Source organism: Microtus pennsylvanicus, chromosome 13 (genome assembly GCF_037038515.1).
Source record: "Microtus pennsylvanicus isolate mMicPen1 chromosome 13, mMicPen1.hap1, whole genome shotgun sequence".
Lineage (NCBI taxonomy): Eukaryota > Metazoa > Chordata > Mammalia > Rodentia > Cricetidae > Microtus > Microtus pennsylvanicus.
This window is the reverse complement of record NC_134591.1, coordinates 48,931,754-48,991,812: the sequence shown is the minus strand read 5'-3', so window position 1 is coordinate 48,991,812 and position 60,059 is coordinate 48,931,754. Positions and strand designations below refer to the sequence as shown.

Here is a 60,059-nt window from a genome sequence, read left to right as displayed (position 1 = left end):
TGCAAGCTTTGTTGCTCTGCCTTCTGAGGAGAAGGAAAAAAGAGGTCTCTGCTTTCTCCCTCTCCAAGGACCTCTTCCCTGGAGGACAGGGACAGGATGTGGAGCACTCGTGCGTGCATGTAACATTTTTGCTTTGTGAATTGTTTTCCTGTGTCTGTGGCTGATGGCCACGTGGTGAGGGATAGTAGCACTAGCTTTAACTCCCTCCGGAGCACAGGATTCCTTCCTGTCTCCATCACCACTACTGTTTTGTCTGAGTCGGAGAGACTTCTGAAAGGGAGGGGAACAGAGTGGCTTGGTGTGGCTAGGCCTTTGTGTCCCTGGATAAAATGGAAGCTCCTGGCACTTCCCTTAAAACACATGGGTCCATAGGCAGTTGCTTTTCTGTGTGGAATCACTATACGATGTTGGAGTATTAAGTCAGGATTAAAAATTGTTTTATATTTACTTAGTTATATATTTTTTTCTATTCTTTTTTTTTCCTTTTTTTAAAAATTTATTTATTTATTAAAGATTTCTGCCTCTTCCCCGCCACCGCCTCCCATTTCCCTCCCCCTCCCCCAATCAAGTCCCCCTCCCTCCTCAGCCCGAAGAGCAATCAGGGTTCCCTGCCCTGTGGAAAGTCCAAGGAACCCTCACCCCCATCAAGTTCTAGTAAGGTGAGCATCCAAACTGCCTAGGCTCCTACAAAGCCAGTACGTGCAGTAGGATCAGAAACCCATTGCCATTGTTCTTGAGTTCTCAGTAGTCCTCATTGTCCCCTATGTTCAGCGAATCCGGTTTTATCCCAGGCTTTTTCAGGCCCAGGCCAGTTGGCCTTGGTGAGTTCCCAATAGAACATCCCCATTGTCTCAGTGTGTGGGTGCACCCCTTGCGGTCCTGAGTTCCTGGCTCGTGCTCTCTCTCCTTTTGCTCCTGATTTGGACCTTGAGATTTCTGTCCGGTGCTCCAATATGGGTCTTTGTCTCTGTCTCCTTTCATCGCCTGATGAAGGTTAATATTCAGGAGGATGCCTATATGTTTTTCTTTGGGTTCTCCTTATTTAGCTTCTCTAGGATCACTAACTTTAGGCTCAATGTCCTTTGTTTATGGCTAGAAACCAAATATGAGTGAGTACATCCCATGCTCCTCTTTTTGGGTCTGGCTTACCTCACTCAGGATAGTGGTTTTCTATTTCTGTCCATTTGCATGCAAAATTCAAGAAGCCCTTGATTTTTACTGCTGAGTAGTACTCTAATATGTATATATTCCATACTTTCTTCATCCATTCTTCTATTGAAGGGCATCTAGGTTGTTTCCAGGTTCTGGCTATTACAAACAATGCTGCTATGAACATAGTAGAGCATATATTTTTGTTGTATGATAAGGCCTCTCTTGGGTATATTCCCAAGAGTGGTATTGCTGGGTCCAGGGGTAAGTTAATCCCGAATTTCCTGAGAAACCACCACACTGCTTTCCAAAGTGGTTGCACAAGTTTGCATTCCCACCAGCAATGGATGAGTGTACCCTTTTCTCCACAGCCTCTCCAGCAAAGGCTATCCTTGGTGTTTTTTATTTTAGCCATTCTGACAGGTGTAAGATGGTATCTTAAAGTTGTCTTGATTTGCATTTCCCTGATCGCTAAGGAAGTTGAGCATGACCTTAAGTGTCTTTTGGCCATTTGGACTTCTTCTGTTGAGAATTCTCTGTTCAGCTCCGTGCCCCATTTTATAATTGGGTTGATTAGCCTTTTATGGTCTAGTTTCTTGAGTTCTTTATATATTTTGGAGATCAGACCTTTGTCAGTTGCGGGGTTGGTGAAGATCTTCTCCCAGTCAGTGGGTTGCCTTGTGTCTTAGCAACAGTGTCCTTTGCTTTACAGAAGCTTTTCAGTCTCAGGAGGTCCCATTTATTCAATGAGGTCCTTAATGTCTGTGCTACTGGGGTTATACGTAGGAAGTGATCTCCTGTGCCCATGTGTTATAGAGTACTTCCCAGTTTCTCTTCTATCAGGTTCAGTGTGTTCGGACTGATATTGAGGTCTTTAATCCATTTGGACTTGAGTTTTGTGCATGGTGATAGATATGGATCTATTTTCATTCTTCTACAGGTTGACATCCAGTTTTGCCAGCACAATTTGTTGAAGATGCTCTCTTTTATCCATTGTATACTTTTAGCTCCTTTATCGAAAATCAGGTGTTCATAGGTTTGTGGGTTAATGTCAGGGTCTTCTATTCGATTCCATTGGTCGACTTCTCTGTTTTTATGCCAATACCAAGCTGTTTTCAATACTGTAGCTCTGTAGTAGAGTTTGAAGTCAGGGATGGTAATGCCTCCAGACGATCCTTTGTTGTATAAGATTGTTTTGGCTATCCTGGGTTTTTTGTTTTTCCATATAAAGTTGATTATTGTCTTCTCCAGATCTGAGAAGAATTTTGATGGGATTTTGATGGGGATTGCATTGAATCTATAGATTGCTTTTGGTAAAATTGCCATTTTTACTATGTTGATCCTCCCAATCCAGGAGCAAGGGAGATCCTTCCATTTTCTGGTGTCCTCTTCAATTTCTTTCTTCAAAGACTTAAAGTTCTTGTCAAATAGATCTTTCACATCCTTGGTTAGAATTACCGCAAGATATTTTATGCTATTTGTGGCTATCGTGAAAGGTGATGCTTCTCTAACTTCCCTCTCTGTTTTCTTATCCTTAGTGTATAGGAAGGCAACTGATTTTTTGGAGTTGATCTTGTATCCTGCCACAATACTAAAGGTGTTTATCAGCTGTAGGAGTTCTTTGGTAGAGTTTTTGGGGTCGCTTATGTATACTATCATATCATCTGCAAATAACGAGAGCTTAACTTCTTCTTTTCCGATACGAATCCCCTTGATCCCCTTATGTTGTCTTATTGCTATTGCTAGAACTTCAAGTACTATATTGAAGAGGTATGGAGAGAGTGGACATCCTTGTCGTGTTCTTGATTTTAGTGGGATGGCTTTGAGTTTTTCTCCGTTTAATTTAATGTTAGCTGTCGGCTTGCTGTAAATAGCTTTTATTATGTTTAGGTATGACCCTTGTATCCCTAATCTCTCCAAGACTTTTATCATAAAGGGGTGTTGAATTTTGTCAAAAGCTTTTTCAGCATCTAATGAAATGATCATATGTTTTTTTTCCTTTCAGTTTATTTATATGATGGATTACATTAATAGATTTTTGTATGTTGAACCAGCCCTGCATCTCTGGGATGAAGCCTACTTGATCATAATGGATAATTTTTCTAATGTGTTCTTGGATTCGGTTTGCCAGTATTTTATTGAGAATTTTTGCGTCGATATTCATGAGTGAGATAGGCCTGTAATTCTCTTTCTTGGTTGGGTATTTGTGTGGTTTTGGTATCAGGGTAACTGTAGCTTCATAAAAGGAATTAGGCAATGCCTCTTCTGTTTCTATATTGTGAAATACATTAAGGAGTATAGGTATTAGGTCTTCTTGGAAGTTCTGGTAGAATTCTGCATTGAAACCATCTGGTCCTGGGCTCTTTTTGGAGGGGAGATTTTTGATAACAGTTTCTAGTTCTTCGCGACTAACAGGTCTATTTAGATCGTTCACCTGGTCTTGGTTTAGCTTTGGTATATGGTACTTATCTAAAAAAATGTCCATTTCTTTTGCATTTTCTAGTTTTGTGGCATACAGGCTTTTGTAGTAAGATCTAATGAGTCTCTGAATTTCCTCTGTGTCTGTGGTTATGTCCCCCTTTCCATTTCTTATTTATTTGCGTGTTCCCACTCTGTCGTTTAATTAGTTTGGATAGGGGTTTGTCGATCTTGTTGATTTTCTCCAGGAACCAACTTTTTGTTTCATTGATTCTTTGGACTGTTTTCTGTGTTTCTATTTTGTTGATTTCCTCCCTCAATTTGATTATTTCCAGTCTTCTACTCCTCCTGGGCGCGTCTGCTTCTTTTTTTTTCTAAAGCTTTCAGGTGTGCTGTTAAGTCTCCGATGTATGCTTTCTCCGTTTTCTTTAAGTGGGCACTTAGTGCTATGAACTTTCCTCTTAGCACTGCATTCATAGTGTCCCATAGGTTTGAGTATGTTGTCCCTTTATTTTCATTAAATTCAAGGAAGACTTTAATTTCTTTCTTTATTTCTTCCTTGACCCAGGTGTGGTTCAGTAGTTGACTGTTCAGTTTCCATGAGTTTGTTGGTTTTCTGGGGGTAGCGTGGTTGTTGCCTTCTAACTTTAATCCATGGTGATCTGATAAGACACAGGTGGACACTGATATTTTTTTGTATCTGTGGAGGTTTCTTTTGTTTCCAAGTATGTGGTCAATTTTCGAGAAGGTTCCATGAGCTGCAGAGAAGAAGGTATATTCTTTCCTATTTGGGTGGAATGTTCTATAGATGTCTGTTAAGTCCATTTGCTTCATTACCTCCAGTAGTTCTCTTAATTCTCTATTAGGTTTCTGTCTGATTGACCTGTCCATTGCTGAGAGAGGTGTATTGAAGTCTCCTACTACTAGTTTGTGTGGTTTGATGTCTGCCTTGAGTTTTAGTAATATTTCTTTTACATAAGTGGGTGCTTTTATATTAGGGGCATAGATATTCAGGATTGAGATGTGATACTGACGAATTGTTCCTGTTATGAGTATAAAGTGTCCTCTCGATCTCTTCTGATTGATTTTAGTTTGAAGTCAGTTTTGTTAGAAATTAATATGGCCACACCTGCTTTTTTCTTAGGACCATTTGCTTGAAATACCTTTTCCCAACTCTTTACTCTGAGTAGATGCCTGTCTTTGTGGTTGAGATGTGTTTCTTGCAAACAGCAGAATGTTGGATCCTGTTTTTGTATCCAATCTCTTAGCCTGTGCCTTTTTATAGGTGAATTGAGACCATTAATATTAAGTGATATTAATGACCAGTGGTTGTTTACTCCGGATATTCTTATTGTTTTTGGAAGTAGAATTTGTGTGTCTCCCTTCTTTGAGTTGTGCTGGTGAAGAGTTGCTAGATGCCTCAGTTATTGTAGGCAGTGTTGGCAATGTTGGATTCCTTGGGTTGTGATTTTCCTTCTATTACTTTCTGTAGGGCTGGATTTGTGGCTACGTATTGTTTAAATTTGTTCTTATCCTGGAATGTCTTTTTTTCTCCATTTATAGTAAACGAAAGCTTGGCTGGGTATAGTAGTCTGGGCTTGCATCCACGGTCTCTTAGCTTCTGTAGTACTTCTATCCAGGACCTTCTGGCTTTCATTGTTTCCATAGAGAAGTCAGGTATAAGTCTGATCGGTTTACCTTTATAAGTTACCTGGCCTTTTTCCTTTGCAGCTCTTAATATTCTTTCTTTAACCTGTATATTTTGTGTTTTGATTATTATATGGTGAGGGGATGTTTTTCTTTGATCCAGTCTGTTTGGTGTTCTGTATGCTTCTTGAATATTCAAAGGAATATCTTTCTGTATGTTGGGAAAGTTTTCTTCCATAATTTTGTTAAAAATATTTTCTGGCCCTTTGATCTGTGACTCTTCTCCTTCTTCTATTCCTATTATTCTTACGCTTGGTCTTTTTATTGTGTCCCATAATTCCTGAATGTTTTGTGATGAGAATTTGTTGGCTTTGCAGTTTTCTTTGATCATTGCATTTATTTTCTCTATGGTGTCCTCAGAATCTGAGATTCTTTCTTCTATTTCTTGTATTCTTCTGGTTATGCTTGTTTCTGTAGGCTCTGCTCGTTGACCTAGATTTTCCATATCCAGCTGGTCCTCAGTTTGTGTTTTCTTCCTTGCTTCCATTTCAGTTTTCAATTCTTGAACTGTTTTCATTACCTGTTTGGTCGTTCTTTCTTGGTTTCCCAGGGTATTATGTACGTATTTACTCATTTCTTCATTTTGGTTATACTTCTCATCCATTTCTATAAGGGCATTTTTCACATGTTGTTTAAGGGACTCTATTGCTTTCATAAAGTCAATTTTTTCCACTTCTTCTGTGTTAGGGTGTTGAAGACCTTGTTGTAAGATCGTTGGGTTCTGGTGTTTTCATGCTGTTTTTCGGATTATTGGGTGAATTCTTGCCTTGGCGCCTGCCCCTCTCCTCCTATGGATGCTATCTAATGGGTCTTTTAAAACTGGTTCAGGTTTCCTTGCTGGCCAGGGGCTCCTCTTACAAACTGCCCTCGCTCTGTTTCCTGGTTCCTGCCAGGGGGGCCAAGGTCCCTCTCAAAAGGGTCTTCAGGAATAGGGCCTGGCTCCTCCTTTGCCAGGGACTTCACCAACCAAAGGCCTACCTCTTTGATTTAATTGTAGTGGGGCGATCTGGTCTCCGTGTGAGGTCCTTGCAGCCTGTATCTGCTGCCACGACGGTTCCCGTCGCCTGCGGCCTGTGTCCTCTGCTGCCGCTTGGGTCCCAGCCCGTCCCCACCAGCTGCGGGGGGCGTCCTCCGTCCCTACTTAGTTATATTTTATATGTGTGTGTAAGTGAGTGTGTGTGTGTGTGCGCATCACATGTTTGAAGGAGTCTGTAGAGGTCAGAGATCGGCAGATCTCCTGTATTTGAAGTTATAGGTGGTTGTTGCCATGTGGGTTTTGGAAACCCAACCTGGCTCCTCTACAAGGACAGTAAGTGTTCTTAACTGCTGAGCCATCTCTCCAGACTCAGAATTAACTAATTTTTAGCAAGTTGTTAACTAAGGGACTCAAATGTCTGCCAACACAGAGGACCACAGATCTATCTGATCCCATTCCCACTGTGTTCAGGTGGAACAAATGTCATGAAAGGCCTTCTCCTTCCTAGTTCCTTCTTGTGCTCCTGAAGCAATACTTGTTGAAGTCACCTTCCCATCGGTCACAGCTTGTCAACACTCAGATGTTCATGTTCTGGTAGGAATCTGTGCTTCCTTATGACTTGGTCCTGTGTTGCCTTGAATTTGTGTGAGCCTCTCAGGGCTAACCATTTCCTTGGTGTTAGCTCCCTTGGTGTCTGGTTAGTATAGGAAGCACATGACTGGGAAAACTGTAAGTCCCTTAGAGCCCAGTAGACAGAGCATATAAAATAGTGCCTTAAAACCAAAAGAGCCCATTATGGAGGTCCGATATATCTCCTTAACCAAATATAGGAAATGCATCGAGCACATGGCAATAGAGATATTCAGAAAATATTGAACAAGGGTAGCCTTTCATTTTGGATAAAGGGCATTGAGTTAGGTTAGCATGGGTCTAGCAAGATACATCAGTACACATGAAGAGAAGACGAAGTGACCTAAGATATGTAGGTCTGAAATAGAAAATAGGAAGAAGGAATACCTTGGTCTCAACTCAAGGAGAGTGGAGTCCATATGTCTCCCCACCAATTGTAACAGAACATACAAAAAGATATCATTCAAATATCCTTTTGATATTTCTTCAATTCCTAGGTACAAACTATCAGTGGGAAAAGGGGCCCATGGAAAACAGAATAAGTGGAGAAGTGTTCTCATGGCCATAGGTAGACACTGAGGTGGATAAAAAATCTTGTTACAGGATTTATAAGAGAGATAATTAATATCTTACATTATAAAATGGTACATTATTAAAATATACTTTTGTTAAATTCTCAGAAAAATTCTAAACATTTTTTTCTATTAGGCTAACTTAAAATACAAAAATAAAGATTTTAATTTTAAGATTAGCCTGTGTGTAGAGATATTGCTACATGATTTCTGGACTTTTCTTCTCCTGGAATTTTTATATACATGTACATATATATGTATGTAATTAATGTTGAGATTTTATAATTATGCTAGTGAGAAAATAAAATTGTCACTGAACATGAATTTATTCCTAATAGATAATGGATCATGTTATAAATGATATTATATAACTGGATGTTTTAATATCTACTTTGGTGCCTGTGTACATTATAAAATTATCAAGATCAGCCATCTGGTGCCATGAGGTCCAGGCGTATGGAGGACAGCTATAGCTCTACTCCACGACACTTGGCCTGGCCTGGCAGAAAACAACCACAAGTCACCTGCTGCTTTTAGGCCTGGGTGGGCATGAAGCGAACAGCTTCAGCTCCATCTCAGTTCACTTGGCCTGGGCTGGCAGAAAATAACCACGAGCCTGTCTGCTGTGGCACTGGTTAGTCGGGTACTATTACGGTAAACAAGTATAGGGTGGGAATATGGGAGAGAGCGAGCCAGAAAGGTTCATGTACTGGGGAGAGGGCGGATCTGAAGAGTCGAGGGCAGTGAGGAACTAACTGGCTGACATGTGTAGTCTGTTTGCCTCCTAGAGCCTGGGTGAAGTCTGGGCCTGGGCTTCTGCCAAGGCTCATGTCTGGGTCCATGGCCCTGCTACAGCCGGGCTTTGTGTTGATGTCAGTAGTTCCTGTTGCCACTGAGGGCCTTGCCTGTAGTCTGGGCCAACACCTCAGGCCATGGGTGTTCAAGGGTCATGCTGCTTCCAGGGTCACACAGATCTGTATGGTTTGGACTGCTGTCTGGAGCCATAGTGATGTCCGTATGTAAACTATGGCTGAGGGCCACGTCTGGGTTTGTGGCCCTACACAACTAGGGTTTGCATTGATATCCGTAGCTCCTGCTACCATCGAAGGCTGATCAGATGCCCAGGGGCTGGGCTACCACTTGGGGCTATGTTGGTACTCAAATGCTATGCTGCCACTGGGGCCATGTTATTCTAGGTGACCTGTGATGCTAGCTAGGGCCATGAGGACATTCAGGCCTGGGATGCTGCTAGGGACCATGTCTGGGTTTGTGGTACTACTGCAGCCTGGGTCTATGTTGATGTCCATGGCTCATGTTGCCACTAAAGGCCACACAGGATGCCCAGAATCTGGATCACCACCTATGGCAAGATTGGTATCCGAGGGCTGTGTACTGCCAGAGCCATACATACCTGAGCAGCCTGCACTGCCACCCGAGGCCATGGTGTCATCTGAGCCAGGGCTGCTGCCGAGGGCCATGTTTGGGTCCATGGCCCTGCCTCTGTTTGTGTTGACGTCTGTGGTTCCTGTTACCACTGAAGACAGTGCGGACAGGGCTGCACAGAGTTGACCCTGCCCCTCACTGGCTGCAGCACTGGGGAGAACTGGTCCTGTCCCCCAACAGCTGTGGTACTTGGGAGAGTGGGTCCTGCACTTTGCCTGGGCAGCACAATAGAGCTGATCCTATTGGTGGGGGTGGGGGTGAGCCAGCCCTGAACGCATGGGAGTGGGAGAGCCAGCCCCACTATCTGTCATGTGGTGACTTGGGTGAGGGAGAGATGCCTCCCTCACTCCTTGCCAACTATTGCAGGCAGGAAAGCTGGTCCTGGTGTCATAAGAGTGGGAGAATTGACCTTGTCCCGCACCAGCTGCAGCACTTTGTGCTGTAGGAATTTCTATAGTCAGTAGCCTTTACCTGCCCACTTGCCCTCTTCTACTATTTATGCTGATGTAAAGCACGCATCTGGCCTCTTTTCCGGTTGCGGGATTCAGTTGCTGTTCTCTGTTCCAGGAGAGGATTGTGACTTGTGAGTCTACCCTAAATAAATAACCCTCTGTTATTCTCAATTCTGAGCTAGTGTGGGATTTCTTTTAAGCATCCTTCTTCATCTGGTGCCCCACGTGGATTCAGACTCCACACCTACCGGGTGGATGGCCTGAGGACCTAACCAGTCCACAGCCCAGAGAGTCTCTCAACCCTGCCTTCTTGGCTTGTTTTTACCTAAGCGGTTTTTTTGTAGAACCCCCACCACAGCAGCAACTTGGAAATTTCCCAAGCACATGCATGCCCCTGCCTCCACTGCTGCATTTCCTGGTTCCCTGTTGCTTGGTGACGTGTGCAGCTTCCGGTTTGAGCTCCGTGCCCGTGAGTTCTGGGCTTCTTGCTCCGTGTATGGGATTGATTTAATTGCTTTTAATTTGTCTAGCAAAGCATATTTCTCAGTATTTAACCAGCACCAAGGCGGGAAAGTAAAGTGGCTCAGGACTGTTCATGTTGCCTCGCTGCTAGTCGCGACTCTGCAACCTCGACACCTGCTAGACAATAAAGATTATTACACCTAAAACAATTTACCTCAGATCTCAAAACAGGGAATTAATAAATCAATATGGCAGACTACATTAACATTGAAACTTTTAGTAACTTTTTTTGCTAATACTATGGATTGTATTCTGTTGGCCTTGGGGGCATGAGAGTGGGAGAGCTGGACCTCACCAACTGCAGCACTCAGGAGAGTGGGCCCTGAATTCACCCGTGTGAAACAGCAGAGCTGACCCTGGTGTTACAGCTGCAGGTGAGCTGGCCCTTCTCCTTGCTGCCTGTTGCAGTGGATAAGTTAGCTGGGGCAATGCCTGAGAGCTCACCCTGGTGATGTTGATGAGAGAAAGCTGGCAGGCTGACCAACCCAACTACCACCCAGACCCAGAACCGGGGCTATGAAATGGCTTACCCCAATATCCACCCCATCTGCTGGGCATGTGAAGGGGCCAGACCTGTAGATCCAAAGCTTCATGATCTCTATGGCACAAGGCAACAACAGGATACCCAATAGAAGCCCCAGTAAGGGCCCAGTTTTGACAGGACAGCAGAAGCCAGAGGCCTCAAATCAGACCAAGGACTCATTGCAATGAACATTTACAAGTAAAGATTTATGGACTAATTGGTTTACTGTGCGTCTCACAGGGCCATACTACAGAGTCCATGCCAAGAATTTTCTGTTCTTTGTTTTTGTTCTTCATTTGTTTGTGTTGTTGGAGGCTGGTGGTTCATTTCCCAGCTGCTCTGACCAGAAATAATCACTCATAAACTTTATTAATTAAGTCACTGTTTGGCCAATCACTTAAGCATATTGCTAGCTAGCTCTTATATGTTAAATTAACCCATTCCTATTATTTTATATTTTACCACGAGGCTCGTGGCCTACTGGCAAGGTTCCAGCTGGCAGCTCGTATTTTTCTCCTCTGGAAGCTCCATGGTTTTTGTCTGACTCTGCCTACTTTCTCTATATGTCTTTTCCAGCCTGGCTATATTCTGTTAAGGCTCTGGCTGAAAGAAGCTTCTCTATTAACCAATGGTAATAAAACATATTCACAACATACAGAGGGAAATCCCACATCATGTTTGTTTTTGTTTTTCTGGCTTTTCTTTTACATTTCATTTTATTTTTGTGGGGGGAGAGATTGCAAGGGTAGAGGATGAATTTGAAGGGACAGGGAGATGAATGGGATCAGGGTACATGGTGTAAAACCAACAGAGAATCAGAAAAGGAAAAAAAAAGTCTAAAGAATTATCAAGATTTTATGTCTTACTAAGATAATTGCTTATGTTTAGGTGCTTTTGACTACTTATGACCCTATCTTAACAATGTCAAAGTTCATTTCAGTTTATGTTAAATTCTTTTAAATGACAACTTTATAAGAAACCATTTAAAGCTATTTTAGCACATTTAATACCCTTTGTACCCACACAGAAAGATGTATGGTTGTGTGTCTGAACTTTGTGTAGTATGCAAAAGCTTGCAGTTAAAGACACATAATTCTGATACATGTAAAATGGACAACATATGCTGTTTTATTGATTGTATCTTGACTCTTTACATCTATCTAAAATGGCTGTTGAATTTTTTTGGCCTTTCTTCTATTTTAATCTGTACCACTCAGTCAAAAACAAACAAACAAGCAAATAAACAGACAGACAAAAATAAATAAAGGAAACAAATAACCATTCTGTTACTTATGTGGCCTATGTAAATAGAGACTGTTTGTTTCCCAGCCGCCCAGCCCAAGTAATCACACAGAAACTATATTAATTATACTACTGCTTGGCCTATTAGCTCAGGCTTCTTTTTTGTTTGTTTGTTTGTTTTCTTGAGATGGTTTCTCTGTAGCTTTGGAGTCTGTCGTAGAAACTAGCTCTTGTAGAACAAGCTGGCCTCAAACTCACAGAGATCCACCTGCTTCTGCCTCCCAAGTACTGGGAAGAAAGCTGTGAACCACCATCACCTGGTGTAGCTCAGGATTCTTATTAGCTAACTCTTACATCTTAAATTAACCCATTTCAATTAATCTGTATATCTCCACGAGGCTGTGGCCTATCATTAATGTTCCAGCAAGTCCTTCTCCGTTGGCAGCTACATGGTGTCTCTCTGACTTTGCCTATTCTCTATGTATCTCTTCCAGCCTAGCTATATTCTGCACTGCCATAGGCCAAAGCAGCTTTATTCATTAACCAATAAAAGCAACACATAGATAGAAAAACATCCCACATCAGCCCTGCTATCTAAAACTGTCATCTATATAATTTTTCCTTGAGAAAATTAATATTTTGTTATTGTATGTATGAGATACACTTGTATATCAGAAAATAAGTCAGTTTGTGGTTTCTTGTATTGTTGTAGGGAGGCTGTTTGTCTGTTTCCTGACTGCCCAGACTCCTGAAATAACCCCACAGAAAATGTATTAATTAAATCACTGCTTGGCCAATTACTTAAGAATATTGTTATCTAACCCTTATATCTAGAATTAACCTATCTCCATTATTCGTATTTTACTATGAGGTTTGTGGCCTACCAGCAAGGTTTCATTGTGCCTGTCTCTGGCCGTGGCTCCATGGCTTCTCCCTGACTCTGCCTCCTTCCTCCCAGCATTCAATTTAGTTTTCCCTGCCTAGCTCTACTCTTTTGCCCTATCATAGGCCCAGACAGTTCTTTATTAACCAACAGTATTCACAGCATACAGAGGGTAATCCTACATCATTGTACTATTCCTTGTAAGAAGTCCAAACTCAAGATTGTGTTAGTGTGTAGATATGTGATGGCAACCCATTCTGCCCATCACACGTACAAACCAGAAGTTGAACCTTTAAGTGGTATTTTACCCAGACAGCCAGGAATCTGAGAAGATAGTGGGTTATGGTCCGAAAGATCTGTCTCCCATGTCAACTTTAGCCAGCAAATTTTAGAGGAAGGGGAAGCAGAAGCAGTTAATTAATTATTCCAGAGTTTGGCCACCTCTGTGGTCAGGTGCTTAGTCTTATTTCTGAGATCTGTGTTGATGTTTTTCCTTAACATCTCCCCAGAGTAAAGGTTCACAAAGGTTCACAAGGCCATTGACACTTGAATTCTTCTCACGTCAGTCATTTGGATGTCATCTAGATTAAAGGTTAAGGTAGAGCAAACAAACCACTAACTGTGTGTCCACGTAGATCTCTTTGTATAGAATAAAGTACAAACATGTTCTTATGTAATTTGCTGTGCCCTTATCATTGTGTTCCCATTAGAGCTGTTATCCTATTGAAATGAAAGTAGAAGCTGAGGATTGGAGAGATGGCTTGGTTGTTAAGTGTGCTTGCTGCTCTTCCAGAGTACCTGGTTTTGGTTCCCAGCACCTACTTTGGACAGCTTACAGATGTTTGTGACTCTAGCTACAGAGAATCTAGTGTCCGTTTTTGGCCTCCATGGGCACCTTCACACATATAGCCTGTACACACACACACACACGCACGTGCACACGTACACACATACACATACATACACGTATATATACAATCTTTAAGAAGTAGAAGCTGAGTTTATTGTTGTTATATTTGTGTGTACGTGTGTGTATGTGTGCACAGATGTGTCAGGGTACATGTGGATAGTCTGTGGAGTTGGTCCTCTCCTGCCACCCTTACCTGGGTTCTGGGGATAGAACCTAGGTCAACAGGCTTGTGCAGCAAATCCCTTTACTTGTTACTTAGTAGGCTTCTGTGTTTTTCTGTCCAATGATGCTCATTATTGCCTTTTAAAATTTGTGTTCATTCCTTTTGTACATAAGCCCCCTAAGATGCAAAGTTTGCTAGAAGACTTTACCAAGCTGGTGTTAGTGGTGCTAACCCTCCAGGCCCTGAGCTCTGAAGACAACTCCTGTAATAGTAACTTGAGATCTCCAAAGATTTCCTCTCCCCTCCCCTCCTCTCCTCCTTTTCCTCTTCCTTCATCCTTCCCACTTCTTGACACTTATTTCTTTGAAGTTCTGGAGGTCAGAATCTGAAATCAAGGTACAGGCAGGACTGAGTCCTTCTAGAAATTTGGAGGAGACAATGGGCTCCATACCCCTCTCTCAGCTTCTAGCAGCCCCAGGCATTCCCTAGCTTGGACTGTATCAGTTCAGTCTCTGCATCTATTGTGGGTTGACCCTTTTTAAACAAATTGTATGAAAATGACTAAATAATAACAACAACATCTATGATGGGATTATCAGAATTTGTCAAACACCATAACCAAAGGAACCTCACCAGAAGTGGAGGTACAAGGCTGGAAATTTTAGCAAAGCTACATTTGATATAAAGACATTTCTTTAAAAAATTTACTTTAAAAATGGGGCATGTAAAGATAATAATATTTCAGAAAGAGAAAAAAGAAGAGTGAAAATCACTTATAAAAAGAAAATTATGCTTTATAAAAATGGAATAAACAAATAAAAAGTAAAATTAAAAATAAAATAAAAAAGTAAACTTTTTAGGATTTTCCCTCAACTCAAAGATAAAATGTAGCCCACACTAAAATATATTTTAAAATATTTTTATTATTTTAATTATACATATGTGTGTGCCTGCCACCAAAACAGTAACATGTGGGAGGTTCTTACATATTACCAAGCTCTGTTGCTGCTCGAAATGCAGCCTTGCTTCCTTCTGGATCACAGCTTCTGTGTGCGACTCTGAGAAAACACCCCCAGAAGACTCCGCTGTATCTAAGCAGGCTCATGGGTTAGTTGCCCAGAAGGAAGGAATGAGAGCCGCTGTGACTCCTGAGCCTTTGGCGTTCTGGTACCATGTGTCACCTGCTGGTAAAGGACTGAACAAGCTCTCCAACCTCTCACGTGCTTTTCCCCTGTACTGTGCAAATTCATGTAATCATCTCTCTGGGAATTTTAAGATATCTTAAGAGACTTGTTCGGAATGTCCTAAAATGCGATTTCATGTGTACATAAGAACGTGCAGTATGACATACTCAGTCTTATCCCTGCTGTGAGGAGAAATACGCCACGGTAATCAGAGGTCCAATCCGTTAAGCTTTCAAGGGGCTAAGCACCCTCCAGCCCCTCCTGTGGGGACACTCACCTGCCCAACTGGATACGAACATGTGTCTTTTCCAGTGGTGTCTCACCTATGTGGTGATGGACTTTGCTTCAGGGACATGACAAAAATCAAGAGCAGTTGGTGATTTTTAGTTCTGTATTTGTCTTGGTATAAAGGACACTGACTGGGAGAAAAGCACACCCCAATTTTCTGCAGTGATACAAGGAAAGGAGAGTAAAGGTGATTGCAGTCCCTGTAATATTCTGCAGATTTGTGTAGAAAATATTTAAATTTATGATACTTGAAAATGACAAATTTATAACATCAATTCAGCTACCTTATAAAGCCTAATGCAGCTGCTTTATACAGCCTAAACCCACCTGTTTAGTTGGGACACCCACACCCACCCCCCCTCACCCCCCCCACACAGAGAGAGAGAGAGAGAGAGAGAGAGAGAGAGAGAGAGAGAGAGAGAGAGAGAGAGAGATATCTTATGGAATAATAGGTTTTCCTATAAGAATCTTTATTTTTGTTTATTTTATATTTATTTTATTTTTATGGTTTGAATGTTTGACTGCATGTATGTGTGTACCTGGTTCCCATGGAGGTCAGAGAAGGTATCAGATCCCTAAAAATGGAGTTATAGATGGTCGTGAGCCAACACGTGGGTGCTGAGAATCAAACCTGGGTCCTCTGGAAGAGCAACAAGTACTCTTAATTGCTGAGTCATGTTTCCAGACCTGAGCCTATATATAGTTCTGGCCCCACCGAGTGCATTTATGCTCTGCGTAAAACAAGGGAAAGGCAGGCTTGGTCTCTGGAATGCAGCAGGTTGGAAAGATTTGAAGGCTATAACGCACACTCAAATGGTGCCAGGGAAAAAGTGCGCGCATTTAAAGGCCCATAGATTAAGGTTTGAGTTGGTGTTTTTGGAAAGAAAGGTGCTGGCGGGAGGCTTCCTGGGAGAGAAAAGCTCCTGGATAAAGGCAGCACCGTTCTCTCTCATCTTCTCTTCCATGTGAAAGACTCTCACCCAAGAGGGAGAAGCCCCGCGACTCAGTTAACCAGTCCAGCAGATGCAAGAAGCAAGAGGGTTTATTAACGATCACGTCACCGGGTGTCTCTAGTCTCCGAAGAGGCAGAACAACCCCGAACAGCAATTCCAGCAGGTTTTTATAGGCAAAACCCAAAACATTAGCATAATGGGTATGAGGTACAGATGATTGGATATAATATTTTACATTATATTTTAGCATATTGGGTCAGTTCTAGGCCATAGCTGTTTGTTCTTCTATTTCCCAGAAATACCATAAAAATCCCAAACCCTGTCCTGGAAAGTCCCCAAGCCTTATCATGGGCGCTAGGTGTTTCCTCGCAGGCTGGTGGTGCAAGGTACTGTGGTCAGGGTGCATGTGGCAGTCAGGGCTATTTTGCAAGTTTTGTACTTTTCCATTGCTGATTATCATCCACCTAGGGCATATGCTTAAAGCAATTGCAAGCAGGCTTTTTGAGTTGGGGTCTTTTTTTTTTTGGTTTTTCAAAACAGGGTTTCTCTGTAGCTTTGGTGCCTGTCCCGGAACTAGCTCTTGTAGACCAGGCTGGCCTTGAACTCCCAGAGATCCGCCTGCCTCTGAGTTGGGGTCTTACACACGTCTATAGCCCTGGTTTTCCTCTGACAACTAACAAGTCTAGATTTTCAAATACTCTTTTTGAGGCTCTAAAAAAGGAGCCTTCCAGTCTTGCTACAGTCTTGCATCATGTGGTCTCTTAGCCAAGTGGCATTGAAGAAGGAATTTAAGCCTGGGATTTGGGCCAATGGCATATTGGAAAATGTTTAACAGCTGGCTTCCCAGGAGAGAAAATCTTGGTAAGTTTCACATTTGGATGGTGTTAAGGCTCCTGCAATGGTCAACTTCAAGCTGCCTGTGTGATGTGGCTGAACCTAAAGTTGAGAAGAGATGCAAATCTGCTTCTGACTCCTAGTTTCAGTCTGTTATAGCACACTCCTGGATTGTGACTTATCTCCAAACCTCTTTTCACAAATGTTCTCTATGGTGGCCTTGAGAGGTCGGCCAAGGTCAGTGAATGGGCACTTTAGAGCATTATATATGGCTTCCAAGGATCACTATTCATGTGGTAAAGCATAGGTGCCTTTCAGGGGAAAACTAGAAATTAACTGTTATTCAGCCTTTGGCTCTGGTCATGTGGCCACTTGTCTTTTGCCTGAGAAGTATGGGTGGTTGTTAGACTTTAGCCAGGGAGTGGTGTAGGCGTTACAGCTCTGTTCCAGTGGGGGACAGTTTTCCCAGAAAAGTGTTAGAGTCCTTGCTCTGGGTAAAGTTTTCCTAATGCAAGTGTAACAACTCTGCTCCAGCAGGAGAGAGTTTCTCCAGTGAGTTTGTCACAACTCTGAGCTCTGGTCAGGAGAAACGTTACAGCTCTGCTCAGCTTCCACAGAGTGTAACTACACTTTGCTACAGCAAGGGAAGGTTTCCCCAGCCAAAGTGTTACAGCTCTGCTCTGCTCCTGCTCCTCTCTGCTCCCAGGAGAGCCATTACAGCTCCACTCTCCTAGGTGACTTTTTCCCCACAGAAAGCAGCGGTTCTACTCCTGCTCAGGTGAAAGTCATTACATTCTCTGTGTCCCCTCTGCTCCAGAGAAAGAAACTCGTTACCACACACCTTACACAAGAAATTTATTGGGAGGGAGGAATCCAAGAGAGTGACTTGCCTCCTCCAGGGTGGAAAAAGGGCAACCCCAAACTGAACAGATACAGGGCTTATTTAGGATTTCTTAGGGGCAGTGCTTTCCAAGATGGAGATTTTTCAGGGATTGGTAGGATCTCAATTCCTGAGCTTGGGACAAGCTCAGAGATTGGCTGGTTTTCACGCTCAGGGATTGGTTGGATTTCAGTTCCCGAAATGGGAAGGGACAGGGTATATTTCTTTGGCTCTAGTCTCAGGGCCAGGGGTTTCTTTCACTGGCCCTTTTTACCCTACGGCGGGGAATAGGGTTTGTGCGATAGATTCATCATGAGTCATGGACCTTGTTTCTAGCATGAAAAGATAAGTAGAATCTCTGAGGCTACCAGAGATGTCCTCTTTCTATCTTCATCTCCTAGAATGCCAGCCTTAGCTGAGCCTCAGGCTCCTCCCAGAGACCAGTCCAGAATCATGCTTTCATCTACCTCACTACCCAGACTTGTCATGTCCTAAAAGAAATAGTGCATTGACCATTAATCTCCCCTCTAAGTGTTTAGCAGGCTCTACCTCCTACCTTCCAGAGTCAACACACACACACACACACACACACACGCACACACACACACACACACTCACACACACAAAGAGAGAGAGAGACAGAGAGAGAGACAGAGACAGAGAGAGACACACACACACACAGAGACAGAGAGAGACAGAGAGAGGTGATTTTCCTGGAACCTCCTTCTGACCACCCTTTATTCTGTGCTTTCCTTATGAGAACTTTCCCTGGGTCAATCTCACAGTCCTCTGTGACCTCCCCTTCAGTGCTGCTCAAAAGAATTTATGTTAATCCCACATGTTCCTTCTTTTTTTAAAATTCATTTTACATAACAACCACAGTTCCCTCTCCCTCCTCACTTTCCCCCAACACCCTCATCTACTCCTCAGAAAGTTTAAGGCCTCCCATGGGGAGTCAGCAAGGCCTGGCACATTCAGCTGAGGCAGGACCAAGGCCCCCCACATCAAGGCTGAGCAATACTTTCTACCATACAGAATGGGCTTCAAAAAGCCAGACCATGCACCAGGGATAGATCCTGGTCCCACTGCCAGGGGTTCCACAAACAGACCAGGCTACAAATCTGTAACTCACATGCAGAGGGCCTAATTTGGTCTCATGCAGGCTCCCCAGCTGTCAATCTAGAGTCCATGAGCTCCCACAAGTTCAGGTTAACTATCTCTGTGAGCTTTCTGATCATAATCTTGACCCCCTCCTTGTTCATATAATTCCTTCTCTACAAAGAAGCCAAAACTGTACAATGGGGAAAAAAAGCATCTTCTACAAATGGTGCTGGCATAACTGAATGTCAGCATGTAGAATAATTCAAAATGATCCATATCTATTGTCTTGCACAAAACTCAAGTCCAAGTGAATCAGAGACCTCAACATAAATCCAGGTACACTGAACCTGATAGAAGAAAAAGTGGGAGGTAGCATTGGACACACTGACACAGGAGACCAGTTTCTTTCTACGACACCAGCAGCACGTCACTTCCTAGGTTAATTTCCTTCCCTGTGCCGCAGGCTAACGCTCTAAATAAGTTTTAGCCCCATTTAACAAGAAAGACCTCTGTCAACTTCCTGAGTTTTCTCAGATATGTCATGTATGATTCCCAAGGTTATAAACAATAGAAAACCTAACCTGAGTTCAAGCAATAAAAGAATTTATTGGTTTATATAAGTAAATGGCTAATTCTGTGACCGGGTAAACTGTATTTTCTTTGGGATAAAGTGAAACCTGGATATGAATTTTCAGACATGAGATAGACCAATAGAGAAGGAACTATTGGGGTTCCTTTCATCTTATTATCTCATGATTCCCCACCTGTGGATAGGTCTGGCTCCCCTATCTCCTTAACAGGGAGGAGACTTGGTGTCCTCTGCCAGAAAGGACAAGAGGCCACACTGCCTACTCACTGTGACTTTCTGAGTCAGAACCTACTGTTGGAGTTCCAAGTCCACCTATGCCCTGGTTTGACCCTGTCACCTCTGCACCACATCTGGTCCTTGTTTTTCTGTCCCTATGGAAGATCTGACTTCTACAGATTGAACCTCCTTTATGCCCTTGCTGTCTCCTGATTTGGTTGACTTTAAGGGGGACATTAGTAGGAGGTTGGAAAGTGGAAAAAGAAAGGGTTCGGGGCATAGTTCCCTGTGTCAGCACTATTCCTAGCAAAAGCAGTTCCAGTTGATTTTTGGAGACACCATTCTTGCTCCTTCATGCAAGAGTGTTGATGGGATCTTGTTGCTAATTTGCAGGTGCCGTGTCATATCTTGTCTGGGGCTTTACAACCCTATCCACCCCCTGACAGGACCCTAATAGCAATATTGTTGGTGAATTCTGTGTTCTGTGGTTGCCCATAATAATACAGCTCTACACTGGAGAGAAACCAGCAGGCACTCCCTGTCAAGGCAAGGGCTGCAGTTAAGATTGTTGTTCAGCAGAACTCTTGGCTGTGGCATTCAGAGTAGCCATGATCTTTCTGGGAAACTGGGCATTTCTCTACTCATCACCGGGCCTGAGTGGCTGCATCTATTCATGAGGGATTTGATGTTTTATCCTCATCATCTTGAAAGTATGTTCTATATTCCTGTCCAATTGGCACTATGGTTTTGGGGGTAGTAGTTTATAATCCTATGATCCTTCTGGGGCTGTGACATTGTCCCTAATGTGATCTCACAAAGAGGAACTAAAGACGTTATGAAACAGGCAAAAGGATGAATTCCATCAAGGCTTCACGTGAAGGGGACAGTGGAAGCTGTCTAATGAGAAAGCACAGAAGATCTTATCTGGGAAAGAGACACAAAGAACGAGTTCCTATGACCTCTTTGGGTGGGTTAAGTGAGATAGTGTGTATAAAATCTCTTAAACATACAAGGTACTTATAAATAAAAAGCCAGTTGCAATGATCACACAAAGAACTGCCCTCTGTTCTCTTCTTCAAGAAACCAAGGTGGGATGTTCACGGTCTGGTCTCTATTAAGTTGTGTTTTGGTCACAGTCAGTCAAGTTCGCTCTGTTGCCTATGAGCTCTGAGGCAGTTATCTCCACCCTATGGCACTCAGCCCAGTTTGGGCTGTTGCGGACTGTTGCTGGCTGTCGGGTGGGGCAAGGGGGTGGGAACTCTCAGGGTGCCGGTGTCCAGAGTATAAGGCAACCCAAAGGCAGCTGGAGGCAGTTGGGGAGCCTGGGCCCTGCGAGTTTAGCCATGGTGCTCAACCTTCTCTCCCCAAACTTGTCCCGCCTGGGCCTGTGGGCTTCAGTAGTGATCCTGATAGTATGTGTCCTCAAGCTCTTCAGCCTGCTGGTGCGGAGGCAGAAGCTGGCCAGGGCTCTGGACAGCTTCCCAGGGCCCCCTACACACTGGCTCTTTGGTCATGCCCTTGAGGTATGTGGGGATGGGGATGTGGGAGAATCAGGACTAATCCTCTGGAGGCTGGGAAGGGAGGCCATCAATTTGGGCAGGGGGGTAATGCTTGGAACCAACACTCCTAGTCAGCTTTGCTATTCCTGCCTCTCAAGCCGAGTTCGGAAGCAACACAGCTCTTCAGAGTAAGAGCTTAAGAAGGCCCCAGGTGCTTTCCCATTATTCTGAGGCCCACAGTGTAAGTCGGTGTAGAGGCTTGTTGATGGCTCACACAGGGGAGAGACTAAACCCTCAAAGTGCCACCCAACAATTAGGCAGTCATGTTTAGATTTTCTTAAGTGTCCTGCTCTGTGCAGTGTAAAGATTTCCAGGACCAATGAAAAAATTGAAGTAAAGACAGAGAAAAGCTCTGTCTCCCGAGACCTCCCAACATGTCTGAGAGATCGATACCGCAGAGCCAGGAGGCGCCTTCTGTGTCCTCTGCGTGTGGTTGAGCAACGACAGCATTTTTCCAGGCTCAGATCCTGGTTGATTCTCCTGTGAAGGCAGCCCAGTTGGGATCACCTCAGCATCCAGTGTCAGGAACTCCTCCTGTTGTGGGGATCCAGACCTTCTGGGGGGGTTTGGAGTCAAGTTGAAGAAGCAGATGCCTCCTCCCACCCCCAGCTCCTGGAGAGTCTAATATGTCAGGTTGGAACTAGGAACCTGAGATTAAAAGTCTTTTTTTTTTTTTAAAGCTGGTTGGTGGTGGCGCATGCCTTTAATTACAGCAATTGGGAGGCAGAGGCAGGTGGATCTTTGTGAGTTCGAGGCCAGCCTGGTCTTCAAGAGCTAGTTCCAGGACAGGTTCCAAAGCTACAGAGAAACCCTGTCTTGAAACCGTCCCCCCCCAAAAAAAACCTTCCTGAATGTCTTGAGCTCCAGCTAGGGAGTCCAGGCATGGACACCAGGGATAAAGTCAGAAAAAGGGGTATAATTCTTTCTCCATTCCTATTCCTCTATCTCTCTTTTGGAATTGACACTGTAAATGAACTTGATCTCTATTCTTCTTCTTGCCCCATATGGATAACCTGTTGTGGATAGCCTATGAACGTCCCTGTACCACTGAGCATCCAGGATTTTAAAAAGGATGGTTTGGGTGAAAGAAAGCAGACATTAGAGCCATCTCTGCTCTTAGGAGTGTGGAGGTGCCTCCCCAGGGCCTCCCTTCTTTTCATCTTAGCATCTTTTATCTTTCCTGCTAGCCTGAGACTTCTGGAGAATGGAGATCTGGTCTGATTTATTTCTGTGTCCTCAAGGCACAGCATGAAACTTGACACAGACCAGACATGGCTGAATGAAGGCTAGATTATCGGGAGAGTGCCCGCAGAGGGCAGAGAGTGGTGGGGAAGGGAAGTGGGGGGTCAGGAGGTTGAGGTCACACTCTGAGGTGATGGAGGAAGGTCCTGCTGCTCCTCACTGCACTGAGGGACTTTGGGAAGGTCTTCAGCCCTTTCCCTCTGTGCCTATCATTTTGTGCTTACCTGCTTTTTTTCAGAATTGGGGAGGAGCCCTCAATCAGTGGACTTCCATAGCATATGATCCTTCCTCTCTCAGAACTCCATACCAGAGCTGGCTGCCCTCTTCTTCCCAGGTGTTCCATTCCATTTAGCAGTACACAGCGAGCCTGGAACATAGCCTAACTTCAGCTTCTTGACGCCAGTACCAGTATCTACCAGTATCTGGAGGGCTTTGGCTTGACACCAGGATGGGCATGCCAAGACTGGAGTGGGGACTGATCTTGAGTACTATACAAGTTCCCTGGGAACCACCGCAGGCACACCACCATGGCATTTCTTCCAGGCCTTGACCTCTGCTGTGGGTTGTATTCACACCTACCTAAACCTGAGAAGCATGAAGGACAGGGTGTGGATTTGTTTCCCTAGTTTAAATCAAGATGAGGAAGTTGAGATTCAAAGGGGACAAGGTGTTCACTTAAGGACATATAATAGTTCAGGATTCAAATCAAGGCTGGAACAGGGACCTCTTGCCTTTTAATCCAGAACACAGTGAACCAAAAGAAGCAAACAAAAATCTAACCAAATAGCCCAGCAAAAAAAAAAAAAGCAAAGTAACTGAAAATTGATTCTAAGGATGGGCGTGGGAATGAGAGGAAGAGAGCGTATGGGCAAAGGGCCTGGCTGCGCTGTTCCTACCAGGGTTAGTTTCCCCCTTCTTGACTGCCAGCTACAATCTGCAGGCATTGTTACCATCTGCCTCTCATCCTTTTCAGATCTCAGAATGTGTCCTTTTGAGGCGGGAGGTGTCCTTTTCCTGAGGAGCACAGGGAATGCTTTGTATATAACAGATATTCCCTGTGGGCTTAAGTTTGAGGAGTTACTGGGAGCTGACATATCTAACCTGTGTGCAGTGGTGTGTGTATGTGTGTGTGTGGTGTGTGTGTGTATGCGTGTATGTGTGTGTGTGTGTGTGTATGTGTGTGTGTGTGTATGTGTGTGTGTGTGTGTATGTGTGTGTGTGTATGTGTGTGTGTGTATGTGTGTGTGTGTGTATGTGTGTGTGTGTGTATGTGTGTGTGTGTGTGCGTGTGTGTGTATGTGCGTGTGTGTGTGTATGTGTGTGTGTGTGTGTATGTGTGTGTGTGTGTATGTGTGTATGTGTGTGTGTGTGTATGTGTGTGTGTGTATGTGTGTGTGTGTGTGTATGTGTGTGTGTGTGTATGTGTGTGTGCGTGTGTGTGTGTGTATGTGTGTGTGTGTATGTGTGTGTGTGTATGTGTGTGTGCGTGTGTGTGTGTGTGTGTATGTGTGTGTGTGTGTGTGTATGTGTATGTGCGTGTGTGTGTGTGGAGGGGGAGTTTCCAGCTCAAGGAAAGGCAATAAATCCTCTGTGGCATCAGAGTCCCCATCTCTGATTCTGTTTATTACATTGCACTGTGTACAGAGAACTCTGGTTCACTCTATTCAGCCAACACTGATCATGGACCTTTGCTCTGCCCTATTTGATAAGTCATCTCTCGTGTCTGTGCTTTGCTGTTGATAAAGTGGGGTAGTCATCTTCAGACTACTGAGTCAGATGAGTATCCATAGGGCAAACTATAAGGACGTAGCACACAGCTGGGCAGTTAAATGTCAGATGTGAAATTTCTGTAGAGGGTGCTTGATGCAAAATACTTTGCTTCCTTTTTCTTTTTCCCTTCCAAATCCATCTGGTCATTGGTTTCCTTCAGTCCTCCTAACAAAGATGCCTGAACAACTCTCTGCAAGAGGAGACAGAGGGACAGGGACGAGGTGCAGGGCGAGCAGGAGGGAGGCCAGGGTTACTCTAGAGCTGGTGCTTCTTGTTTCGGTTGGTTCTTCCTGGAAGGTGCTCCTACTCTCCTGCTTTATTTAAAATCTTTAAAAAATTAAATATTTTTAGTTGGAATGGAATTATACCACTATGCCTTTCTATTTTTCCAGCGACTCCAGGTTACCTTCCCCCAAACCTCTCCTGTGTCCCCCTTCAAATTGATAGCCTCTTTTTCTTTATTATTGTTCCATATGAGTGTGTTCACATAGGTGTGCACATGTGCATGTGTGTGTGCGCGCACACACCCACACCCACACCCACACACACTTGCCCTCAGTCTGCTTTTATTGTTGATATGGATTCAAGACTGATCATTTTGCATTGGAAAAGTCATAAGGGGTTCACCCTCAGAGAGGCTCACTCTCAGCCTCCCAACAGTCTTTAGTTGCTTGTAGCATTTGTCTAGGGGTGGGGCCCTGTGAAAATTTCCCCCTTCATTGTTAACATGCCCCTTGACATTGTCATTGTCCTGGTCTTGTTTACATAGCTATTTCTAGAAGAGATTGTTTCACAGCTGACCTCCTGGTATTCTGTCTCTTATTTAAAATGCCCACAGTGACTTGGAGTCATGCATACTGGGCCCTAATAATCTTATATATGGTAGGAAGAGAACCTAAAGGGTCAAGATTATTGACACTAGACACCCAGGACACCAAGGAATAGCCATCCAAGAGGAGAGCAACTAGGCCGATCCCTACAAGGCTTCTCTGAGTGGCCTCAGAGGGTACAGCAGAGACTCATGGGAAGGGTGTTGGCAATTGGCATTTAATTCAGGGACTGAGAGAGCCTGTTAAGATCTGGGCAGTCCAATGATGGCTGTTGAGTTAAATTTTTATTCTGGAGATACCTGAGCGTTGGGGACCTAGCATGTTGGGGAAGAGGTGTCTCTGACTTCTATCCTCAATTGTTTGTTTTTCTAGACATTCACCTCTGTTTTGCAAGCAGATGAATGTGTGTGTGTGTGTGTGTGTGTGTGTGTGTGTATGTGTGTATGTTCACCTGTGTGTGTGAAGACCAGAGGCTGATGTTGGGTGTCTCCTTTGGCTCTCCACCTTATTCACTCATTTTTTTTTGAGAAGATTAAAAAAAAACTTGCTTCAGTTTATTTTATGTGTGTGGGTATTTTGTCTGCATGTATATCCGTGTATCACATGTGTGCCTGGTACTCTTAGAGGTCAGAAGAAGGTGTCAGAGTCCCTGGAACTGTAGTTACAGATGGCTGTGAGCTACCATGTGGATACTGGAAACTGAACCCAGGTTGTCTGGAAGAGAAGCCAGTATTCTTAACTGCTGAACCATTTCTCCATCTCCTTTGAATTTTATTTTTAAGAATTCAAAATTACATAAGTGCATGCCTGCATGTGCATGTGTGTGTGTGTATGTGTGTGAGTGTGTGTTTGTGTGCATAGTGTGGGAATGTGTACATGGAAGTGCAGATGCTGATGGATTGCGGAAGAGGGTGTCAAATTCCTAGAAGCCGGATTTACAGGAGGTTATGGGCAGTTCCATGTAGGTGCTGGGAACTGAACTTGGATCTTTTTCAAGAGCAGTGAGTCATATCTATTGCCTCATCCACATCAATTTTGAGGCAAGATTTCTTATTAAACCTGAACCTCTCCCTATTTTGGAAAGACTGGCAGGTCAGCAAGTCCCTCCCCAGATCTCTGTATCTTACCCTGAGATTACAGATGTCAGCCACCATGTCTGGCTTTTAATTTAGGGGCCAGGGCTCAAACTCAGGTCTTCATGCATGCGAAGCAAGTGCTTGCCTTACCGAACCATCTCCTCAAACAGATTACTATAGTCCTCAGGCAGTCCCCAAGAGAGCTGTGGCTGCAGCAGGCTGGTGAAGCAGTGTTCCTTGGACACTAAAAAACTGGCCTTTAGGTTCATTAATGAATGGCCTGAGCAGATATGTGACAGGAAGAACAGCAGGAAAAGCTCAGTCATGATCCCTGGTCTGTTGTGGCATGTGAGACAGTTCTGTTGGCCTTAGAACGCACCGTTCCTATCTGTAAAAAGGTCGTGGTTCAATTAAGCTTCATTAGTGTCCCTTTCTGACTTAATTCTTGGAGTCTAACTTACTCACACTCTTGGAGGGCAAGACCTTCCTATTGTTCACTGCTACCGGGGTCAACACCGGTGCAAATGAATGGATAAGGCAGGTTGCTGGAGAGCTGGGTGTAGTGACTTATGTCCATGTCCTGTTTTTCCCCTGCTTCCTTCCTTTGGGAGAAAACAAGCTGTCCTAGATCTGATGGTGACTGTCCAGGTTTAGGGCATCTGAGGATAAATCTGAGACATTTGTTGTGCAACTCAGAGACATTTCTCAGCAGCCACATGTCCCCTAGAGGAACAATGTCTCAGCAGCCATTTTGAAGGATTGCAGCTGCAAAAGCAGGACCAGACACTGTGAACTGTTCTCACCGTCACTGGGCTCCTGGGGACAATCAGCGCCCTTAAGAGAAGGCTGTCTCTAGGGAGGGTCACGATAATTCATGAGTGAGGCGAGGCCTCCTGTCTGTGGTTGGGATGCTACAGAAGGGAGCAGGCATAGCTCCCTGGAGGTGGGGACTACAGGGAACAGGATGTAAGGGAACCCCATGTGGGGGAATTAATCCACTCAAGAATGATACAGACAACTAATTAAGCCAATCAAGAATATCAGAGTCTTTTCATTCTGGCCAGCAACCAAGAGTGCACTAAGGCCTCAGAGCATCTTGGTGCCGAAGCTTAGGGGTATAGCATTTTTAAAGACAAAAACCACAATAACATCAACGCTAGTTGAGGGTCAGAGGAACCTTGTAACATTTGTTTCAGCAGAACCTAGTAGTTATTTAGACATAACTTAGCAATTATTTTTTACTTACAAAGTAATGTATTATTTGGGTAATTCATCTGGACTGTGGTCCAAATCACAGAAATCCTGAATGTGTTGCCAAGACAGACATGGCTAGTGGGAGGGGAGAGGCTTGAGAATTCTCTAAGTGGACATAACATGGAGTCAGGCCAAGGTGGTGTTGCCTTAGTTACGTCAAGGGCAGGCAGGAAAGAAGAGAGACCCAGCAGGAGGGAGAAGTCCAGGGATTCACAGCTAGAAAGGGAGGGGCGTCATGAACGTCCCTATACCTACAGGTAAAGATGATCTTTATCACTTCCACTCCTGACACCGCACACATTGGGCAACGTTTTGGGTTGCATGCAGTGTTCAGAAGGATGACTCTAGAGGGAGATTACACCAGGTTCTGCAAAGGAATGGAATTGAGAACTGCAGAGAAGGCACAGACAGTGGTTGGAAATGAAAGGAGGATAATCTCCAGGGTCTTCGAAGAGAGTGGCTTGGTGTGACAAGCCTTCCTGGACTTAGAGCAGCAGCTCTGGGCTGGAGAGGTGAAGTGTGCAGAAGACAGGGATACAGGAGGAGGGAAGGAGCCTCCAGGATCTGCCTGGGAAGCATCCTTTTTTCTTTTTCCAGAAATCTGGGGTCTGCTGGCCACACTGGATTCCTGAGTGGTCCTTGTCTTCTGTTATTGTTTCAGATACAGAAGTTGGGGAGCCTTGACAAGGTGGTGTCCTGGTCCCAAGAGTTCCCCTATGCCCATCCACTCTGGCTTGGACAATTCGTTGGTTTTCTGAACATCTATGAGCCTGACTATGCCAAAGCTGTGTACAGCCGTGGAGGTGAGGTGTCTTAGAGAGAAGGTGGGGTTTCCTGGGAATGATGGGCTCAGGGACCAATTTGGGGAAGGTCAGGGCTTGTATCTAAAGTCTTGGATGAGAAAGACCAAATCTCTACCTCTTTCATCACTATGCCTCATCTGGGAATATTGTGTTTCTCCTTGACTGACATCCATTTGTTCTGCAGACCCAAAGGCTCCAGATGTTTATGACTTCTTGCTTCAGTGGATCGGTAAGTGAGCATCTATCTTTCTGTACCTTCCTTTTGCTCCATTGTGCTAAGTGACCAGAAGTCTGCCCTGCCATACTCAGCTGGTTATTCCTCCAGTGTACTGCTTGGCTCCTGAATGCCTGTCCTAAGCTTAGCATCTCTGTGGGGAAGCAGGGGAGCCCATTGCAGGAGCTAGACTTGGCCTTGCTGGATATTCTTCCTCCCTTCCAAGCAGAGGCAAGGCAATGGGTATTTGAAGAAAAGCTTCCTAGAGGAGGCAACCCTAGAGTTGATCCTGTAGGATATTATAGTGATGTGTTTCCTGGAAGAAGGGTTTGAGAAAAGGTATAATTGTCATAGGATCATGGGGGCTGCAAGCTGTCTGAGTGATTGAAAGGCAGACTTCAATTAGTAGATGAGGCTTGTCAGGGAAGATGGACCAGTGTTGGCTGTCAGTATGTAGACTGATGTTGAAAGTGAAGGGAGTCACTGGGTCATCTACTTCTTTTAATTAATTAGTTGATTAATGAATTTATTTTGAGAGAGGGTCTCACTATGTTGCCTTAGCAATTCTCTATCAGGTTGGCTTTGAACTCATAGAGATCCACCTGCCTATAACTTCCGAGTGAGTGCTGGGATTAATAGTGTACACTACCATACCTGGCCTTATTCTTTTTTTATTTATTTTTTTACTTTTTTATTTTTTTTGGTTTTTTCGAGACAGGGTTTTTCTGTGGTTTTGGAGCCTGTCCTGGAACCAGCTCTTGTAGACCAGGCTGGTCTCAAACTCACAGAGATCCGCCTGCCTCTGCCTCCCGAGTGCTGGGATTAAAGGCGTGCGCCACCACCGCCCGGCCTTATTCTTATTTTTACTTTTATTTGATCTCTATGTGTGTCTTTGTAGATATATGCCACTTGTGCACAGGTCCCTATGTTGGATCCCCTAGAAATGGACTTATCTGTGGTTGTGAGCTGTCATGTGTGCTCTGGAAATTGGCCCCAGGTCTTCTGTAAGAGCAGTAAAGGACCCTTGATCACTGACCCATCTCTCTAGCCTCCACTGACGCTTCTTGATCCAGGGCCACATTCTTCTCCAAAGTTCCTATTATTTATTTATTTACCCTGGAAGCTAAGAAAGGAATGGTTAGTAGGGAGGTAACTACCAAGAGTCTAGACTATTGACATAGAGGTCCTGACCAGTGGGGGCCAGAGGTCTATACTGGTTCTTGTAGTGTCTGTCCAGAGGGTTTTCCAGGTTTGGGGAGTGGTAACTGCTGTGGTTGATCCCAGCTCTCATGGATAGATCAGGATTGCCTAGACTCCACAGCCTGCATTTCTCTTCCCTTCTCAGGGAAAGGCTTACTGGTTCTCCATGGGCCCAAATGGTTCCAGCACCGCAAGTTGCTCACACCTGGCTTCCACTATGATGTGCTGAAGCCCTACGTGGCCATATTTGCCGAGTCCACACATCTCATGCTGGTGAGTCCCCTCCCTGCGGCAGGCTTCTGGAATTGTGGGCTGCCGAGCTAGGCTTCTCTACCCATCCCATTTGCCTTGGTTGAAGGTGAGTTGTGCTCTCTTCTGGAGAGAGGGCCTCTGTGCCTTCATTGTGTCCTGTAAGCGTGGGTATATTCTTTTTAAATTTCTGTCTTGGCTCATTTTTTATTCAGTAATGTGTTGTTCAGTTTCTATGAGTTCGTAAGCTTTGTGTTGTTTCTGTTGTTGATATCCAGGTTTAGTCTGTGCTGGTTTGACAGGATGCTGGGTGCTATTTCAGTTTTTCTGTATTTGTTGAGACTTGCTTTGTGTCTGAGTATGTGTTATTTTAGAGAATGTTCTATGAGGTACTGAGAATAAGGACTATTCTTTTGTGTTTGGTGAAATGGTCTGTAAATGTGTTGGGTCCATTTGGTTTATAATTTGATTCATAGATGCTAAGAATTGAAAGGCCCTGTTGTGTATTTTGTCTTTGATGAGCATAGATTGTCCTTCCCTGTCTCTTCTGATTAGTTTTGCTTTGAAGTTTATTTTGTCAGATATTAAAATTGCTACATCAGTTTGCTTCTTAGATCCGTTTGCTTGAGATATTTTTTTTCAACCCTTTACCCTGAGGTAATGTCCATCCTCCTTGTGTTGAGGTGTGTTTCTTGGGTGCAGCAGAAGGGACCTGTTTTCACATCCATTCTGCTAGTGTGTGTGTTTTTCCTGGGAAGTTGAGACCATGAATGTTGGACGATATTAATGAGCATTGTTTTTTTTTTGATTCCTGTTATTTTGTTGTTGTTGTTGTTGTTGTTGTTGTGGTGGTGGTGGTGGTGGTGGTGGTGTGTGTGTGTGTGTGTGTGCGTGCGTGCATGCGCGCACATGTGTGTGTCTTCTCTCTCTTTAGATTTGCTGGCCTGGGATTATTTATTCCTTGTGTTTTTTTCCAGGTGTGATAAACCACTTTAGATTAAAGTTTTCCTTGTGAACCTACTGGGGGGCAGGATTTATAAATAAATACTGCTTAAATTTGGTTTTATCACACAATGTCTTGTTTTTTCTATCTAGTGTGAGTGAAAGTTTTGTTGGGTATAGTATTTAGAGGTGGTATCTGTCGTCTCTTAGAGTTTGTAAAACATCTACCCAGGCTTTTCTGACTTTTAGAGTCTTCACTGAGAAGTCAGATGTACTTCTCATAGGTCTACTTTTATATGTTACTTGACCTTTCCCCCTTGCAGCTTCTAATATTCTTTCTTTGTTCTATATATTTAGTGTTTTTATTATTATTATGTGCTTTGATTTCTGGTCCAATCTATTTGGTGTTCTGTATGCTTGTTGTATCTTCATAGGCATCTCCTTCTTAAGAGCAGGGAAATTTTCTTCTATGATTTTGTTGAGAATATTTTCTGTGCCTTTGAGTTGGGATTCTTATTCTTCTTTTATTCCTGTTATTGTTGAGTTTGGTCTTTTCATAGTGTCCCAGATTTCCTGTATGCTTTGTGCCAGGAGTTTTTTTTTAATATCTTATATTTTATTTGCCTGAGGCATCCCTTTCTTCTATCTTGTCTCAAATGGCTGAGATTCCCTCTTCTGTCTCTTGTTCTGTGTTAGTAAGTCTTGCCTCTGAGGTTCCTTTTGGATCCAGATTGCCCATAGTTTGGATTTCCTTTATTTATTCTATTTCTACTTTCAGGACTTGAATGATTTTGTTCTTTTCCTTCCGCTGTTTATTTTTTGCCTTCATAGACTTCTTTAAGCGGTTTGTTAATTTCCTCTTTAAGGACATCTATCATATTGATAAATGCTATTTTTATGGTTTTTATCTTGTGCTTCAGCTATGGGCCTGCTGTGATAGGATTGCTGGGCTCTAGTGGAGACAAATTGTCCTGGTTGTTATTGTGTTTTCATGCTGGCTTCTAACCATGTGGGTTTGGGAAGACTGCAATTCTAAGTGCTCTTGTCTTTGTTGTGTTTGTTGTTTTGTTCCTTAGTTTCTGTTGCCCTTTCTGGTTCTTATGAGGGTGTGGCGGCTGTGTATTGCCTGGTAGAGAATTCTTCTCAGATTCTGACAGGTGTTGCCATGGAGAGGGATTCTGGTAAAATGTGTTTCTATGTATTGGGAGCTTAGGAATGGAGAAGGCGTGGGAGGAATGAGGGAGTCTATAGGAAATCAGGGCGTAACACCAGGATGTGCTTTAGTCCCTTGGGAATAGGGCCAAGAGTGAGGAGAGGCACCAGATTCTGCTGGAAACCTGGGGCTGATGGGGTCTTGGACTTGGAGGAGGTGTGAGAGTGGAGATCCGAAACTCACCTACCTTCTTTGGCTTATGTACTTCTCTGGCAGGCTTGCCTGGCAGGTTCCCAGGAAGTGCCTGCTGGAGCTGGGCACTGGAATAAAGCCATGAGTTGGGGGAAGGGTATTTGGAGGAGACTTATGTAATCAACTGAAGATGCAGGCATGGGGAGTAGGGGAGGCTACAGCAAGTGGTCTGCTACAGAGCAAGGGATGAGAGTGGGGGAATGTATTTGGAGGAGTTGAGGCAGAAATGAAGATTTGTAGTTAGCCTACCTGCTTCCCTGGCCAGACAGCCCAGTTCTTACACATTTCTTTCTCTCTCTCTCTCTCTCTCTCTCTCTCTCTCTCTCTCTCTCTCCCTCCCTCCCTCTCTGAATTCCAGGACAAGTGGGAGAAAAAGGCTAGTGAAAACAAGAGCTTTGACATCTTCTGTGACGTAGGTCACATGGCGCTGGACACCCTCATGAAGTGCACCTTTGGCAAAGGAAACAGCGGCCTAGGACACAGGTCAGAGGCACCTCTACCCAAGGCACTCAGATAAGGAAGGTGTAAGGGCACTTGCTCTCTGGTTGCAGAGGTCCTGCCTTGATTTACCCAGGCCCTATTTGTGGTGGAAGATACGTTGGGTATTAAGTGAGGAGGCTTAAGGAGGCAAGAAGAGGAGCGGGAAGTATTTTAGAGGGGATTCCTAAAAGAAATCTGCTCAGGCCTCTTGTTCTCCCTCTGCCCTCTTTTGTACAGAGACAACAGCTACTATACGGCAGTCAGTGAGCTCACACTGCTGGTGCAGCAGCGCATTGAATCCTTCCAGTACCACAATGACTTCATTTACTGGCGCACTCCACATGGCCGCCGCTTCCTGAAAGCCTGCCAGATAGCCCATGACCATACAGGTGGGCCTTTCCTTCAACCTCCTCTCCCCTTGCTGCCTATGCCAACTAGGAAACCTTGGTTCTTCCTCTGGGATCCTTTGCACCCTTCCGGACACATAGCTAATCAGGCAGTGACACCTATGTTCTTCGTCTAGATCAGGTCATCAAGGAGCGGAAGGCAGCCCTGCAGGATGAGGAGGAGCGGAAGAAGATCCAGCAGCGGAGACACCTGGACTTCCTGGACATTCTCCTGGGTGTTCGGGTGAGTGCATGGTGTCCACCCTACCTGACATCTGGTCCCAGGGAGGGTTTTAGACTCTCCTTCTAAGGCAGGCTCCTTGCTCAACAAATAGAACCTCCTGCTCGCCATGGCCCAAATCAACGAAGGTAAAATGTGCAGCAGAAGTGTGACTGGGCTGTGACAGCAGGGAGCTGACAGCCTGGGTCACATGGTGGCAGCTTGCAGACATTTCTAGACTTCCATGATCCCTAAAAATCTTGGCATTGCAGAACGTTAAGGTTTATATTTTATTTCATTTCCTTCCTTCCTTCCTTCCTTCCTTCCTTCCTTCCTTCCTTCCTTCCTTCCTTCCTTCCCCTCCATCCTTTCCTCTGTCCATCTCTTCTTCCCCCTTCTCCTACCCTTCCTTCCTCTATTCCACAAAACTCAGAGCCTATCCTGAATCAATTTCTGTACTAGGATGCCGAGGTAAGAAAGAACTGGCATGGCCATCCATCTGCATATAGTATAGTGACCGGGTGAGGGGAGGCAGTGGGTGGATGTTGACAAAGATGTTTTTCCTGCCAACTAGAAGTGGTGTCCCTGATGAGCAATATTGGGGCTAAGTAAAGTTAAAGGTTATGTGTCCAGAGAGTTCAGAAAGGGTTTCATGAATGGGAGACATCTAGGTTAGGATTGGAAGGGACAGAGGAAACTGGAGGAAGACTCCAAGTCTACCAACAAGCGTTTATATGCTTCTTCAGATCTATATCTGTAATATGAAGGGGCCGGCTTGTTTGTTTCTGTCCTGCCCAGTACCCCACAACTGTTTAGCCCCAAAGAAAATCACATATGAGTCTCCATAAATTATAAGCTGATTGGCCCATTAGCTCTAGCCTCTTACTGGCTAACTCTCACATCTTGATTAACCCATTTTTCTGATCAATTTTAGCCATGTGGCTTAGTACCTTTTTTTCAGTGGGGCAGATCACATCCTGTTGCTTCAGTGATCTGGGCAGGAGTGGGAGGAATCAACTTTCTCCTTCCCAGAATTTTCTTGTTCTCATTACATCATTTCTACTTCCTGTCTGGTTTTCCCGCCTATATTTCCTGCCTGGCCAATCAGCGTTTATTTGTAACATGATTGACAGAATACAGACAATTCTCCCGTACCATATATCTGACAGCTACTCTTGGGCATTCTTTTTAACCCTTACTCAAAGGCCTTGAGCTGTCCCATTGTGCCTTCTCTCAGGATGAAAATGGGCTCCAGATGTCAGATGCCGATCTCAGGGCCGAAGTGGATACATTCATGTTTGAAGGCCACGATACCACCACTAGCGGTATCTCTTGGTTTCTCTACTGCATGGCCCTTTATCCTGAGCACCAGCAGCGATGTAGGGAGGAGGTCCGTGAGATCCTAGGAGACAAGGACTCTTTCCAGTGGTGAGTGGACCTGAAAGTGAGTTCAGCTCCTCTTGCTCAGCCTAGGGAGGGGCTGTGCCTATCCTGCTAGTGCCTGCCAGGGACAACCCACACCTGTTCTGGAAACGAGGTGAAGTGGGCAGCAGTTGTTCCCTTTCTTTGGTTCAGTAGCTTTTTTGGGAGGGGAGGTGAACAATAGAGCACCACCCCCCAGACCAATCTCCCCAAATGGAGGCTTTTCAGCGTCACATAAAGTTATCAACAGAGGCTGAATTTCATAATGACAGAATATGAATCTCTACTGGGCTTCTGGATAGAGTAGAGGGGCCTGAGAAAGAGGAGGAAGTGGGAGATGACAGAGAAAGAACAGCTGGGAAAAAGTCATTGCCTTGCCACTTGCCACCTGCCCTCAGATGGCAGCACATAGGCCCCAGACTCCACATCTTCCATCACAGCGAAGGAGGCAGATCCTCAACGCCACCACTTAAAAACTTCTGTGTGTTCATCCTCGTTTCTCAGCTCAAGTCTGAAATCCTGAATGTGACACCAGCTGAACCAATTTCTCTTTCAGAGTGGTCTCTGAGAGTCCCACCCAGATCTCTTCTGTTGCTTCCTCCTCTGAGGCCTTTGTAGCCTGACAGTCACCCCATCCTACTGAGTTCCTAGTCTGCCTCCTGCACGGAGCAGGGCACACAGCAGGGTTAGAGGAAATGGCCCCTCAGTGTCTGCAGTCCTCTTCTCCTAAGGGGGAACTGATCACTAATTCCAGTGTCAGAGATTGGAAGGATGGAGTCTCCATAGCTAATGTGTACTTGGTGGATGTTGGAAACCTTCCAATGGGTCCAGCCATGGGCGCGGTGCTCCCTGGAGTGCGTTGTAAGCGTGAAGAGGAGAGGAGGAGACAATTCGCTGCTCCTGGGGAGTTTTCAGAAAGTCAGACTCACATGACTGAAATCCAAAGAAGGCTGCAGGATGGAGTAACACTGAGTGACGAGGATGTTGAGGGTAGAGGGTGAGGAGGGAAGGATGCGAATGGACTTTATAAAGAAGGTTAAAACTCAGGAGAAGAGAGCTGAGCTCTCTAGTTAGATCTTCATTGACATGTCTGAGGCAGGGAATTAAATACTTAGTTATTTTCACTTAGTTTTATCCAGAATTTGAAGCGACTTAGAGGATCCTTATTTAATAAAAAGTACATGAAATGAAAAATCATATTAGGGGGAGAGTGACTTGGAGTTTGGGGGTCTGTAAGAAGGTATTATATAGTTCTGATGATTGAACCTCACATTTGGGCCTGAGCTTCCCAGTGGCCAAAGACGGTATTTATGCGAGTCTATTAGTATTCGGCCATGAACATTGGTTCACTCACCTAACACTATCAGACCACCTTTTCCATTCCAGCCCCATAAGGAATGCCACTTGTGGGACTTTTGGTAAGGCCCCAAATGACACAAAGGTGGCCTTGTCTTTGGGGGTTGGTTGCCCATATGTCTCTTGGATCCCGTGCCTTCTCTTCCCAGATAGCTAGATTTCTATGGCCATCCAGTGTTATGTGATACTTAGACACTTGAAACCCTCTTGACTCCTCTGTTGGAAGTGTGGTGGGGGCAGAGAGTGAAAATTATGGGGAAGTAGGAAATGTGGCCTACCTTCTCCTGGGATCCCACTGTTCCCAGTTCCCAAGTGTCCCGTGTTGCTGGCAGGGATGATCTGGCCAAGATGACCTACCTGACTATGTGTATGAAGGAGTGCTTCCGCCTTTACCCACCTGTGCCCCAGGTATACCGCCAGCTCAACAAGCCAGTCACCTTTGTGGATGGCCGCTCTCTGCCTGCAGGTGAGTTGGGGAAACCGTTGGGATGGAATGAAAGTCCTCTCTATTCTCTGATATTGCCAGCGCCATTGGACAATCTTGACATTAGGCTTTGTGTGTGGAGTCCTGGGCCCAAGCACCAGCCTCACTGAGAAAACTTGTCTCTGCCCCAAACCTCCATTTCCTCTTCTGTAAAATATGACTGAGGGTATAAATATAAATGTTCCTTTTCCCCTAGGTTTCAGGGTTGTTATGTGGATCCATCTTTCTGTAGATTGATGTAGCAAGAACTATTTTTTTTTGTCTTCCAAAAGATTCTGACATGAATTATTTCTTTGAGGCAGTGACTGTGGAGGTTGGGTTTTTGACATTGCTGCAGTAGGACCCAGGCCCGGCTAAACACCGGGTACAGTTGCTGCATTGTTCTCGGGAGGAGAGGAGTTCTCGTAACCTGAAATTTTTCTCTTTTTCTTCTGTTTAAAACTATATAAAATCACTCTACTATGGTGCTACTGAACAAGAAGATTGTAATGATATAAATAAAATAAAACAAAAATTAAAATAGAGGGTAGGAGGGTAGGATAGAATATATTTTTCATAGTTGACAGAATTAAAAAGAGAGAACGATCATCAGGGTTTTCACACACCCTGTGCCTACTCTGACTGCACCCTGGACAACTCCAGGAGATGATTCACGTAGACTATGATGCAGCGCATTACAGCGTGTCCACTCTGTGTTGTGGCTTCATAAAAATGTTCAGACCTGAGCCTGACATGCAGTAGGCATCAAGTGAAGGTTATCTCATTATTATTATTCATAGCATAATAAATTCCTGAGAGCTAGTCAATTAACAGTTCAAAGGCTACAATAAGTAGCTGCTGCCTAGCTGCTTCGTGGTGGCCTGTTTCACTGTTCTTGTTTCTGTTCCACAGATGTCTGGGTTAGACACTGTTCTCAGTACCTGGCTACTGGAGCTGTTGATCATTATGTTTAAAATACTGTGAATGTGACCAAGATCTTAGTATCACTGTCAGTGCACAGACAGAGGCTAGTGTCCCAGATAGGGGACATCAGGGGATTCAGGCCTAATGTGGAGGTGAGCCTGGCTGCCTCATGACCCCTTGTCATCAGTCTCTTTTCTGCTCACAGGCAGCCTGATCTCTATGCACATCTATGCCCTCCACAGGAACAGTACTGTGTGGCCTGACCCAGAGGTACTGCCTCTCTGGGCTTGGAGGGCAGACAGGGTGTGGGCTGTGGGGTTACCTCTGCCAGGATTTGGTGAGTATTTAAGAAATATCCTATCTCGTAGGTCTTTGACCCATTGCGCTTTTCTCCTGAGAATGTGTCAGGACGCCACCCCTTTGCCTACATGCCTTTTTCTGCGGGACCCAGGTAGGAAGAGGGACAGCATTCTCAGGCCCTCAAGACGGGGAGTGAAAAACTGAAGGCTATCATTGGGGAGGCATCATTATGGAGCATGCTATGACAAAGGGGGGGGGCTTTTGTTATTTTTCCTGTTCCTGGGAAATGAGTGGAGTAGATGTTTCCTTTCTGTGGGGGACTCCCAGAACTCCCAGTGGGGCCCTTTACCATGCTCCTAAGATTTGCCTTTTAAGCCCATACCAACAAATCAATCAATCATTTTGCATCCACAAATAGTTACTGCTTTTTTGTGGGTCTCTAAGAACACTTGGTAGCCAACAGTTTGATGCCTCATTTGCTCCTTGCTGCAGGAACTGCATTGGGCAGCAGTTTGCCATGAGCGAGATGAAGGTGGTCACAGCCCTGTGTTTGCTGCGCTTTGAATTCTCTCTGGATCCCTCAAAGCTGCCCATCAAACTTCCCCAGCTGGTCCTGCGCTCCAAAAATGGCATCCACCTCCACCTCAAGTCACTGGGCTCTGGGAAATAGGTCTTTGGAGATCACGGCTTGGACAGCACAGGCTGTGACTTTTCCTGGGACATTGCTCTCCTAGATATAATGTGGAGTCATCATGGATCCCAGCTTTGGGGGCCTAAAGATGTGAAAGCATTGGGACTGACAGTCTCATGGAAGGCAGTCCCTTGTAAACATGTGTGTCTAATGACTTAATGCCTGGACTCTGGAGTTTATTTCTTCACTCGACAAACATTTGTTGAACATCTGGCTGTCACAAGAAGCTTCATTTCTTTCTCGTAACTGTATGTCTTTCTAAAACAAACAAACAAAAAATCAGAATCATACATCCCAAGCCTTGAAAAATCTTAGTGAAGACAATGGCAATTGTCTTGATATCTGTGGAGGAGGGATGTGAAGGAGGGATGGCTGGGTAGAATATGGCTCTTCATTGATGTATATGTCTTTATCTGCTGTGTGTGTTTGGAATATAATGGAAAAAAAGAAAAGTTGATTCAACTAAATCTGTACAAAATAAAAAATGATTATAAAATCAAACTCCCACCACCAAAGTGACAGAACAGGAACGGTGTCTTTGCTGCTTTGATGTCTTCCTTGTGACGTCTCTGTGGGACCTTTGTCCTTCCTAACAGTGGTGTCTCATAGTCACACAGTGCTCTGGCCTTCACAGTATTTCTAGAGAAGGTGCTTCAGTAGCATTAAGGTGGAATCCTGGGGAAAAGGGAACTCCTTTCTATAAGGCATGACTGTGCAAAGAACTTTTGGGGTGGAGGCCAGGGTGAGGCCCACGTGATGATTGAATGTTTTTCCCTGGCAGTCCCTACAGCAGCATCTTGATGGCTATTGGAACCTATATCTCTAGGGTTTAAGGTCTAAGGTAGGGGGTTCCTCTCCAGGAATTAGCTTCATAGGGAAGGAAGGACACTAAAATCTAGGATCATAGGCAGGAGCTAGGAATTTTGTTCCTGATACTTGGTGAAGTCTCTAGGACAACAGTATTCACTGGGTGTGGAGGGTTTCTAATGACCCTTTTAATTGCTTGGCTAAGAGCATTGGAAAACATAGATGTTCACACTATGATTCATAACAATAGCAAAATGACAGTTTATGGTTGAGGGGTCACCACAACATGAAGAACTCTATTAAAGGGTTGTAGCATTAGGAAGATTGAGAACCACTGCTTTAGGGTGTCCTGGGTTATGTGCCATACACTTTCTTACTATCAATCCTTTCCCACTTGAAAGAAGGCTACATCTTGGCAATCTGCCCCGGGACACTTGCTAACTCCTATCAAGCCACATCAAGACATGGATCTAAGATGAGATGCAAAGGTTCTTGTATACTATGCTTGTTGGCTATAAGCCTTAAGCAGCTAACTTGCTGTTTTCTCCTAGCACCAGATAGACCTCTCTGAACAAATGTAGTAAGGATTCAGAAGTTATCACTCAGTGCCGATTCTGCAGTCATAACCATCATGTGCCTCTGGGTGGCACCTGAATCTAAACTTTATCATTTTAGATTTTCAGATCTAAAATCTAGGAGGAACTTGAGCTGAAGCTTCCTGACTCTGATATCTTTTGTTCAAAACTCCATCATTAATGTCTGTTCTTCTTTAGTATAGGTATCAATCGAAATAAATTTTCATCATTAATACCAGTTCTTTTTGAGTATGTGTATCAGTGGGAATAAAGCCAAGATCTCTGACTCAGATGTTTGCGTGTGATCTCTTGAACACTAGAGTATGTACTTGTTTGTGTGTGTGTATTGGGACCTCCTGTGTGAGCTGAGTGGACACTGGAATGGGTAGCCATCACAGATGACCACAGATTCATCTTTCTGACTTTTCAAACACACCCGAGGCTCCCTATTCTTGGGCATGCAATGTGTGGGTGGAATGTGCTGTGGGTGTGCAGAGAGCGCTGGCATGAATGTCACTTTGCATGCATCACGCAGGGGAATGCTCGGGACTGTGAACTCAGCCAGTCTTGCTCATTGCTTCCAGGCAGTAGAATCGCTTTCTGGTCACACATTTCATCCTGTTTGGAATCCTGTGGTTAGAGTGTGTGCCCTTGGCTGGGTACCCAGAATTATGTTCTGTGCTCTCAGTTTCCTTTGTTCTCAGCATGGCCAGCATGAGATTTTCTGTACTGCTTGAACATTCTGAGTATGACGATTTGGACTCATGTTCTTGCCCAGCTCTCCCCTTGGTCAGGTACTGAGTATCTAGTCTGGCCTCTCCTGTCCTTCTTCAGAACCAACCTGCACTAGCCCAGCTAACTAGAAGCTTAGGAACTAGGAAGGATGTCCTGGTTGCAGACAGTGGCTTCAAGAAAAGTCATTCTAAGAATCAGGCCATGTCATACCAGGGAAATCTGTCCATGGCATCATGGATCCTGATCCAGGAGCAGTTTGAACGTGGGAACACGACAAACACTGTGTGTGACACTGGGAACTTTATTGTCCAGAAGAGGAAAGATGAAGAAACTTGTGTGAAGGACAGTCAGATAGAGAGAGACTATACAGAAAAAGCTATGGCACTTAAGGGTTCTGAAACTTAAAAAGCTGGATGCTGAAGTTAAATTCAAAACATAAAAAACCAACTTACAGTCCTGCTCTATCATACGAGAGCATGTGCAAGTCTATGGCATCCACAGACAGAGAAGTTTGGCTGGCCAATGGGAGGAGCAATGGGTCAAGGTCTTCACTGTGTCTCCTGCAATGCTATCCTACTTTTGTGCACAGACACATCCCCAAGAAGCTTTTCCCCCATACCTACCAATAGAATATATCTAAAGATGTCATGTATGCATTAGGTCAAAAACATCAAAGTACTCTGCAATTATATCTTAGTGTATTTTGTCAATATATACAGGATGTCTCACCTTGCTGCTCACAAGAAGGGCAGGAATGAATGGCTGTGTCAGTGAGAATATGGTGCAAACCTGGAAGGGTCAAACACCTGCAGGGACATGACACCTTTGTTAGAACAGGTAGAGGTTAAAGCGCTGCTTAAACCTACCAGGGGACAAGGTGCTAGAACTGGGGACAGCAGGGTTTGTCTGGAGGAATCTCCCCCTGCCCTCCTGTGGAGCCTCCTACCTCTGGGTTTGGCCACACCTTCGGGTTGTGGTGGAGAGCGTAAATGGAGAGTGTGACTGGGATACCTGTGGGGCAGAAAGGAATAGGGGAGATGGTGGGTTATACCCAGGATGTGAACCTTGGTTCCCGAGGCAGTAGGGGACACGCCTGCACAAATGGTCTTGCTAATAAACATCATCACTATGGGTAGATGTAGGTGACTTGGAAATGAACTTGAGGCACAAATTCAGAGTATAAAAATGGAATTAAAGAAAGAGAAGCAAGAAAGATACAAACCTGAATTTTGAGGAAGAGGCCTATTCAATATTTGGGTTAAAAATTAGGGCTACTAATTTCAATACGTAAATTTCTCTGTAACTGATTATGTAAGTATGTTGTGTCTTCAGCAATAGGGTCTTACCATCACCAGCTTATGGAGAGTAAACAATAGTCTCGGCAAGAGCCTGCAGTCACTTTGTTTTTTTTACTGATTTATATATAAATAGAAGTTCTTTATACATAAAAATTCTACAAATGGAAAAGGGAGTAGCCAGGAAGTAGAAATCTCTGTGGGTCCAGGCATGAGTATGGACCCTCTGAGGGAGTAGCCCTGAACCAGAACCTCTGTGGGTGTGGGCACACCCGAGTCTGGAATCTCTGAGGGAGTAGATAAGAGCCAGAGACCTTTACAGGACCAACCCCAAGCCAGGGAGCTCTGCAAGAATGGATCCAGACCAGGGACATTTACAGAAACTGGTCTGATATAACAACCTAGGCTAGAGAGGCCTGAGACAGCAAACTCCAAAGGAGTGGAGAAAAGCCTGGGAGACTAAGTGACCTCCAGGAACAGAGAGTGACCAACAGGGTAACTAGAACTGTGGCACTGATTGTACCAATAGGAACAGCTATCTGAGTCTTGGATTCACTGGCACTTAGAAGATTAATAACGAAAATCACAGTCAGCCCCAACCACATCAATTAGAGAAAAAGATGAGTAGACAAGGTAAGAACACATGCAACACCACAAAGAACAACATCACACTAGTAAAATCTAGAGACCCTACAACAGCAAGACTTGAACAACCAAATATATATGAAGCAGAAGAAGATGACCTAAAAAAGAACTTCAGGAGATTGTTTGAATCTCTTAAAGAGGATATGAGAAATTCCTTTAAAGAAATGGAGGAAAAGGCAAACAAAAATTGGAAGACACCAGCAAATCCCTTAAAGAAAACCAAGAAAAAGCAATCAAACATATGAAAGAAACTATTCAAGACTTGAAAACTGAAATAGAGACAATAAAGAAAACACAAGCTGTGAAAATTATAGAACAAAAATCAAGGAGAAAATGATCAGGAATCACAAACACAAGCATGAATAGCAGAATACAAGAGATGGAAAAGAGAATCTCAAGTGCTGAAGATGCAATAGAGGAAATAGACTCATCAGTCAAAGAAAACATTAAATCTAACAAAAGCTTAACCCAAAATAGCTAGGAAATATGGGACACCATGCAAAGACCAAACCTAAGAATAATAAGTATAGAAGAAGGAACAGAAGTTCAACTGAAAAGCAGAGAAACTATGTTTAACAAAATGATAGAAGAAAACTTTCCCAAACTAAGGAAAGATATGCCTATGAAGATATAAGAAGCTTACAGAACACCAAACAGACTAGATAAAAGAAGTCCCCTCGCCTCGTAATAATCAAAACACTAAACATACAGAATAAAGAAAGAATATTAAGAACTGCAAAGGAAAAAGGCCAAGTAACATATAAAGGCAGATGTATCAGAATTAAACCTGACTTCTCATTGGAGACAATGAAATGTCAGAAGGTCATGGTCAAGCATTATGCAGACGTTAAGATACCATTGATACCAGCCCAGACTATTATACCCAGCAAGACTTTCAATCACTATAGACAGACAAAACAAGATATTCCATGACATAACCAGATTTAATCAACACCTAGCCACAAACCCAGCCATACACAAAATTCTGTAAGGAAAACCCAACCCAAGGAAGTCGGCTACATAAGGAAAAAAACCACATACAATTGATGGTCCCAAGGCAGCAAATTCCAAAGGAGGGAAAAACACACAAATTGACATCACCACCAACAAAAACTAAATTAACAGGAGATAACAATCACTGTTCATTAATATCCCTTAATACAAAAGGTCTTGACTCACCTATGAAAAGACACAGTCTAACAGATTAGATATGAAAACAGTATCCATACTTCTTCTTCATTCAAGAACCACATCTCAACCTCAAAGACAGGCATCGCCTCAGAGTAAAGGGATGGGAAAAAATTTTCCAATCAAATGGACCTAAGAACCAAGCTGGTGTAGCTATCCTAATATTTAACAAAATAAACTTCAAACTAAAATCAATCAAAAGAGACAAAGAAGGACACTTCATATTAGTCACAGGAAGAATGCATCAAGAAGAAATCTCAATACTGAACATCTATGCCCCAAATACAAGGGCATCCTCATATATAAAGTAAGCACTTCTAAAGCTTAAATCATACATTAAACCCCACACACTAATAATGAGAGATTTCAACACTCCACTCTCAACACTGGACAGGTCAGTAAGACAAAAAATGAACAGGGAAATAAGGGAACTAACAGATGTTATGACTCATTTGGACTTAACAGACATCTATAGAATATTCCACCCAAACATAAAATAATATACCTTCTTCTCAGCACCTAATGGAACCTTCTCAAAAATTGACCACATACTCAGTAACAAAACAAACCTCAACAAATACAAAAAAATTGGAATAACCCCACGAATCTTATGAGATCATCATGGATTTTAATTAGAATCCAACAGCATTATCAATACCAGAAAGCCCACAAACACATGAAAATTGAACAATGCTCATGTGAACCATTAATGGGTCATGTAAAAAATAATGGGAGAAATTAAAGACTTCTTAAAATTCAATGAAAATGACCACACAACATACCCAATTTATGGGAAACAATAACAACAGTGTTAAGAGGAAAGTTCATAGTACTAAATGCCTACATAAAGAATCTAAAAAAATCTCACACTAGTGAATTAACAGAACATTTGAAAAGTTTAAGAACAAAAAGAAAGAAACCCACCCAAGAGAACTAGACAGCAGGAAATAATCAAATTGAGAACTGAAATCAACAAAATAGAAACAAAGAAAACAATACAAAGAATCAATGAGACTAAGAGTTGGTTCTTAGAAATATCAACAAAGTAGACAAACCTTTATCCAAACTAACCAAAAGGCAGAGAAAGAATGTCCAAATTAACAAAATCAGAAATGAAAAGGGGAACATAACAACAGACATGGAGGAAATACAGAGAATTATCAGGTCATATTTCTAAAACCTGTACTCCAAAAATTGGAAAACTTAAAGGAAATGGACAACTTTCTGGATAAACATCACTTCCCCAAATTAAATCAAGATCAGATAAGCAAATTAAGCTGACCTATAACTGGTGAAGAAATAGAAACAGTCACCAATAGTTTCCTAACCAAAAAAAGAAAAAAAAATCCCAGGACCAGATGGTTTCAGCTCAGAATTCTATAAGAATTTTATAGAAGAACTAATACCAATACTCCTTAAACTGTTCCACACAATAGAAACAGAAGAAACATTACCAAACTCTTTTTATGAGGCTACAATTACCCTGATAACCAATCCACATAAAGACATTACTAAGAAAGAGACGTATAGACCAATCTCATTCATGAGTATTGGTGCAAAAATACTAAATAAAATACTGGCAAATCGAATCCAAGAACACATCAGAAATATACGCTATGATGAAGTTGGTTTCATCCCAGAGTTAGAGAGATGGTTCAATGAATGAAAATCTGTCAATGTAATCCACATACCAACCAACTGAAAAATAAATATCACACGAGCATCTCATTAGATATCAAAAAAGCTTTCAACAAAATACAACATCCCTTCATAATAAAGGTCTTGGAGAGAGCAGGGGTACGAGGAACATACCTAAAGATAATAATGGCAATATAGAGCAAGATAACAGTCAACATCAAACTAAATGGAAAGAAACTCACAATGATCTCACTAAAATTAGGAACAAGACAAGGTTGTCCACTCTCTCCATATCTATTCAATATAGTTCTTGAGGTCCTAGCTAGAGCAATAATAAGCCAAAAGGAGATCAAGGGGATACAACTCTGAAAAGAAGAAGTCTATCTCTCACTATTTGCTGATGATATGATAGTTTACATAAGTGACCCCAAAATTCTACCAAAGAACTTCTACAACTCATAAACACTTTCAGTAATGTAGCAGGATACAAGATTAACGAACAAAATCAGTAGCCCTCCTGTACACAGGTGATAAATGGGCTGAGAAAGAAATTAGAGAAACATCACCCTTCAAAATAACAACAATTCACATAAAATATTTTGGAGTAACTCTAACCAAACATGTGGAAGACTTGTATGACAAGAACTTCAAATCTTTGAAGAAAGAAATTGAAGAAGACACCAGAAAGTAGAAAAATTTCCCATGCTTTTAGGTAGGTAGAATTAATATAGTAAAAATGACAATCTCACTGAAAGCAATATACAGATTCAATGTAATGCCCATCAAAATCCCAGCAAAATTCTTTCTATACTTCAAAAGAATGGCACTCAAGGAGCACATTCTGCTCCTTCAGCCAATAGTATTTAAGATACTAGCCCACTTGGGCATGGTCTCTCATACTGTAAATGCAACTGTAAAGCGTGAGCTCTCTCTCTTACTTCTGGCTCTCACTTCTAGCTGCTAGACTCTGTTCATGTTTCCCGTTCATGCAGAGGACTGTTATCTAGGACAGTGATCTGTAAGTTTTCCCCAATTAACTAACCTTTATTATTTATAATTCTGAACTAGTGTGGGATTATTTTGTGATTTCTGCCTTCATCTGGTGCCCAACCATTTGGTTTTAGAATCCCCGTCTCTGAGTGCCTGTGTGTCCTCCGCTGAGCTTGGAGCCTGCCCAGCTCGGTGCTAGTCTGCCCTCAGCCTGCCTTAGCTGTGGCCTGTGCATGGAGCCAGCAGCTCATTTGGATATAGAATTCTCATGCAGCAGCTTTTCTTGCTACAGGCCGACCACAGTTCTTTTTATTTTCTCATTATATGCCTCAGGGTGGCTTCAAGTCCCAGTGCACCCCACAGCACCCGTCAGCATGCACCACTGAAACTAGGTGAGACACAGGCTTTCCCAGTCTGAGTCAGCTGTTCCACAGCTTCAAACAATTTGTCTACATTTGCTATTCCACTGCTCTAGAGACATCCACAGAGCACACAGTCTGAGATTTGTATTACATAACTATCCTTAATCTGAGCCTATCTTTGAGCATTTCACTCTAAAATCAGATTCAGACCAGCCATGCGACTACAAGTGTGTCAGCTGGGTTTATTTTGTAGGTATTCTGTGACATCTACTGGCAGGTAATGGTTATTGTACCTACTTTGGCTCAAAATCAACCATAGGTAAGATTCATAATTTGAATTATATATCATAAATTTATAATTTAAAAGGCAATATGTCAGACAACCTAACCATCCAGAATTTCAATAGCCTCTTTACTTATACCATGTACAAGGTTCTACAAGACTTATATGATCTCCCTCCTACATCACTATTTTTGATTCTGGGGCTTAGTCTTGTCCTCAATATTTTTTTCTTAAAAATATCGTTTGATAATAGGGCTAAGAGCGAGGCACTTTTAGAAATGGCACAGTCATTACAGACTGATAACAAGCTTCTCAAAAAAGAGTTTGGAACTCTGAAAAAAAGTTCAAACAATTTAACTAACAAAACTCAGTCAATTGAGGTACTTTTAGAAATGGTACAGACTGATAGTGATTTATTAAAAGGAAGATTCAGCACTTTGGGGAAGGATACAGCTGATTTGGCACAAAAACCCAGTCAATGACAGTGGGTGCTGAAACATTATTTGAGAGAATTCATACTTTTGAATGTATTAATGGAACTCTGTTGAAGGGGTATGACAGCTTGACTGATAGAATGTCTCTCCAGGAAGGGAATATGCATGCTATGAAGATTATGTCCAAGGATGAGACATTATCTCTCATGGACAGACTTCTTACCTTGGAATCCTCAATGAAGGCATTAGAACAGAACACTGGACAGGAGATCCAGACTTTTCAAAGGACAGTGGTGAATAGATTAGAAAAGAATGAGTTTCCCCAAGTTCCCCCCATCCTCCCCTTCTCACTTTTCTCTCCCATCTCCCCTTACCCCCACCCCACCCCACCCCCAAGATCCCAATTTTTCCCCGGCAATTTTGTCTACTTCCCATAGCCAGGAGGATAACTATATGTTTTTCTTTGGGTTCACCTTCTTATTTAGCTTCTTTAGGATCACCAATTATAGACTCCGTGACCTTTATTTATGGCTAGAAACCAATTATGAGTGAGTACATCCCATGTTCATCTTTTTGGGTCTGGGTTACCTCACTCAGGATAGTGTTTTCTATTTCCATCCATTTGCATGCAAAATTCGAGAAGTCATTGTTTTTTTTTTTTTTTTTTACCACAGCGTAGTACTCTAATGTGTATATATTCCACACTTTATTCAGCCATTCTTCCATTGAAGGACATCTAGGTTGTTTCCAGGTTCTGGCTATTACAAATAATGCTGCTATGAACATAGTTGAACAAATGCTTTTGTCATATGATAGGGTATCTCTTGGGTATATTCCCAAGAGTGGTATTGCTGGGTCCAGGGGTAGGTTGATCCTGAATTTCCTGAGAAACCGCCACACTGATTTCCAAAGTGGTTGCATAAGTTTGCATTCCCACCAGCAATGGATGAGTGTACCCCTTCCTCCACAACCTCTCCAGCAAAGGCTATCATTGGTGTTTTTGATTTTAGCCATTCTGACAGGTGTAAGATGATATCTCAAAGTTGTTTTGATTTGCATTTCTCTGATCGCTAAGGAGGTTGAGCACGACCTTAAGTGTCTTTTGGCCATTTGAACTTCTTCTGTTGAGAATTCTCTGTTCAGTTCAGTGCCCCATTTTTTAATTGGGTTAATTAGCATTTTAAAGTCTAGTTTCTTGAGTTCTTTATATATTTTGGAGATCAGACCTTTGTCTGTTGCGGGGTTGGTGAAGATCTTCTCCCAGTCAGTAGGACGATTTGGGATAAAGGAAGGTTGGATAGGGTCGCAGGGAAGCACAAATCTTAGTTAAGGGAACCACCTTAGGGTTGGCAAGAGACTTGAACCTAGAGTGGCTCCCAGGAGCCCAAGGCGATGTCCCTAGTTCGTTCCTTGGGCAGCTGAGGATAGGGAACCTGAAATGACCCTAGCCTATAGCAATAACTGACGAATATCTTGCATATCACCATAGAACCTTCATCTGGTGATGGATGGAGATAGAGACCCACACTGGAGCAGTGGACTGAGCTCCCAAGGTCCCAATGAGGAGCAGAAGGAGGGAGAACATGAGCAAGGAAGTCAGGAACCACGAGGGGTGCACTCATCCACTGAGACAGTGGGGCTGATCTATTGGGAGCTCACCAAGGCCAGCTGGACTGTGACTGAAAAAGCATGGAATAAAACTGGACTCTCTGAACATGGCGAACAATGAGGGCTGATGAGAAGCCAAGGACAATGGCATGGGGTTTTGATCCTACTTCATGTTCTGGCTTTGTGGGAGCCTAGCCAGTTTGGATGTTCACCTTCCTAGACATGGACGGAGGGGGGAGGACCTAGGAGTTACCACAGGGCAGGGACCCCTGACTGCTCTTTGGACTGGAGAGGGAGGGGGAGAGGAGTGGGGGGAGAGGGAGAAGGATGGGAGGAGGGGGAGGGAAAATGGAGGCTGGGAGGAGGCGGAAACTTTTTTTTCTTTTTCTCAATAAAAAATTAAAAAAAAACATGGAATTACATAGAAAAGAATGAGTAACTTATCAAATGTGATGACCAGGGACAAAAGGTACAAAGACAAAATTTAACCTCATCAGTACGTAAAAACTTCCTGGATAGCTTCCACAGAGTTCTGCCTGCTTTTTTGGTGATAATGTCAGAAAGAATATCTGGCCCCAAACACCCTAAAGTTGTCTAAGAATATTCATGGGAGCCCATACATATGACTGATGTAAAAGAAATTAAATAAGCAATTGTAGTTTATGGATTACATTCATCCTTTGTTAGGGAAATGGTCAAAATGTGGTCTTCCAGTAACAAAGCAATGCCACAAGACTAGACTCAGTTAATCTCAGCAGTCCTAGAAAGTGGTCTATAGTTGCTTTAAATGTGTTATTTTAAAGGAGAAGCTAAAATGTTAGAGTAAAAGGAGAAAGCAAAAGGACTTGAGATTTCCCTAGATCAAATTCTAGGTGAGAAACTTTACTCAGATCCTCAGGATAAAACCCTTTATGATGATCATACCTTGTCTCTATGCAGCACAACAGCTTTAAAGTTTTGGGAAGGATTCAGGAACTAGGAAAGAGAGTTGAATAATATCTTAGGGTTAAACAGGGTCAGAGAGAACCTTATAGTGTCTATTAACAAAGACTAACTCCTGTTGTATAAATAGGGGTAACTGGCCCAGAAGCTCTGCATATAATAATTGAATCTTTGACTTATGAGAATGCCAACTTAGAATACAAAAGGATCCTCTGGCCTTTAAAGATCAGATCAGCACCCATGAATGAATGGGTCTTGCATACAATGAGTGTCAAGACTCTTGACTATGGTACTGAAGCTTGGGTAAAAGAAGCAATTTCCAATGGTAAGAGAAGACATCAAAATACCAAATGTTTTAATTGTGGTAGAATGGGACATCTGAGAAGGGATTGTAGACAAGGGATTCCTAGAAATAATGTCTCCTGTGGGAATGGCAGGAATAGGAGGTCTCAGCCTTCAGGTATATGTAGGAGGTGTGACAAAGGCCAACATTGAACCAATGATTGTAGGTCAATGAAAGAAAGACAAGGCAACCCAATACCATTGAGAAACACTGTGGGGATCCTCTTGTAGGCCCCATGATAAACGTGATCCAGTCATTCCCAGTTACTGTGGAGAACATTTCTCACCTGGAAAATTGAAAAATCCAGTGCCTACTGCAAACAAACAAACAATACTGATCTGAATGATGGAATAAATGTGGAGGATGAGTCAAAAACTCCAGTAGGACATACCAAATATATATTCTGGCAGACTTCTATAAATGATCGAAGAGTGTGTATAAATGGCATTTTTTTTTATTGAAGGCTTACAAGACACAGGTGTGGATGTAATTATCATTACTCCAGAATCTTGGCATCCGAATTGACCTCTTCAAGAGATAGACGTTCAGTTCCTAAGAATTGGAACCCTATCTCAGGTAAAAACAAAGCATGAGATGGTTTGAATGCCTAGGGTCTGAAGGACAGAGACAAAGACTGAAGCCATATAGAGATAAGATTGCAGTGAATTTGTGGGTTTGTGATCTATTGCAGCAATGGAATACCCACATTAACATTCCTGCAGCCCCCAAAACTCATGTTTCTGGGGAAAATATTAGAAGATATTATAGATGATTACATGGGTGACATTTTGTTATCTGATTCAAATATGGATACTTAGAAAGGATGTTCGTTGAAGCAGTACAGAAAGTTTTGCCTAAATGGGGATTATAAATTGCTTCTGAGTTAAACTAAGATGTAAGAGTAGCCAATAAGAAGTTAGAGCTAATGGGCCAACCAGTGATTCAATTAAAAAAATAAATTGCTCCTGAAAAGATTCAAAGAGGAATTCTTTTTTAAATTATTTATTTATTAAAGATTTCTGTCTCCTTCCCGTCACCGCCTCCCATTTCCCTCCCCCAATCAACTCCCCCTCCCTCGTCAGCTGGGAGAGCAGTCAGGGTTCCCTGCCCTGTGGGAAGTCCAAGGACCTCCCACCTCAAAGAGGAATTCTGTTAATTTCCTAAGTTACAGAATAGGTTTGCAGATTAGAACACAAAAGGCACAAATAAGGAGAGACTGATTGTGGAATCTTAATGACTTTCAAGGAGTATTGGGAGATATCGCTAGTCTATGACTGGCTGTTGTGATAACACCTGACCTAACAGTTTATTTGAATAAAACTTTAGATGTTGATAAGGACTTAAATAGTCCCAGAGAATTAACAGCTGAAGTGGAAAAGTAATTGACAATTGTTGAGGAGAAATTACAGAAGGAACACGTGCATAGGGTGAATTCAATTCTTAATTGTAATCTAGTCATATTGCCTTCCAGAATTTCTCCTACAGGAATTTTAATGCAGAGAGATGATATTATCTTAGAATGGATCTTTTTACTACATAAGCTAAGTAAAAAAATTAAAAACTTACGTGGAAAAAGTCTCTGAATTAATTATAAAAGCTAAATTAAGATTTCATCAATTAGCAGGTATAGACCCAGCAGATATTATAGTGCCTTTTACTGCAGATGAAATAAAAAAAGTTATGGGGAGACAATGAACCCTGTCAAAAGGCTTGTCTAATTTTTTTGGAGAAATTAATAGCAATTATTCCAAAACAATAGACTTAACCTTCTAAAGAGAACTTCTTGGATTCTTTCCCGAATTATACATAATACATCAATAACTAGAGCCCGTACATTTAGTACTGATGTAAATAAATCAGGGAAAGCAGGTTATAAATCAGAAGAATCTTATAATTCTGTCCAAAAGGCAGAATTATATGCTATTCTTATGGAACTAAGGGATTTTAAAGAACCTCTCAATATAGTTACTGATTCACAATATGCAGAGAGAGTTATCTTGTCTATTGAGACTGCTGAATTTATACAAAATGATACAGAATTGAGTTCATTATTCATCCATGTGCAAGACATAATCAGGAATAGGCTTTGTCTTATACACATAACACAATCCAATCCCATACTGGTCCGTCAGGTCCTCTAGCACAAGGTAATGCAAAAATTGATCAGTTATTGATTGGGAGCATTTTACAGGCCTCTGAATTTCATAAAAACATCATGTCAACAGCAAAGGTTTAAAGAAAGAATTTTCTATTACATGTCAACAAGCTAGGCAGATTATAAAGAGATGTCTTACTTGCTCTTTCTATAACCGAACACCATTTCCTAATGGAGAAAGGACAACAGAGCTAAGGGGAGTAGAGGAGAAGAAAATCAAATGAACTCATGAGCATCAACCGGACAGAGTCGGCCATGGTTTTCACATAGGGCTTCAGAATGTCATAGTGGAAGGCTGGGGTCAGCATGCGCCGGTGCTGGAACCACGGCTGTCCATTCAGCAAGAGCAAACCATAGCCTGGGCAGGAGATGGGTGTACGTGTGTGTGAGATGGAATCAGAGAGCCCATTAGATAAACTGTGTGTGTATTGGGGGTAGAGGGCTGTGTGGAGTGGAACTGATGATGAGAGCTAAGAATGGTAGAGTCCAGAACCGGAAATCCCTTGCTTGTAGGACTGGCATACGGTCTGTGATGATTACATCTGTGAGATAAAAATTGCAAAAGAATTTGTGTGTGTGTGTGTGTCTGTGTGTGTATGTGTGTGTGTGTGTGTGTGTGTGTAGGGATAGCATGAAGATCAACCAGGGACATACACAATGGTTAGCTAGGACCATTTGGAGCAGTGAAGGGTCAGAAACCTGGCTTCTATTTCACTGGGGCCAGGGAGAGGAGGGCTAGATGAAGGCACTGGTAGCCTGTCACATTTTGTTCTCTGTGAAACAGTCACAGATCTTGGATGCTCTAACTGGGGCCAGACCACATTCTCCATGCAGACACACATACCAATCCAAGGAGCCAGCAATCTGTAGGCTCCATGTGCCTTTGGATCTGAAACAGAAACAAGACATGGGATAAGTCAGGCAGCTCTGAGGCAGCTGTGGTGGAAGGCACGGGCTTCTGGGATCTTTTAAGAGCGGTCTGTTGGCAGACGGTCCTGTGTCCCTGTCCATTTCCTCTCTCTCCTTCTAGCTTTGTCCTGACAGTCAGGCTTAGGAAGGCAGGATTCATGTAGCAGTAGCTGAACTCCTCCGGAGCACAGATGGTGAATTGGTGAGGAGCAGGCCATGTGCCCATACTCAAAGAATAGAACAAGTGTGCGTATGTTTCTCTCTCTCTCTCTCTCTCTCTCTCTCTCTCTCTCTCTCTCTCTCTCTGTCTCTCTCTCTCTGTCTCTGTCTTTCTCTGTCTCTGTCTCTGTCTCTGTCTCTGTCTCTCTCTCTCTCTCTCTCTCTCTCTCTCTGTATGTGTGTGTGTGTGTGTGTGTATTACTCTGGAACCTGTCTTAGTTTAGTTATTGTATGATACCAACAGTCAGGTAACAATTAGAGATTTCAAACCTCAAAATAATATGCATTTGAAGTGTGCTTTTCAGACCTGGAACAATTTACATTACTTATCTTAATTTGATTAAATAGCATAGAAAAATAAAGACTTTTGGTTAAAGGTTTGAAATTTCAATACTGAGTGCTGCTGGCTATGTTCTGGGTTTTTGTCTGGGAGAATCATTGTTAGGGTGTGTAGGGCAATGGCCTGGTAGTACAGTATTCAGGAATTCAACAGCCTTGGACGAGTTACAAAGACAACAGCACAAATCTTTTTCAAAATGATATACACTCACCTGATCACCCTAGAATCACCTTCATGTAGTCAGGGTCATAGACAGTAAGATAAGCTTGGCTCCCCCAGAACCAGCGAGGAAAGGCGCTTGGGAAGTTCTCCACAACCTTCATAATCAGCTGTAGCTCCTGATCACCCCGCAACTGCTGTTGAGGGAAAGATGAAGCATTGGACTCTAGTTTAGTTTTTTTTTGGGGGGGGGGTTGCTGGAGACAAGTACAGAACAAGCATAGGAACATAGTTCTAGACTTTTCAGAAGTATTAAGGTTTATAGTAGTTTCACGGACTATCTGTGCTATCACTTAGAGCTATGCTACACCGGGGACACAGGGGATTGGTCCTGTGCTGGAACTGACAGTGCTGCTGGGTGAATCCTCAGCTCTGCACACAAGTACCGCATCTCTGTGTTCTTCTAAGAGCATTCATTGCACAATCCTTTGTTGAATGCTTCCTCATGTATCCTCCTACTTGACTCTGGTCCTTATTTCCTGGGTGACAGTGCAAGGAGTCAATACCTTCCATTCCTAATATACGGGGTGCTGCACCATCTCCTTCCTGGGAGATCTCAGACATGTGTGTCTGGTTTTTGAACTGAGCACTGTGGTGTAGGGAAGTGATGGTGTGTTTATGAAAATTGCTTAGAGTATGGGTTGTGAAGGAGCATAGAGAACTAAACAGACCCTGAGGAAATTCTGACTTCGGTGCCCTCATGTGAGGCCACTACACAGCCTTATTCCTTTCTGTGCCATGATTTCAGGGTTTTAGTCGTAATCTTTCCATCCTGAAAATTCTCTTGCAATGAGGGGAAATCATCTGGATCAGCTACCCACTCATCCCAGTAGTGTGAACTCTTCCTGTGCCTGACAGCTCCTGAGATGTGTACCATTGCCACACCAAGAACCCCACAGGGCCGGGCTTCCATCTCACTGACTTCTGTGTTCCCAGCAAGCCCCGAGCTTGGGAGAGAATTACCGTGAGTGACTATGCAAGGAACCTCATAGAATGTGTTTGAGAACAGCAGCGGCTGTTGAAGGTGCTCAGCCTGCAGAAGAGGCAACTAAGTAGCCTTCAAGTGTAGGCTATCAGTACAGAGCTGGCTACAGCCAGACCGGTTGAGCCAGACCGGTTGAGCCACCCTAACGCTGGATTGTGTCTCAACCTAAGCTCAGTGTCTTTTATTCTTATACTTCTTTGTCCTGAGAACTTGATGGCCAGTCTCTGACACCTCCATCCTCCCTGTACCTCCATCCTCCCTGATCTCCCTCCCACCCTTACCTTTCCATACCTGTGTCCAAAGAACCAGTGAAAGGGTGAGGATGGGAACTGCTGGAAAGCCTTGAGTAGCCATTGCCTCTGCAGGTAGAACTGGACCGCTTTGAGCAGCAGCAAAAGCAAGCTGAGCATGGAGGCCACTTGCAGGAAGCCAGAGATGCTGCCTGTGAGTCTGGTGGGGCTCTGAGCAGAGACACTCATGGTGCAGCCACTCCTGGGTCACAGACTGCCCTCACTGTCATAAATCCTTTCTACCTCCTGTATAAATCCTTTACAAACTGCCTATCTATCAGTGGGAGGGAGAAAGGTTAAGGCAGACACAGCTTGCTCTCACAGTGCAGTTGGTCAGTTAAGGTGAATGATTTCCTTTGAGATACAGGGAAATGATTTGTCAGCTGCCAGTGGTCAAGGGCCATACCTACAGCCACTTTTATCTCTTTGTGTTATTCAAAAACATTTATATATTTTCTATTTTATTTTTCTTTTCACTGTATCTTTCTGTATACATTTATATGGTAGTATGATATTTCAAAATATGGATACTGTGCATATTAGGTAGGCACAATAATTATCATTTCCTTCATTATTCACCCATTCACTTTTTTATCCAAAGTTTTATTTATTGTTTTTAAAAATCAAACAAGGTTGTGTGATGTGGGATTCCCCTTTGTATGCTGTGAATATGGTTAGTTAATAAAGAAAGCTGGCTTGAGCCCATGTCAGGGCAGAGTAGAGGTAGGCGTGGAAGATGGACCTGAATGGGGGTGAATGAAGGGAGGAGTAGAGAGAAGCCATGGAGCCACCACTGGAGACAGAAGTGCTGAAACATATTGTAACTTTTACTTGATAACTGTTTTGTTATATGTAATTTTGCTATGTTAAAGTTAAAGCCTTTTTTTTGTTTAAACAGAAAAAGGGGAAGTGATGTGGGAGTGTCATATATCAATCTGTTGATTTCATTGGTTAAGCAATAAAGAAACTGCTTGGCCCTCATAGGTTAAAACCTAGGTGGGTGGAGTAAACAGAACAGAATGCTGGGAGGAAGAGGAAGTGAGCTCAGACTTGACAGCTCTGCTCTCTAGAGCAGGGACACCATGCTCCTCTCTCCGGGGCAGACGCATGCGATGAAACTCCGACCCAGGATGGACATAGGCTAGAATCTTCCCGGTAAGACCGGTGCTACACAGATGATTAGAAATGGGCTAAATTAATATGTGAGAATTAGCCTAGAAGAGGCTAGATAGAAATGGGCCAAGCAGTGTTTAAATGAATACAATTTGTGTGTTGTTATTTTGGGGCATAAGCTAGCCAGGTGGCCAGGGTCCTGGGGACGCAGCCCCACTGCTCTTATTACTACAGGCCATGACCTTGTGGTGATGCAAAGATTAGTAGAGATGAGTTCAATTAAGATGCAAATTAAGTATTCAAATAAGAATCTAGAGCTAATGAGACAAGCAGTGATTTAATTAATACAGTTTCTATGTGATTATTTCAGGGCTGAGCGGCTGGAACCAACAAGCGGCCTTCCTTCAACAGTTGTCATATAGATATAACCATCTTGCTGAAGCAGTTTATGACATGGGGTTACCATACCCTGGCTCTTTCCCCAGGCTTCATGTCTTAATTCTGTGTCTTTACTTGCTGCCCTTGAAGGTTCCTTCGCTTCCCACAGCAAACCCAGCACCTACATAGCTTCTTCTGAATTGTCCACATTAAGTGGATTGTGAGTGGTTGCTGGTCCAGACTGCAGAGCATCTAGACACTGCTGCCCTTCTCCCTCTAGGCCTCATGGGCAGTCTACGCCTTGTGACGCCAAAGGCTCTGGTGAATGTCTAGCATCATTTCTGGTCCATTCATTTGCTATCTGATAAGTACTGAGCATCCTAAATGGATTTTGAGACATCTTCCTGATCCAGTTTCTTTTGCCGGATAAATCTGAACATTATTTCAGGGGATTTTCCGCGAACATGTCAACACACAAATGCATGCATGCATACATGCATGTACACACACATAGTTTTTTGCTATATTAAACTTTATGTCTTCCAGGGTCATCATTGATATTTATGATTCTACTATTTCTACTGCTTCAGTTAGGTCTGGGATCATTTCTGTAGCGTAATAGATGGAATAATCCTGGTTTTCCTTGACATCATTTTTTTTTCTGATTGTGGACTCTTTTTGACAAAATTTCTCTCATTGATGACCCAGGGAACCAGGCTAGGCAGTATCATGGGTGTCCTTTCAGCACCATGGACTTCAGATCTTCCTTCCTCATCCCTGTCTTGTTTTGTTTTTATGGATCCAGTGGGTTTCTTTCCATTCTTGCACACCATCTTATGAGATTTTGTGGACAGCATATAGTTGAATTTGACTTTTAAAATCTATTCAGCCAACATAATTCTTTTAATTGGAAAGTTAATCTTTTCCTGAAGTTTCTGTTCTAGACTCTAACGCAAGTTTACTATGGCCTCGCTTGTATGTATTTCTCAATATTTGGAAGGCTTTAAGCTATTATTTAACTAGATTTATTTATTTATTTATTTATTTATTTATATGTGTGTTGCACATGAATGTCATCATGTGTGTGGAGGTCAGATCACAACTGATAGGGTCAGTTCTCTGGAGCTCTCCAGGGATGGAACTCATGGCATCAACTTGGAAGCAGGAATCTCTAACCACTAAGCACCTCACCAGCCCTCACAAAATAGGTTTCTTTTCATTCTGTAACTCCTACAACACACATATCTTTATTTATAGAGTCTTGTTCGCCTCACATATTTTATTCTTTGTCTTTTCCTATATCTTTCTCTTTCTTTTGTATAGTTCAGTTATTTTAAAAGCCTGTGTTCAGCTCTGAATTCATCCTTCTTCATGATGCAATCTGTTATGGAAACCCTCAGTGCTATTTTTATTTCATTTATTGAGTTCGGTGTGGCGTCTGCTTGAGTTTTCCTCTTATTTTCCATTTAAAAATTGGTCTTTTATTTTATGTCCCATCCACAGTTCCCCCCTCCCCTTCTCCCATTGCCCAACCTGTCTCTCATTCTATCCTCATCCACTCCTCAAAGGGAGTAAGGCCTCTCTTGGGGAGACAAGAAGTCTGGCATACCAAGTTGAGGCAGGACCAAGCCCCGCCCCATGTCCAGGCTCTTTTATTCTTTTTATGATATGTATTTTTTATTATTTTATATTTATTTATTTATTTTACTGAAAACAAACTTTATTTTTTCATTATATATAACCAATCCAAGTTTCCACTTCCTCTCCTCCTCCCATTCCCTCCACTTAACAACCCCCTCGCCCTCAAAATCCTATCCACTCCTGAGAGAGGGTAAGGCACATTGCTTTGGGGAAAGTCCAAGGCCCTCCCTACTATATCTAGACAGAGAAAGGTATCCACCCAAAAAGAATAGGTTTCCCAAAGCCAGAATAAGCAGTAGGGATAAATTCTGGTGCCCATTCCAGTGGCCCCACAGTCTGCCCCAGCCATTCAACTGTCAGCCACGTTCAGAGGGACTAGTTTGGCCCTATGCTTATTCCTTCCCAGTCCAGCTGATGTTGGTGAGCTCCCATTAGCTCAGGTCAACTATTTCAGTGGGTGAAACCATCATGGTCTTGACTTCTTTGCTCATTTTCTCACTCTACCCACTCTTCAACTGGACTTTAGGAGCTCAGACCAATACTCCAATGTGGGTCTCTGCCTCTGTTTAAATCAGTTGCTAGATGAAAGTTCTATGGTGATATTTAAGATATTCATCATCTGACTCCAGGGCAATACCAGTTTGGGCACCCTCTCCTCTATTGCTTAGAGTCATAGCTGTGGTCATGCTTGTGGATTTCTGAGAATTTCTCTAGAGCCAGGTTTCTTGCTAACTCCACAATGGATCCCTCAATCAAGATATCTTTTTCCTTGCTCTCATTTCTGTTCTTCCTCCTTCTCGACTTTTGCTTTCTCTCAAGTTTTCCTCGCTTCTCCCCTTCTCTCCTCCTTTCTACCTTCTCCCCTCCCTTTTCCCTCTACCCCTATGTTCCCAATTTTGTCAGGTGATCTTGTCTATTTCAACTTTCCAGATGTATCTATATATGTTTTTATTTAGGGCTCACTTTGTTACTTAGTTTATCTAGGATCATGAACTATAGGCTCAGTATCCTTTGTTTATAGATAATATCCACTTATGATTGGGTACATACCATATTAATATTTTTGCATCTGGGTTACTCACTCTGGATGATGTTTTCTAGCTTCACCCATTTGCATGCAAAATTCAAGATGTCATTGTTTTTTTACCTTTGAGTAGTACTCTAATGTGTAAATGTGCCACATTTTCTTTATCCATTTTTGGTTGAGGGTCATCTAGGTTGTTTCCAGATTCTGGCTATTAAAAATAATGCTGCTATGATCATAGTTGAACATATGTCTTTGCAGTATGATTGAGCATATTTACTTATTTTTATAGTTTCTCAAGTGATGGATTTTTTGTTTGTTTTAAATAAAGTTTGAATTCTTCCACATTTTTTTCAAGTTTCCTTAGAATCATCATTTTATTGATTTCTTTTGTAACACTTACTTGAAAGATATTCTTTATTATGCTAGCTGTTTCTTCATTCTTATTGCAGTGTGTGTGGATGATCATTTGCCTCTGTTGCCTTTGTAGGATAGTTTTTTCTTTTTTGTCAAGAGACTT

General features: G+C 43.1%; 2 protein-coding genes and 1 pseudogene across 2 annotated transcripts in view; 1 reads left to right on the top strand and 2 right to left on the bottom strand.

The window, feature by feature from the left end:
• Positions 1–20,920: 20,920 nt before the first annotated feature.
• On the top strand, positions 20,921–40,093 carry Cyp4b1 (cytochrome P450 family 4 subfamily B member 1). Its single transcript, XM_075945486.1, has 12 exons — positions 20,921–21,158; positions 28,028–28,169; positions 28,354–28,398; positions 29,729–29,856; positions 32,538–32,662; positions 32,897–33,048; positions 33,183–33,289; positions 34,503–34,693; positions 36,376–36,509; positions 37,636–37,700; positions 37,799–37,881; positions 38,223–40,093. Exons 1-12 carry the CDS (start codon positions 20,979–20,981, stop codon positions 38,398–38,400), a joined length of 1,530 nt encoding a protein of 509 aa, XP_075801601.1. The 5' UTR covers positions 20,921–20,978; the 3' UTR covers positions 38,401–40,093.
• A 12,519-nt stretch (positions 40,094–52,612) lies between these two features.
• LOC142833300 (cytochrome P450 4A10-like) lies at positions 52,613–55,634 on the bottom strand (annotated as a pseudogene).
• Positions 55,635–59,948: 4,314 nt separating this feature from the next.
• LOC142834330 (cytochrome P450 4A10) overlaps positions 59,949–60,059 on the bottom strand; it is a 14,549-nt gene continuing 14,438 nt past the window's right edge. The window contains exon 13 of the mRNA XM_075946718.1: positions 59,949–60,059. This exon is cut by the window's right edge and continues 81 nt beyond it. The gene's annotated coding sequence lies outside the window, so the exon portion shown is untranslated.

Bases quoted from the DNA above. Each gene is read 5' to 3' on its own strand.
- Cyp4b1 (XM_075945486.1), top strand. From the start codon at position 20,979: ATGGTGCTCAACCTTCTCTCCCCAAACTTGTCCCGCCTGGGCCTGTGG. The intron at 33,049-33,182 runs GTGGGCCTTTCC...TTCTTCGTCTAG, and splicing joins GATAGCCCATGACCATACAG to ATCAGGTCATCAAGGAGCGG. The intron at 37,701-37,798 runs GTACTGCCTCTC...CCTATCTCGTAG, and splicing joins CTGTGTGGCCTGACCCAGAG to GTCTTTGACCCATTGCGCTT.